This window comes from Eumetopias jubatus, unplaced genomic scaffold (assembly GCF_037043125.1).
Source record: "Eumetopias jubatus isolate StellerSeaLion01/CBP00866 unplaced genomic scaffold, mEumJub1_p1.0 scaffold_8, whole genome shotgun sequence".
NCBI classification, from domain to species: domain Eukaryota; kingdom Metazoa; phylum Chordata; class Mammalia; order Carnivora; family Otariidae; genus Eumetopias; species Eumetopias jubatus.
In genome coordinates this window covers 133,251,118-133,304,348 of record NW_028274814.1, presented here as the reverse complement: position 1 = coordinate 133,304,348, position 53,231 = coordinate 133,251,118, and the positions used below count along the sequence as shown (strand labels likewise).

At 55.0% G+C, this 53,231-nt stretch overlaps 1 protein-coding gene across 2 annotated transcripts; it reads right to left on the bottom strand.

Moving 5' to 3' along the window:
• Nucleotides 1-20,443: 20,443 nt before the first annotated feature.
• Nucleotides 20,444-52,748, bottom strand: TAB1 (TGF-beta activated kinase 1 (MAP3K7) binding protein 1). Of its 2 annotated transcripts, none has more exons than XM_028115381.2 (11): nucleotides 52,644-52,748; nucleotides 38,146-38,282; nucleotides 37,625-37,778; nucleotides 31,199-31,285; nucleotides 30,532-30,670; nucleotides 29,473-29,586; nucleotides 28,774-28,885; nucleotides 26,714-26,858; nucleotides 24,914-25,136; nucleotides 23,680-23,842; nucleotides 20,444-22,126 (listed from the first exon to the last, which is right to left on the bottom strand). In XM_028115381.2, the coding sequence occupies exons 1-11, from the start codon at nucleotides 52,674-52,676 to the stop codon at nucleotides 21,919-21,921; spliced, it is 1,515 nt and encodes a 504-aa protein (XP_027971182.1). In that variant the 5' UTR covers nucleotides 52,677-52,748; the 3' UTR covers nucleotides 20,444-21,918. The 2 variants fall into 2 exon arrangements, with proteins under 2 accessions (XP_027971182.1, XP_027971180.1); XM_028115379.2 differs by lacking the exon at nucleotides 52,644-52,748 and adding an exon at nucleotides 40,211-40,367.
• Nucleotides 52,749-53,231: the final 483 nt, after the last annotated feature.

The window sequence follows — 53,231 nt, the reverse complement described above, 5'->3', positions numbered from 1 at the left end:
TCTTCTACTCATCCTTCAAGACCCGACCCAATGTGCCCTCCCCCCAGAGGCCACTGTGACTTCCGGTTCCCAGAGGGCTTGCTCATGCCCCATTGGGAGAGTAACCCCATCAGGGCCTTTGCTGTCCCTGGACTCTGCCTGCAGTGCCCTTTCCAGCCCGTCCGCCCATCTCTAAGTACTCATTCCACCCATCCCAGCGTCCAGGGCAAATCCTATCTCATCCTGTGCCCAAGTGCTTCCAGAAAGGCCCCGCAGGGAGGCCAGGATACCAGGCAGGAAGTGCTCAGGATCCCAGCCTCCCAGCCGGGCCTCTTTAACATAACGATGAGATGGGGTTTGCCCTGACGCCTTTCTCAGTGCTGGGAGACAGAGGGCTCTAAGGCGGGGGTCCCTGATGCCTCCAGGTTTGTCTGGGCCAGGTCCCGCTGCCTGGGTGAGCTTGGACAAGTCTTCTCTCTACAAGCCTCAGTTTCCACATGTGTTAAGTAGAGGGGATGGATTAGACAGGGGGCCAGGAATCTCCTGAAATTCCCTGTCCCATGGCATGTGCGCGCGTGAGCACGTGGGAGTGCACATGCACACGTATAAACATGGGTGTTAGACTGTGTACACTTGGGGGTGATGCACTTGCTTGTGTGAACCCGTGTGTGAGTGTGTTTGTGCGTGCGTGCACATGCATGGTTCTCTGGGAGAGGGTCTCTGCTTGTTATTGGATTCTCAAAGGATTCAGGCCCCGGGGGAAGGATTGCCATGCTCTCCCGCACAATTCCTTGGTGTTCCTCCCTCAGTGGGGACTCCGGTCAGTCCTCCACGGCTCCGCCTCTGTCCTTGCAGTAGCTTCCCTACACCTGTTCCTGCTTCTGCTCCCTTCCCACAGAAGCGAGCGGTCAGTGTGACTCTGGAAGGCACAAGTCAGATCACCTCCCTCCTCCGCTCAAATTGCGCCGTGGCTCCCCACTCAGCCAAAGTGAGGTCAGTTGCTACGGTGGGGGGGGGGCGGTCACAAGTCCCCACCTGGTCTGGGTTGGTGCCTCCCTGGCCCCCTTCCTCCACACTGTCCCCATGCTCATCAACCTGCTATGTGGTGGCTGTTTCCTCTCCATCCAGACCTCTCTTCCCCCCAGGTACCCATGGGGCTCCTCCTTTTTCCAGTCTCAGTGCAAATGCAGGGCCCCCCAGCACCCTTTAGGGTACAGCTCCCCGATCCCTTTGTCTACTCTCCTTTCTCCATAACACTTTTGACCATCTAGCCTACAAGATAACTTCCTATGCTTCTTGTTCTTTCGCTTGTCTCCCCCTGCCCCCACTCCCCAGAACATAAGCCCTGCCAGGACAAGGATCTGTCTGTCCTGCCCCCGCTGCTGTCACCCCAGCACCTGGCACAGCCCAGCACATAGTAGGTGCTCAATAAATACTGTCGCATAAGCTTCAGACCACCGCCTTCCCTGGCCCTCATGCGCAGTGTCTACTGTGGGGGGCAAGGGATGGCGGGAACCCAGAGAGAACAGCACTGGCCTTCCAGGCAGGGGAGACCTTGAGACTGAAACAGTCCTCCTGTTAGGGCTGGGACCGCTGCGTGGTTGCAAATGGATGTGACCCAGGACGCCAATCGCCCTTGGTACCATGAGCTGCACACTTAGCTGGGCCCTGGCAACCACTCCTCGAAACTGGGGAGCCTGCTCTGTCTGCAAGCCCTCCTCCTTCCCCGGGCAGCCCCCACCAGCCCCACGTGCTGCATCCCCATGTGAGTAACAGAGCCCACCCGATGGCTGAGACGCAGAGCCAGGACCTGGACCCCAGAGCCCAGTGCTCTGGCCAGCAGGCGCCAGATTCCTGCTGCGTCTTCTCCCTCACGGCAGCCAACCCCACAGAGAGAGGAAGACGAGCACATGGTGGGGCGGGGTTATAACCACTCACTGATTGGGAGCCTACTGTATGCCTGCCTCTGGGCTCCAGGCTGCAGCGGAGCAGAGAGGAACCAGACTCTCCCCTGCCCCCAGGGGGACCCAGACCACTGGATGAGCCGGAAAGACAGCAGGGAGGCGGCCAACGGTCCAGCTAGGGGGCTGGGAGGGTGGAGGCTGCATCGGCCAGGCCTCAGAGGCTGGGGCAGATTTGGAAACACAGCAAAAGGGAGGAAAAGGGCGTCCAGGCTGAGGATGGTTGGGTAAGGAACTAGTCATAGCCAGAAAGTGGGGGCGCAGGGTGCGTGGAGGGAGTAATTCAGCCTAAGGAACCCCCACAAGCTCCAGAGACACCACAGGTGCTGAGGGAGGACTTGGCAGTGACACCCACTGCAGCCCACGGCCAGCCCAGGAGGGGGGCCTGCAGGAGTGAGGCTCGGGGGCTGGGTCACAACCGGAAGTCACACCAGGGGGAGAAGTGGACACACCCACACCCACAGGCGTGTGCACACACCGACACATGCATGGAGCAGGCCCCCATCTGCTGGCGAGAGCACCTGCTGGGAGACTCCCTCCCCTTGTGTCTCACGCACACGCACCCCGGAGCCTGGTACACACAGACCCACAGACACACTCCCTGTGCACACACACAGAACACGCCTCTGCACCCACAGGCTCTGCTGGGCACTCCCCACAAACTCACAGGAGAACATTCCACAGAGCCACCGCAGGGAGGGCAGGGCAAAGCACGGCCCCCCCAGAACCGCCCTCCTGCCTCCTAGCACCCTGCTTTACACGGCCAGCACCTGCCTCGGCAAAGGGGCCTCGAAACACCATCAACAGAGGTGAGGCACGAGCGGAGCGGTGCTGAGTCCCGGCCTGTCCATCCTCCAGCAGCCTTGGCTTCTGGGGCCCTTCAGCAAGGCTCCATCCTCACCGCTGCTGAGCCAAGTCCTTGCCCGTACTACAGTTCTTGGAGGTGCCTTGGGTCAGCAGTTTCTCTTGTCCTTGTGACAGCCAGGAATCGGAGTAACAGGGTGCTGCTGGGAGTCTTGTTCAGGGTCCAGGCTGTGCGCTGGAGCGGGGCTGATGGGCAGAACTAGAGGAAGAACTAGAGGAAGGGAGAGGTTCACCCCCGAAAGGGAGCTACCGTCAAGGCCTGAGGCTGACGGAACTGTCCTGATGGGGCAGATTGAGCCTCACGCCCGTGACCTAGGTGGGGCCCCAAGGGCATCTCCTGCGGCGCCCGGTGCACTCACACCTGCAGGGGGCCACTCACAGCACCGCAGCAGCCCGGATCCCGGGACAGCTTCGGTGGCTGCGAGAGATCTGGGCGGTGGGCTGGGAACCGGTCAGAACAAGCCAGTTTCTTCATGGGCACCGCGGCCCTGCCGTGGCTCCACCATTCCTCCCCGTTCTTTAGTGACTCCTCCTGGGACGGACATTCCAGACCTTTCCATGCCAGCCGCGCTCCCTTTGGCCCGCTGTCCGCCCCTTGCCGGGGCCTGACTAGCGCACACACACACACACACACACGCACACACACACACGAGGCCTCTTGCGGCCCCCAACGGGCCGTCCTCCAGTTTATGCAACCGGCTTTTGTGGTGGCTTTTGCGGTGGGGCTTCTGGCGCTGTTGCTCGCTGCCTGTGATCTGCTGTGCTCATGGCTCGGAGAGGCTCAGGTGCTCAAAAAATTCTGGTGTAAAGAAAGCTCAGCCATGTTACGGTGTCAGACCATGGATTAGAACACGGATGAAGACGGCAGGGCTTGAGTTCTGCTATCGTTGCTGCTTTGGGCCATTTTCATCTCCCTGTGCCTCAATTTCTCCTTTTGTACCAGGGGAAGAAGTGTGTCTACTGTGTGGGATTTTTGTCAGGAGTAAGTTCAGACATGGTCAGTGCTTGGGACATAGTGGGTGCCATTATTACCACATACCGCTATTACTGGCTCATAGGTGGTCAGTGCTCAGAGTCCCTGTGACTTCCTTCTGGAATCTTCTAGTTGGGAGGGGTCTTTGAAAGCCTTGGAGTTCCAGCCTAGTCCATTGCACCAGGGAGAAAACAGGGACCAGAGAGGGGCTGGGGCCTGCCCAGGGCCAGAAGAGGCTAGCTGCTAGCACAAGACCCCATAACCATGGCCTTCAAACATGGCAGTGCACATGGCCCAAGGCCCTGAGGCCCAGACCACTTGCCTTGGCTGGGCACTGCCACTCTTCAGGATGTTTGACCCCTGCCTCTAGCCGGGACTGGGGCTGCAGAGGTCTGGGCCCCATGATGTGAAGAAGCCCTGCCAGGGCTGGGGCCTGTGCAGAAGAGACACCCTGCTTCTGGTACCTTCTCTGGAGGTCAGAGCACCCACCCTCAGCTTAGGACCAGGATCTTCAATGAGTCCAGACTTTGTAGGGCCTGCTGGCTTTATACCTTCTTGGGGGGATGTTGGTGGCATGGGCAGGCTGTGGAGAGAGCTGGGGTGGGAGTCAGGAGCCAGGGTTCTAGAACAGTCCACACCCCTTGACTCAATGAGTCACTTGTACAATGAGGGGCTTGGCCTTGGGAATTCCTCAAAGTAGATGGGCGCCTCTCCCAGGTCACAAAGCCAATTCTCTGAACTTGTCCCCACAAGGCATACCACTCCTGGCAGGGGAGGAGGTAATTCAGGCCAGGGAAGGGGGATCATCAGATGGGGGATGGTAGAGGGTATGCAACAGGTCAGGAAGGGGCCCAGCTGAGCAGGGAGCCTCCTGGCCAAGGGTCTGACTCTCCTATGGCCTTAAGTCTGCCAGTGCAGACACATGCCCCACACTGGCCCCCTTCATCCTTTCTGCCCCAGGGTGGCGTGTCCTGGCAGAGGGGGGTGGGGAAGGCCGGAGCCCAGGGACAGAGGCCAGGGCTCAGTGTCCATGGGAGGGGATGCGCGGGCCAGACTGTCTTGGTGCCCACCAGGATTCCCAGCACCACTGCCCTGCCGTGCATGCCCCCCAGGAACTGCCAGACCACCTCCAGCCCTGCCAGACACCCACCAGGGCTGCCAGTGCTCCCTGGGGCTTGGAGTTTCCCCGGAGTACAAGAAAGAATCGGGATCCCTTGTGCCTTGCCGGAGGGAAGGTAACAATGGTGCAGCCGCTGGGGAAAACAGTATGGCAGTTCCTCAAAAAATAAGACACGGACTTATCATATGATTCAGCAATTCCACTTCTGGGTACATACACCCCCAAACTGAAAGCAGGGACCTGAACAAATATTGATGCACCCGTGTACATAGCATTTTTATTCACAAGAGCCAAAAGGTGGAAGCAGCGCAAGGGTCCACTGATGGATGAACGGTCTGTGCATACATCGGAATATTATTCAGCCTTCATAAGAAAGGAAATGCTGACGCATACCGCCCTATGGGCGAACCTTGAAAACATTATACAAAGCGAAATGAGCCAGTCACAAAAGGACAAATACTGTATGACTCCACTTACACGAGGTACCTAGAAGAGTCAAGTTCATAGAGACAGGAAGAACGGCGACTGCCTGGGAATGGGGAATTACTTTAAACGGAATAGTTTCAGGGACACTGGGTGGCTCTGTCGGTTGAGTGTCCGACTCTCGATCTGAGCTCAAGTCATGATCTCGGGGTCCTGGGATCGAGTCCCACGTTGGGCTCCGTGCTCAGCAGGGAGTCTGCTTCTCCCTCCCTCTCCTTCTGCCCCTCCCCTCGTGCTCTCTCTTTCTCTCCCTAAAATAAATAAATAAATAAATAAATAAATAAATATATATATATATATTTTTTTTATTTTTTTAAAGATTTTTATTTATTTATTAGAGAGAGAGAAAGAGAGAGGGGAGGGTCAGAGGGAGAAGCAGACTCCCTGCTGAGCAGGGAGCCCGATGTGGGACTCGATCCCGGGACTCCAGGATCATGACCTGAGCCGAAGGCAGTCGCTTAACCAACTGAGCCACCCAGGCGCCCCATAAATAAAATCTTTAAAAAAAAAATTAAGGGTTTAGTTTCAGACGGGGAAGATGGAGAGCTCTGGAGAGGGATGCTGGCAAAGACAGTCCGACAGCGTGAAGGCACAGCGTGCCACAGAACTGCGCAAGGTCGAGTTCGTGTGATGTACATTTTACCATAATGATTAGGAAAAGGAATTAGGAGGTGGGGAGCAGGCACCGGGGGATGGGTAGAGCATGGGCTCTGGAAGGGTGATTAACTCTGTGACCCCAGGCAAGTCCCTTGACCTCTCTGTGCCTTCAACTCCTTCGCTGTCCCAGTGAAAGAGGAGAGGCAGGCGCACCCTGGCCCCAGGTTGTCAGGAGGGCTGTGTGAGCTGCTGGACGGAAAGTGCTTAGAGCACGGCCCGCGCAGAGTGGTCACGCCTGCCTTTCTCTTTCCCCATTTCTCAGATGAGCAAACTGAGGCACAGAGCGGTAAGGAACTTTCCCAAGCTCACACAGCTCATGAGGGGGCAGGGCAAGAACTGAACTCCAGAGCCCGTGCTGGGTGGCCACTGTCCCGTTCCTGAGGACTTTGGAGGGCAGAGGTGTGGGAAGGATTTGCATGGCCTCCTCCCCACCAACCAGTGAACCTTGCTCTCTGGAGCCAACATTTTTTCAGAACCTGTGAGGCCAGGGTAGGGCTGGGGTAGGGTTGCTGGGAAGAAGTTTCTCGGCTTCAGGAAGGCCCAGGGCAGTGCAGGGCAGAGCAGGGCTGGCGGGGGGCAAGGGCCAGGCATTGTTCACTGCCAGCCCAACACTTCAGCAAAGCCCGGGCAGGGCCTGTCGAGAGTTGTCACCAACAAGATGAGCAGGCCCGGCCTCATTCCCCACTGGGGCTCAGCCACCTTACCCTCGGGGGCTGGGGAGCAGGGCAGCTGGGGCCGGGGAGGAAAAGACCCAGAGACCTAAAGAGAGAGAGAGAGGGCTCTGAGGCCTTTGGGCCCCTGGGCCTGGCCAGGGCCAGCCTCGCCTTCTCGTCCCCCTGCATCCAGGCCCTGGAGCTTCCTGGGCCCTCCCTCCTCTGCATCCCCAGGGGTCACCATCAACTCTCCCATGCCTGTCACACAGGAGTCCGACGGCAGGCAGTGGCCCACTCTAAGGGCAGGATCCTTGGGTGGAAGAATGGCTGCCAACAATTCCTCGCATCCCGGCAACTCGGCCACGCAATCCGCCATCTTGCCTCCCTTGGCGTCTGGGTAGTCTGTGTGTGGCATGTGTGTTGACCAACAGGATGACTTGGAAGTGACTGAGAAATTTCAGGACTAGGCCTTAAAAGGCTTTACAGTATCCATTTCCTCCAGCTTTGAAGCCAGAGCCACATAAGGAAAGAGGAGGACCCCACTAGAGAAAGGCCATGTGGAAGAAGCCCTAGAAACCATGAGGAGAGGAGAGAGGCCCTGCCCACCCCTCGCTGCCCAGCCACCCCTGCTGCAGCTCCAGACCCATGAGGGAGGCTGGTTGGGTGCCCCATAGGACAATGCACGCAGTAGAGAAGAGGGGTCCCTGCCCAGCCCTGCCCAAACTGCCGAATCGTGAGCAAATCCATGCTGGTAGTTGCTTTGAGGCACTGTGCTTGGGGGTTGTTTGTTACTCAGCAATAGTTAACTGATACACTTCAAGTCATGAAATCTTGTTTCTGAAATCTTAGGATCATGCAGCATGTCAGACCAGGTTCAAGTCTTGCTTCCACTGGTGGTCTGGGCAAGGAACATCGCCTCTCTGGCACTTGGTTTCCCCCCAAACAGGGATATCTACTTGCACGGAATGGGGAAAGGACGCAGAGGGAATGAGCATGGAGAATGGAACACGGGTTGGCCCAGAGGTGTTGGTCCTTTCTGCTCTGGGACAATCTGATACAGATGAGTCAGTGGTGGCTACCAGCCGAGGCCAAGAGGCTAACTAGAGGGATGGCACAGGGCATCTGCTGCCATACCTCTGCCAGTGCCACCAAACCCCTGCTGCCCACCTGTCCCCAGCTGGGGCCACCCCCTGGGGTCACCTTCGTGGGGCAAGATGTGGGCAGGCTCCGCAAGTCCACAGAACCCAGGGTAGTGGGAGCCTGCCAGCCCAGAGCAGAGTGCTACCCAAACCCCAGCTCCCCGCCTCTCACTGGGCTCTCCCCCTCCTCCCACCAGCCCATTTCTGGCTCTCCTATTGGAGAAACTGCCAGAAAGTGGGGTGTGCCGTCCACCCCCAGGGGACTGTGGGACCAAATTTCTACACAGGAAGGGCTGATGCAGGGTGGGGTGATCTTAAGGAAGGGATGTCTTTTTCTTTTAAGTAAGCTCTACGTACCACGTGGGGCTTGAACTCATGACCCCGAGATCAAGAGTCCCATGTTCTACCGACTGAGCCAGCCAGGCTCCCCAGGAAGGGATGTTTCTTAAACTGCCCTCTGTAGCGAGCAGGTCTACTTGGGGCTGATGGAGACTGGGGGGTTACCAAGACCCCCGAAGACCACCCTGGAGCTGCCACTACTGCTGTCCACAGATGGTCTGTCCCCAGTGGGGGGCCCACATCAACCTGCGTGCCCAGCTTTGCCCTCCCCAAGCCCCTCCCCTCCTTCCTGTTGGCCTGGACACGCGCACTGCTTGCTGTCTCCTGGAAGCCTTGTCCCGGCATGCTGGCCTCACTTTATCTCGTTGGTCATCTCTGCACAGGAAGGAGCCTGGGTGGGTGCCAGGGCTGCCTAAGCAGATTATGTCATTCACCCCAGGGGGGTGGGTGGTTCAAAGCAACTGGGTCCTCGGGCTAGCCCCTAGGGGGTCCCGGGGCCCTGAGCTATCTTCACAACCAGACCCCAAAGAGGAAGCAGAGGCCCAGAGATGGGGAGTGGCCTGCCCACACCACACAGCAGGAAAGAGATGGAGCTGAGCCTAGAATCCTCTTCCAGCTATACCCCCCCCACCCCCGCTGCCCCCAGAGCTGCTTCCTGATCACATTCTCAGCAGCTCACAGGAAATGGCTTCTCTGGAGCTTAAGGGAGGATGTGACATGGCCCCAACCCCACACCCCATTTCCAGGGGCCACTTCTCCTCTGCCACTGAGATTATCACCAACTTAAAAAACACTCATACCCATGGAGGACAGGTTCTCCACCATGATCCGCTCCTCCTACCACCTTGGGAGGGACCATCTCCACTTCATAGGTGTGGAAACTGAGGCACAGAGAGGTTCGGAGGACCCGGAGCTGGCACGTATGGAGCCAGCCCTGATCTTCATATTGCCTGCTTTCTTTCTTCCTTTCTCTCTCTCTTTTTTTTTTTTTGTAAGATTTTATTTATTTATTTGAGAGAGACCACGAGCAGCGGGGAGGGGCAGAGGGAGAGGGAGAAGCGGACTCCCCGCCGAGCAGGGAACCCGACGTGGGACTCCATCCCAGGACCCCGAGATCAGGACCTGAGCCGAAGGCAGATGCTTAACTGACTAAGCCACCCAGGCGCCCCAGATCTCCTGCTTTCCTGCCCCATTCCCTCCAGCACCGAGCTCAGAGCAGGGAGTTTCTGCGAGCCATGAAGCCAGCCTTGTCTGTCTCCTCCACCTCCAGTCCTCCAGGCACTAGGCCCCGGCCCCGGGGGCAGGAGGAGGCACTGAGGGTCACATGGCAGACCCTGAGGCCACAGAGGAACTGTTACCTGGACCCCTGACTCACAGGGAGGTGGGCATGGGCCAGGCCTCCTATCTTTGGGTTTGTAAACACCTGTGAGATTTGGGTTCCCGGCGCTGGAGCCAGGATGACAGTCATTCCTCCCTCCCTGGGCCGCCTCGTTCCAGCTGCCCCAGGGGATTCTGGGCCCTGCTGATGCCTGCAGTGTTCTCTCCCATAACCTTGAGCCCATCCTGCAGGAGGAGACGCTGAGGCTCCGAAGCCACACCGTGTAATGTGACGGCCAAGTGGGGACAGAGACCTGGGCACACGCCCCAGGAACCCCCCTCCAAGCTGCATAACCCTTGCCCTCCCTGAGGCTCCCTTCCCCTGAGGCCACACTGAGCGTGGCTTTCTTCTCACCCGGGCTGGTTGCCGGGTGGGCGAGGTACGAGGCTCATGGCAGGCCCGACCAGGCCCTCCTGAAGTGGGGCAGCCATCCTGGGAGGGGCCTGTGTGGTGGACTTAGCTGAGGGCCCAGAGAAGGTGGCAAAAGGACCCCTCCCCTGATTTCTTATGTTTTCCGCCCGGCACTCATTGCTGCTTTGCTGTCATATGAAATACTTACTATTTCCTTGTTTGCTGTCTATCTCTCCTGCGGCAGGGCCGCAGCTTTGTTCCTCATCTGTGCAGTCCTAATGAGGCACCCTATGCATAGTTACTGAGTGAAAGAGTGGCTGTGGAGTAGGGCAGCGGGAGGCCAGTCCCAGAGGTGATGGAGGCAGGGCCAGGTGGGGCGGGGCTGGAAGAAGACGAATTCTGTCCAGGTGTCGGGGAGGAGGGAGCTGGGGGCCAACTCCCCGGTGTGTTGTTTGATGGGGAAGGCGGCCCCCTTGGCCCACCACCCCTGACAGCTGGGCTCAGGCTGGGTCCCAGGTGTGACATCGCCGCTGGGCAGGGCTGGGGCCATGTCTCATCCCCTCAGTATCCTCTGGGGCCAGGGCTGGTGCTTAGCCCTGAGATATGCCTGCCCCGCCCCATCTTCCACTCCTCAAACTCCACTCCCCCTTCCTCCTCCCCCTGGACGACTTCCTCTATTCTCCTGCTTTCCGCAACCTCCTGCCCATGAATTTCTCCTTCCTCTTGTGTGCTTGTGTGCACTCACTCGCTCACTCAGGAAACAGTTCTGAGACTGGCCCGGGTGATGGCCCCATGGGGATGCAAAGATGTCCTCAAGAGACACAAACCTAGAAGCCAAGTCACAGCATTACTCAAAACCAGGCAATGCGTGAACGCTCTTTTAAAGAAAGTATTTCTCATGGATCCTGGGGTTGTCGTCAATCACTCTTATTATAGTATTTCTTAGTTATGCATAGACACAGAGCCAGGTGTAAGGCTCTCACGCTCATTTTGGCCTCCAACATGAAAACCAAAGGAAAGTTATAGAACCGAATATAAAGAAGAGTAGCAGAAGCAATACAAATTCAAACTGACAACAGGAAAGGACCCTGCTGGCTTTGAGCACAGATGGGGCTAGTTCTCAAGGGGGGGTGGTCCTCACCCCTCCCCGAGACTCCTCTGGTCACGTCCCTGGCCCCCACCCTGCAGGGCCCCAGCTGTGTCAGCGCCTGCGCAGTCCCCTCAACGGCGCACCGCCCCCCCCCCCCCCCCCCCCCCCGCGACTACAGTCTCAACCACCCTGGTCAACAGAAACCCAAACACATTGGGCGGGTGGCGGGATGTATTTGTTTTAATTATGGTAGAATATACACAAGATAAAATTTACCATTTTAACCATTTCTACGGGTACAGTTCAGTGGCATCAAGTACATGACATCGTTGTGCGACCAGCTCCGCCACCCATCTCCAAAACTTGTCCATCTCAGTCACTCCCCATGCCCCTCCCCCAGCTCCAGGCGACCACTATTCTATTTCCTGTTTCTGTGAACTTGACTCCTCCAGGTTCTGCATATGAGGGAACCATACAGTATTTGTCCTTTTGCAACGGGCTTATTTCGTTTACTCTAATACCCTCAAAGTTCGCATGTTGTAGCAATGTCAGAGTTTCCTGCCTTTTATTTTACTTTTTTTAACTAAACTCTACTCCTAATGTGGGGCTCAAATCCACGACTTCAAGATCAAGAGTCGCATGCTCCACCCATGAGCCAGCCCGGTGCCCCTGGATTTCCTTCCTTTTTAAGGCTGAATAACATCCTATTGTATGTGTACACCACATTTTGCTTTTCCATTCATTCATTCCTCCATGGGCATCAGTGAGCGGTTGCTTCCATCTTTTCGCTATTGTGAATAATGCTGCTGTGAACATCACTGTATGAATATCTCTTCTGCTCTTACTTCTTTTGGGTGTATATGCAGATATGCAATTGCTGAATCACACTGTAATTGTGTGTTTGATTTAGGACTTATTTTTATTTTTTTTAAAGATTTTATTTATTTATTTGAGAGAGAGAGAGAATGAGAGATAGAAAGCACGAGAGGGAAGAGGGTCAGAGGGAGAAGCAGACTCCCCGCTGAGCAGGGAGCCCGATGTGGGACTCGATCCCGGGACTCCAGGATCATGACCTGAGCCGAAGGCAGTCGCTTCACCAACTGAGCCACCCAGGCGCCCTGATTTAGGACTTATTTCTAATGTGATTGTTCAGATGACCCTAAATAGGATCATAGCCAATTTATTTTTAATTCATAGATTCAACACCCACAAAATTTTATTTCATTTTTTAAAGATTTTATTTATTTATTTGACAGAGAGAGAAAGAGAACACAAGCAGGGAGAGCAGCAGAAAGAGAGGGAGAAGCAGGCTGCCCACTGAGCAGGGAGCCCGATGAGTGTCTCCATCCCAGGACCCTGGGATCATGATCTGAGCCGAAGGCAGATGCTTAACTGACTGAGCCACCCAGGCGCCCCGACACCCACAAAATTTTAAAAGCTCATACGCTGCAGCTTCTGTCCTGAGACTCCAGTGTGAGACACCCCAGAGCTGCCCCATCCAGTGGGGTGAGCACGAGCCACGAGCCCCAGGACGGGGTTGGCTGCGTTCCGATGTCCCACACGGGGGAAATACACCCGTATTTCAAAGACTTAATTTGAAGGAGAGATCTTGTTAGTAGTATCTATGTTGATTACAGTTGAAATGATAATGTTTTGGCTATACCGGGTTCATGAAACAATAGCATTAAAATTAGTTTCACTTGTTCCTTTTTCCTTTTTAAAATGTGACTGCTGGAGAATCTAACTTGGCATTTCTGGCTCGCACTGTCTTTGTGTTGGATCCTTAACCTAGCAGGTTATTAATCCAGGTGCTTTCCAAGCCTAGAGGAGCCGCCTAGAGCTTGGAAGATGTGGCTTTGTCTTATTTATTTTTAATTGAGGTGAAGTTCACATAATATACAATTAACCATTTCCAAGTGTACAGTTCCAAGGGGCACTGAGTGCCTTCACAGTGCTGTGCACCCACCACCTCCGTCTAGATTCCGAGCCTCTCATCGCCCCAGAAACACGCGCCCATTTAGTAATCACTTGTCATTGCCCCCTCCCCTGCCCCTGGCAACCACGGATCTGCTTCCTGTCTCTATGGATTTGCCTATTCCAGACATTTCATTTAAAAGAAATAATATAATATGGGACCTTGGACGTCTGCCTTCTCTCACTGAGCACAATGTCCTCAAGGCTCATCCCTGTTGCGGCAGGTGTCAGAGCCTCATTTGTTTTATGGTCGAAGACTACCCCGTCATGTGGGTACCCCGCCACTTGCCGACCCCACGGACGGACAGTTGGGTCGTCTCCGCCTTGGCGACCTGCGTGACGCCGCCGCCAACATTTGAGGATACATTCTGTGTGGTTGTATGTTTTCATTTCCTGGGACTGGAACTGCTGAGTCACATGGTAATGGCTGGTTCTTTTCGTCATTTTAACATTCGCCTTACTCATGTCTCAGAGTTCTGGACACACATTGTTACAGAGTCACCTGGGTCCTCAGGGTGCATTACGATATGCACCCGAGCGCCACTGAAGGGAGCTCGGGGTAGGGGGGGACTTGTTGGGGACCCCCCCATGTCAGTATTTTCTTTTAAAGATTTTATTCATTTATTTGAGGGGGCGGGGGTGGGGAGGAGCAGAGGGAGAGGGGCAAGCAGACTCCATGCTGAGTGCAGAGCCCCACGCGGGGCTCGATCCCACGACCCTGAGATCATGACCCCAGCTGAAATCAAGAGTCAGAGGCTCAACCAACTGAGCCACCAGGGCACCCCAGCATGTTAGTATTTTTAAGACTTTATTCTTGGGAGGACCTGACTCTCTGGGGAGGACCTTCAGTGTTCTGCCTGGGGGGTAAAGGCCTGGCTGCCGCTGGGAGCAGGGCAGGGGACAGGCGACAGGGGACAGGGTCCCCAGCACGCAGAAGGCCCTGGCACTTGGCTCCCTGTTTTCAGAATGATGCCCCATCCCCAGGCCAGGCACAGCTGGTTCACCATCAGCAGACATAACTCCAGCTTTCTGCTGGCGTTGGGGTGGGTGACCACCTAGCCGTCGCCTTCTGGAAGGGGACTGGGGAGTCTGACTGCTCCTTATTTTGCCCCCACCCAGTATCCCCACCTGGGGCTGCCAGCTGGGGCTGAGCCCTTGCTGGCTGTGTGGGGTTCCTCACGCTGGGGCTGCGCCACCCCCCCCGCCCCAGCTGGCTTGGGACGCGGCTCCTCTGAGCCCCTAACTCAGCCCCCGCTACACTCACTTCACTCCCCAGCTTCAGGGCTGCACGGGTAAGGTCTCTGTCCAGCCTGCCCCACCCTTGTGTCTACACCTTAGCACAAAAGGAAAGGGACACCCTCTCTGTAGTCTTCCCGGGCTTTGGGGAGGGGGGAGATTTGGCGAGGGTGTTCAATCTGCCATCCTTAGCCAAGCCGTCGGGCCGAGACTAGCCTGGCCATCCCAAGAAGCCCGTGTCCTTTAGAAAGATTCCAGCCCCCACTTTGGAGAAGCTTCCTGGAAGCCAGCTCCAGGGTCCCCCCTCAGCCCGGGTCTCAGGACTCACTCTGGCCGCAGCTCAAGGCTGGCTGGTCGTGCCCAGAGACTATGAGCCGCTCCAGGGCAGGAGTGTCAGGTGCGTCACTTCTGGTCACCCTCTTTCTCTCCCCCTCCCCGCCCCCGCCACAGCCCCCCAGCAGGGCGCACGCGGCCGCTGCCCAGCCCACCTCGCGGCTGGAGAAGAAAGGGAAGGACACACGGGGGGGGGGGGGGGGGGGAGGAGATAGAGACCGGGGCGAGGCGGGGAGATGAGGAGCAGGGAGTGTGAGGGGACATCCTCCGCTTTGGTCCCCATGTCTCCTTTCCCTGCTCTTGGGCCCTTCTCTGATCCTCGTGCTGGGTCTCTGCCCCCAGAGGTGCTCAGAAGCTCCGCAAGCCTGGGACTGGGACTCAGTCGCAGGCCACCCCCCTGAGGGCAACGTGGCTGAGCCCTGCTGGCCCCACATGGCTCTGTACTGATTTCATTTCACGGCAGACAGAGCCTCAGGCCCACCATCCTCTTAGGGGCCCACGGAAATTGTTTACTTTCTTTCCAATCAGAAGAGAAAAATTAACTTTGGGTTCAAAGAAAATGTTTTACTATATAATAATTAATCCATGTATCTTGATACCACTGCAGTTATAAAGTACAATGTCTCATACTTTTTGGGAGAAGAGAGCCACTGAAGTCACAATGTGTCTTTGCCCCAGCCCAGGGTCACCCACCTGCTTGAGCTCCTGGCCACTCCGAGCGGGGTCCTGCTCCTTCCCTCAGGACAGCTGGGTCCAGCTCCCTCCGGTGTCACAAACAGCCCTACGCAGATTGCTGGGACCCCGAGACCAGTGTCCATGGGTCCGTACCTCAGGCCCCGGTTCCCCGCGGCCCCTGGGCAGAGATGTGGGGGAGAGGGTGAGCAGGGGAAGGCATGCCTGGAGAGGGAGCTGATCCTAGTCAGGTCCCGAAGAATGAATAGTTCTCACGCTGGGGAACCAGCCTCCTGGGCAGCAGGGGAAGCATCGGCAACGAGGTGCATCAAGGGGTCTGGCCCATTCACAGGAGGGTGGGGAAAGCTGATCTGGCTCTAGGACGGTGCAGGTTTGGGGGCTGGGGTCCTTTGGGGGTTGGGGCCCCACCGCTTCTTCCTGGTGCCTGAAATGCCTGTCATCTTCATACTCCTCCCTCAAAGTCATAGAAGCTTCTGGTGTGCGCATCACTTCCCAGGTCCTGCTGGGGCTCAGCCCGAGGGGTCCGTCTTCTCTGAAGGGACTGGAAACCCACCTCTGCCATCTCCATGGCCTGACTCCCCTCCCGGGCCCCTCCCACCTGCCCTGTCAGCCCAGCCTGACGCTGCCCACTAAAGTGCACTGTCTCCCCTCGGGCCTCTGGAGAAAGGACGGCCTGAACCCCATGGGCCCTCCAGCCCCCCTCCCTGCCACCCACGGGCCCTCCACCCAAGCCCAGCATGATCTCAGAGCTCAGAGGGCCCTTGGCATGAGAGCTTCCCTCCTACACGGGGGGTGGGGGGCGGTGCATCAGGATGTTCCATCAGGTTAAACTGGCATGGAGACATCCCCGTCGAAGCCCGGGAAGGGCCTTTGAAAATCATGAGGAAGCATCGTGGTGCCAACAGAAAAGTCCTGGGTTCAGATCCCCGCTCCTGTGTAATCTTGGGCAGCTTGCTTGTCCCGAGTCCGGATTTCCTTCTCTCTCGGGTGGGGCCTCTGGGATCTGCTCCTTGCTGAGCCCTTAACTGTGACAGGAGATACTGCGTGTCAGGCATATGCCTGGCACGTAGTGAGAACTCATTCAACGGTAGTTGTCATGGTTTCGTTTTTACAAAAAGCTGAGCTGTATTTGGAGAAGGGACTGGGATCAGAGAGTTTCTGGTCCTCGTCCAAGGTCCCCCAGAGGCACACAGAGGCGGGATTTCCAGAGGCCCCAAATCATGAAAGGCCACATGGAGGAGGCAGGATGGCAGAAGGTGGCCAGCCCAGCCTCCCCGGTCAAGAACCTCCAGCCTTGTCAGATCCCAAACTCACTGCCCCCCCCCCAGGAGGTTCTGATTTGCGAGGGGCCAAGGAATCTGTCCTTGTAATCAGCACTGGTCTTCGTGGCCCCATGGCCCTGATGCACAGCCGGGCTGGGGCCTGCGGCTCAGTCTTCCCCCAGCCCCCTGGGGACCAGGCGGGCGTAGCCTCTCCTCACACACCCGTGCTGATGGGAAGCTCCTCACCTCCCACAGGCAGCCAGCAAGACGACATCCACCTCGGACGCCGTTGCAGAGTTCTTTCTGAGCTTGAGCAGACATCTGTCTCCCCAGATCTCTGCCCAGACTTCCTAACCCGTCTGTATTTTATCTCCACATCTGTACAGGGGTGGCTAATGATGGGACCCAGAAGACCCTCAGACACAAATCCTGCCTGGTGGCTCTGGGTGTGGAGGGCAGCCCACAAGGGCCACCCTGGGGAATGAAGGCCTCGCAAGTCCCCACCTGACCCTCAGCAATGGGCGAGTCTTCAGAGGGCCACCTGAGCCCCTCAGCCTGGCCGCCGCTGGGTTCCCCGGGGTGTGTCGAGCTCTACAGATCCGCTCAGCTGACGTGGTGCACTTCTTAAAGTGACTTGTTAATAAGTCATTTTAAATGCTATTTCTGAAAAAAAAAAAAGTTGCTTTTGTACTAAAGAAAACCATTTGATATTATGAATTTGACTGCAGAATTCACCTCGATATTCAACATAAATGGCGACATCTAATTTCTTAGAAACCCCCAAACTCTGGGGGTGCCAGGGTAGGAGTAGTTTTCTATTTTTTTTTTAAAGATTTTATTTATTTATTTGAGAGAGAGAATGAGAGACAGAGAGAGCATGAGAGGGGGGAGGGTCAGAGGGAGAAGCAGACTCCCCGCTGAGCAGGGAGCCCGATGTGGGACTCGATCCCGGGACTCGAGGATCATGACCTGAGCCGAAGGCAGTCGCTTAACCAACTGAGCCACCCAGGCGCCCAGGAGTAGTTTTCTGTAAGGTAATGGTATTTCCCGCAGAAAAGTTCCAGCTCTTCTCTAGGCAATTCATCTATCGGTCCAAGTTCCTCTGACACCTCTTAGATGCTTCCTAGACTAGCCCCCAGCTACTGAGATGCCTGGAGGATAGTCTAGGTGGAGGGGGCTCAGGGGAGGTCTCAGGGCTGGGGGAGAGGAAGGAGCGAGCTCACGAGTGACCAACACAGCAGGTGCTGGGAGCAGGAGGCTGGAGCTATGGAAGGTTCTTGAGCTCAGCCCTGTCTGGACCACAGGATGGCTTTGCTGAGGTAACAAGCATGGGAGCTTGATCATGGAAGGTGTGGAGACAGTCTGGGGCTCTGGCCTTGAGGGAGTGGCCTGTCCCTGTCCCTGCCCTAGCCCACCACGTGACCTGAGAGAACGAAGGCAAGAAGGTGCTGGACCAAACAACTGATCCGCACAGCCTGGGGTCCTCTGACCTCTCTGGGGGTCTCGAATGCAGGAATGGAGTCTGTGAACTGGTGTCCATATTCCTCAAAGCCAGCTGCCAGACACTGTGTCTGTCCTGGGGGAGGCTGCCCAGGCTCGTGGAAATGTCAAGTGCCCGTCTTTGCTCGGGGCTGACATCAGCTCTGCGTGGGAACAAAGCGCATGCTCATGCCGAGCCTGTCTGGATTGGCAGTGATCTGCGTCCTTGTTTGGTTTCAAAATAGGGGGCCCAGAAGGAAAAATCATGAAAGATGCCCTTGTTGGAAGAAACGTCGAGGAGCCCAGCGGATCGCCTCCCTCTGGGCTTTGGCTGAGACGAGGCAAGAAGCACACACGCACTCCCCAGTGTCTGGGTTCCTAGGGGAAGCTGCCAGTACACCTGCTCCATGGGAGGCCCCGGCGGGGGGGGGGGGACCTTCATTATACAGGTCTTTAGAGTCTGTGGGAGGCATGGGGGGGAGAGGGGAGGAAATCTTGTCCATTTCCCATCTGTAGGGTGACTCAGGCCTGTCGGGCAATCTTATCAACAAGTTGGTTGTTTCCTCATTTTAGAGATGAAGAAACAGAGGCTCAGCATGGTCAAGTGACTTGTCCAAGGTCACACAGCTCATCACTTTTGTTTAACATGTATGTGGGGGCTACTATGTGGCTGGCACTGACCTTGCAGCTGGGACCGGATGGAGTAAGGAAAACAAAGTCCCCCCCCCTCACAGAGGGGTCATCTTAGTGGGTGAGAGAGACAACACAGATAAACAAGCAAGAAATGTCAGGCAGTTTCTGTGAAGCAGATTCCACAGGGAGATGGGGCGGGATGTGGCTGGGGTGGGACCAGGGCAGGCCTCCGTCAGGATGTAGCATTTGTGCGGAGGCCTGAACGACAGGAAGGAGGCAGCCGTGTAAAGAGCCCGATCAGGTGCCTTTCCCTAGAACGTTCCAGTGGCCTGAGTGGCCCCTGACAGGTCTCACTGCCGGTGCTCAGCTGCAGGGTCAGTTTGTGAGAATGAGAGGGCCAAAAGAAGGCCGGACACACAAGAGAACAAATCCTTGTGAAGATGGCCCAAGAGCGTCCACGGGGCTCCTGGCGCTGCCGGATGTCCCTGCTGCCTGCCCCGCCGCCTGGGGCCCCGGGGTAACAGCAGCTCACGAAGGCCTGCCTCATCCGGTCTGACCCAGGCCAGGTTGTCGATCAAGGCAGTGACTGAATCCCATCCTGTGAGGGGACCGGATGTCTTCGAGGGACAAGTGGACACAGGCAGCACGTGATGGGCGGGCTTCTCTGGTTCTATCTGATCCAGCCCCAGGAAAATTGAATGCTCTCCCCGTGAGGCGGTGGGGGGCGGCTCGGCCCAGCGTGCGCATCGGCAGTCGGCCCGCCTCATACGTAAGGGCGGGCTTGTGGTTTTGCAGCCACGCGTGGCTGCCCTGTTCTCTTCTTGGCCTGACTCTTGCCATTTCTGAGATCCTAAGACAGACTCCTCAACTAGCCCTCTCTGCCTCACAGCTTAATCGACCAAAGGGAACCAGGAAGCTAAACCGGTGCCCCTCTCGGCACCAGGAGGCCGGCCCAAGTGGAGCTGCGTGACAGCGAGGACGGGGCACAGGGAGCACAAAGCCAGCTGGGCAGGGCCCTGCCCCCCATGCCTGGGGCAAAGCAGGTGCTAGGGGAGGCCCATGGGCTAGGGGTTGGACGGGGCCATTTGTGACAGGGAGCATGCCCACTCGTCTGCGCCTCAGTCACTCACCTGAGAGACGGTGCACCCACCGCCTCCCTCTCAGGGTGCTGGGCGGACACCAAGACTCCAGGTCTCGGGCCAGCAGTGCTCCCAAGGGCCTCCCGAGGGACAGCTGAGGAGGGCTCCACCGTTCTCAAGGTGGAGCCCTGTGCCTCGAGCCCCTTCCCAGCAGAGGGGCAGGGGCATCTGGGAGCCTCAGATGCCACCACCCAAACACTGAGCTTTGCTTTGGCTCCTAAGCAGACGCCCTTGTTAGTTCTGTAAAGCACGAAGAGGCTCGTATTTGTGGACTAGTATTTATAGAAAGTCCTCCACCCAAACAAAACCGAAATAAAGCAAAGGAACTGCCTGAATGCCGACTATCTGGTGACGGGGGAGGGCGCCCTCCTGGCGACCCGGAGCTGTCGGCCACAGCACGGCTCACACACCGAGAACCGGGCGCCCTGTCAGGAAAGGCGAGAGCTGCCCACGGCCCCGCCGCTGCTCACAGGGCCTGGAGGACTTGGTCTGCGGCAGAACGGTCCCCTCCCCGGATGCGCGGGGACCGGGAGGAGGGGGGGTGCCGGACACCCAGCGCTGTCCCGCCGGGCTGTGAGGCCGGCCGTGCACGTCCCATGAGAAGGCTGGTGCCGCCGGCTGCGGAGCGAGACCGGAGGAGGCGTCCAGCCCCCCAGGCCGCTGCGACGTACACGAGACCCGAGTAACAGCACTCTTAACACCCGATGTGTAAGACCACCTATTACTCTTTCTTTATTGCGGTAAAAAAGTGGTTCTATTTCCAGAGACCAAACAGCATCACAGAGACATTCTCGGCAGAGGATTCTCTTTGTCCGCAAGCCCTCGCGACGGACTTTAAATCTGCTCCCCTGCGGAACGGAGCCGGCCTCGTGGTGCGGGGCGGGAGACGCGGCCCTGCACCGCACAGCGGCCGGGGCCTCGGAGCTGGCCTCCGACTGTCCAGAGTCCGGGCGCCCCGGAGGCCGCACGTGGCAGCCAGTCCCTGGGGTGTCGCGGGGCAGGAGCCTGGGAGCTGGGGAGCTGGGGAGGGATCCAGGGCGGCCTCCTGACTTCTGCTGCACCACTGACGGTGGGAGCCGGCACGTGTGAGTCCCCTGGGCCTGCCTGGTCCTGGGCCCGCAGTCTCTGCCCTCCAAAGGCGGAGAAGGCGTGCTCTCGGGGCCTGGGCTGGCCCGGTCCCGTCCCCAGGCGTAAGAGTGGGGCGTGTCTCTGAAGCCCCCAGTCACCCAGGGCACCTGGTATCCAAGAACCTCCTTCCCACTGTTCTTTCAAATGCGCCCCCCGCCCCCGGCCTGACTCTTGACCCGTTTTCTCCTTAAAGCCGGGCAGACTCATCGTCAGTGGTAAAGACGACTAATTGTAGTGGCTCCCCAACCTGTGGCGGTGAAGGGAAAACAACGCAGCACCGGCTCCCCCCGATCCGGGGCCTCCCCGCTCCTGGAGGAGCCTGACAAGAGCGGCCACGTCCTCACCTCTCCTGCACCCCCATGTCTGGGGGGGGGGCCCAACCACACCCAGCCTACCCCCTCCAGTGGGCTCCAGGACCAGTGCTCCCCTTGGACCCGTCCCCTCTCGGTCCTTTTCACTTGACCTGCCCCTGTGTAGTCACCCAGGCTCCCCACGCTTCCCTTGGCCTTCCTGAACACTGACTACTGGCAACAACTTGGGAAGGCCCAGGGATGGGCGCAGGCTTCGAAGGTGCAGGTGCCACACGGGGCTCCACTCTGGAGGCTGAGGAAGGAAGGGGGGAACCCCCAGCCAGGGCTGCAGGGGCAGAGAAAGCGGCGGCTGCCGGACCCATGGCATGCTGGGCCGCAGAACATCTCGCGCTCTGCCGCACACGGCAGCCCCCACCCCCACCCCCCGGCCAGCGCGGCTTCCACCCTGAGCTGTCTGTCCGAGAAACAGCAACGGTCCTGGCTGAGTCTGCCTGAGGGAGGGGCCTCCAGCCCCCCACTGCCGGTGGCGAGGCCAGGGCCGGTGTGCAGGGCTGCTCTCCAGGAGAACGTTCTCTGCAGCACCGAGGACGGCGGGGTGCGAGTGTGGTGCAGGCTGAGGACCGGGCGCTCCCTGGGCCCGCACGGCAAAGGCAGACCACAGGAAAAGGCCCATCCGGCCCCAGAGCTCTGGGCCCCCTTGTCCCCAGGCCTGGTCCTGCTCGGGCCACATCCCCCAGCCGGGGCTATGGTGCCGTCATCACGCTCTGCTCGCCATGGTCCACGCTCCAGAGGCGGTAAAACTCAGCAAAGTCCACGTAAGGCTCCACGCGGCCGCCCTCGCCAGGCGGGAGGGAGTGCACGGGCCGGGAGCGGAAGAGGCCTCCGTCCGAGCTGGAACTGCTGCTGTGTGTGTGCGTGGTGGTGGACTGCAGCGTCAGGGTCGGGCTCTGGCTGTGGGGACCGCAGGGGACAGGCAGTCAGGAACAGAGAGGCCCCTCAGGCCACGAGAGCCAGCCCGGTCAGATGTTCTTAAGGGCTGATGAAAACTCAAAACGTATTTTCCAAGCTCTAGCTCTACATGGCTCCTTAAGTTAATTAGAATTTAATAGAACGGATCACTCGGTTCAAGGGCTTGATCACCACACATCCGAGTGGCTACAGTATCGGACACAGAACATCTATCTCCCCTCAGAACAGTGCTGAGCTAGAGGTGATCCACTCCAGCCCCTCCAAATCCCACTGACCACAGGCAGACAAGGGCTCTTCTCCCCAAAAACTGGCTGGGTGGGACAGGCCCCCTGTTGTCAGAGCTCCCTGGGCACCCGGCTCTGTCACAAAGCACCTCACAGCCGGGCATTACCTGCGAGCCTGCCGTCCCACACACTCCTAGCACTGCCCAGAACCTAGCCCTGGCCCACCCACAGTGGGGCCCACCTAACACCCAGACGCAGGCTGAAGGGAAGGGGCCATTTAGGGTCCCCAGGAGCAGAGGTACGGCAGGATGGCTGGTTCTCCTGCCTGGCCTGGGACCCGTGCTGTCCCGCTCTGCCTCTGTGGACACTGCTGGTGGTTTCCTCCGGGCAGCCCTGCAGTTGGGATGCCCACCACTCGGCTGCCTGGCAGGCCCCTCTGGCCCCCAGCAGCAGCAGCTCTGGTGGCAGTGGGGGCAGGGAGCCGGAAGGCCCCCTGGGAGGCCGAGGCCAACAGCACCACTCCCTCCTGGGCGGCCCTTCCAATTGGCCACATCCTCTGAGTGGGCTGGGTGTGGCATCCCTATTATTCTGCGCAGGGCTGGAATGTGGAAACCAGATCCCGGTCCCCTGGGGTGGTGGGGTTGGGGGGGGGTGGACATTCCACAGAAGGGAAGCGGCTGGAGGGACACAGACCTGTGAGGCAGGTCTGCAGCGAGGGGGGCCAGACGGCTCACCCCTAGACTCTGGGCCTCCTACTGCCTCTGCCCCTCCGCCCCCGCCCCCCCGCCTTAAACTAGACGACTCACTTTAAAGCTAAAATGGGACGCTTTAGTCAGAGCACCGGCTGTGACCAGCCAGCAAAGGCCAAACAATGTCCCCCAAGCATGGATGCCACCGGGGAGGCTCCGAGATGGAGAGAAGATGGAAGAAGAGAAAAGAACAGGGGAACCTTCCCATTAAAGGGGCCCGCGGGAAAGCACAAACAGCAGGCTGTCCGCATGAGCGGCCTGCCTCCTCCCGGCCCGCCTCGCCCACTCGGCCCCCGCACCTCCACTCCTCCCAGGTCTGGGTTCAGTGAGCTGCTGGAACCTGCAGGGCTGCCTCCTCCTGCCTCCGGGTCTGGGGAGGACCCCCAGGGATGGAGCTGGAGGATGTGAGAGGCACAGGACCCCAGCGCACCTCACCCAACATCACTCGACCCCAGGACTTGGCCCCGTGGCCACTTATGTCCAGGTACTGAGGGCTGTCCCAGGAGGCAGGCTGTCCCAGGAGGCAGGCCTGCGGGAGGCTGGGGGCGGGGTGAGGGCTTACTTGGTGAGGGTGGGGGTGGCTTCGTCCAGGGTGGACGCGCTGTGGGCCCCATTGAGCAGCTGGCCCTGGGAGGGCATGACGAGGGACAGGGTCACGCTGGTCTTGCTGGTGCTCTGGGCACTGGAGTACGGCACGGAGACGGGGTACACACGTCCTCCTGCAGCTTGGGGAGGAAGAGAGCAGAGGGCCGCAGGGAGTGGCTGAGGGGAGATCCCTGGGGTGCTGGGAACAGGGCTGCTGTGGGGCCTGCTGGGGGCAGTGTCTGAGGGGCCGAGTAGGTGGGCAGCGGCCAGGCCTGGCTCCCGACACCGCCCCTTGGGACAGTGAAGGGATGTCTTGTCTCAGGGCAGACTCTTCCAGACAGCAGCGGGGGGGGGGGGTTTCATCTCAGCAACAAAGCACCAGTGGTACTTAAAGCAGGAAGAGCGCATGCGCTGAGCTGCCTCGAGGAAAGGGTTACTGCCAGGCTTCCCATGGTGCTCTCAGCCGAGGGGTAAGCTGAGGTTGGCCCAGCAAAAATCTGGTTGCAAAAACAAGTTAGAGAAAATCGGGTGACCCCGGTGTCTGTGGGGAAACAAATCCACTGCTCGCACGCTAAGCCCTGCTTGTCTGAAAAAAGAAAAGGAAACACAGCCCCTAGGAATTGATGGTCTTGACACTGAGCAGCCCTGGGAGAGAAAGAGAAAAGGACCAGCACCTCTCTTCCTGAGCAACCTGATCACAGAATTACAAAGGCAGAAAATAAGGCGTCTCAGCCTCACCCCCGACAAGGCCCAGGGACAGAGCCAGGCTTCGGGGGACCCTCTGTCCACATGTCTAACCTCGCCTCCCTCTCTTCCTTCCAGAGCCTCAGCTCCTCAGTAAAAGGGGGTGCCACCTGAGCCTCGGGTTTTCAGGAGGCCTGAGGGAACTCCGTGGACCCGGTAGACACCCAAGCAGTGGCAGCTACCATCCCTATTATGTGGCTTTGTGGCTTGGCAAAGCGCTTGTTCACGCACTCAGGCCTTTCGGAGGTCTGCCAGGCAGGTGCTAGGATCCTCATTTCACAGGCAAAAGGGAAAAAAAAAAAACAACAACAAACTCAGATCAGAAAGCTTAAAAGTCTGAGAGACCAGATTAGAATGGTTCCAAGCCAGGCCTCTGGCTCCACGTCCACTCCAGGCAGCAAGGCCCACCCCAACCCCGGGCCTGGCCGGCCTCCTCAGGTAGGTCCCCGTCTACGCTGCACACATACCTGGGGCCGGGGACGGTGTGGGCTGGCTCATCTCGCCCAGCGGGTAGCCAAAGTTCCTCACCAGCAGGGTCATGTCCTCATGCCTCGGGCAGAACTTGGCACGCTCGCCGCCGCTGGCAAATGTGTCCCCATGGATGCGCTTCACCCGGTCCACCACGGCCTGGGCCACGGCATCCAGGGAAGTCTGCTTGGCGAACTCTGTGTCGATCATGGCGGCGATCTCCTGGGGGGAAGGGGGAGCTGGTGAGGAACAGGGAGGGGGCGCCCAGGACTGCAGCCCACGACTTCAGAGCTGAATCCGGATGCTTAGGGGGCATCAGCCAAGCAGGTGGAGGAAGTCTTCACCAGCCAAGCCTGTAATCCGAGCCTTTCAAGGTATTCAGGATAATTCTTCTGGAACTTTCTCATTAGAAAAGGTGTGACCTTGTGATCTCTCCAATTGTTGGCTTCCACACCAATAAAATGGGGGATAATATCCGCCTCGCTGGGTTATTAGGAGGATTAAATTGCACAGTGGATGGGAGGGCACTCTGGAGACCACGAAAAAGCCTGGTACGAATTGCTGTTATTATTAGGTTTACTTTCCTGGAACAAACTTACTGTAGGCTACATTACACCATTTTTGTTAGAAATAGGGAATACAGAATGAAGACGGGGCTCAGAGAAGTCCACTATCCAGTTTATTCTAGAACCCAGCAAAAGCCACTGGGTAATTCTTTGGCGAAGACCAAAAACAAGGAAAAGAGGGAAAAAAAAAAATCACACTGACAATAAGTTCACAAACACAAACACAAACTCCTCCACATGATGGCTAGCCTGAATCTCTTGGAGGTAGGAGAGCTGGGGCAGGTCACAGATGACCCAAGCCCCATCTGGGTCCATCACTGACCAGCCATCACCTCAGAACCTCAGGCAAGCCCCTGAACTCCATGAGCCCCAAGTTCCCTAACTCGACGTGGGCAGTGAGCCCCTGCCTCCTGGGTTACACGGCTACTGGCAGGAACGGTAAGGAACGGTAAGACAAAATGGATGAAAAACCTTGAACATGGGTTATCAGGAGACAGGCACATGAGACATTTTCCTCCTGATTTTTACTTAAAAAGAGGACAAAGCAGAAAAGGTTACTTTCCCACAGGAAGCACAAACGGAAGGAGACCCCACAACCTGAATTCACTATCCAAGGTCAGGAAAGGGCAGCTTCCCTTCAAAATCATCCTTGAGGTGACTGTCTCGAAGCCACAGCGTCAGGGACAATTGTCTGGCACGTGTGCTCTCAGCACAGGAAAAATAAGCGGGTCCCACTGGCAGGGGACCTAAGCTTATCACACCTCGATCTCACCACAGCCCCCAAAAGGCAGATGTTATCACCCCCTGTGTCAGGGAGGAAGAGCAAGCTGTGAGCGAGTGCAGCTCAGAGGCGAAGGGAAGGGAGAGGAGGGGAGGGGAGGCGGAGGGAGGCCGAGGCTCAGGCCATACCCTCTGGGCCCTCCTCCTTGGACCCGGGCCCTTCTCAGACACACTCCAGAGCAATGTGCCCCTGGAAATTCACTTCCAGGGGCCCTGGGGACAGACCCTGCTTCAAGCCCAGAACAAGCACAGCTTTTGGGTGGGATGGGTGTTCTCAGAGCGCTGGACATTTTCTTCCCCCAGCTTTGAACGCACAGAAGCTGTCTGGTGAGGGCATTTGAGAACCGGAGCTCTGGGTCCCTCCGTGGAGCGAGCAGGAGGGCTGCCTGGGTCCCCAGGGGAGCACACCATTCTGCGGGCTGGCTGGCGGCGCCCTGCCCGGGCCGGGCTCACCTGGTTGGCCTGCCCGGGCCCATGGGCAGCCTCCAGAGCCTTGTAGAGCCCCTCCGACATCAGCACCAGGAAGCCAGTCACCCCATCCAGGGGCTGCGCACCATGGATTTCGGGCTCCGCGATAATCGGCTTGGACTTGGCGGCACTGTGGGAAGAGAGTGTGGGGAGAGCTGTGCTTGGAAGGGCCCCAGGGGACATTTCTTCTGCTGAAGGCAAGAATCCACCCAGGATGTAAAGTAAAATGCACATGTTAACAAGAGGAAAAGAAACAGAGGAAAGAGAAAACCAGAAAAACAGACCTATCTTCTGAGGGTGGCTCCTGACGTAAAGCTCTGAGGGCCCGGAGGGCCAGTGTGGCCGCTGGGGTCAGGACGGTGAGGGTCGTCGGGTGCCTGATCCTGGCCCCGGGCCCCATCCCCTGTCCACAGCGCCCAGGCGGTGGCAGGAGGGACAGCACGAGGGTGGGGATCACTTTTAGAAGCCCACTTCTCCCGGGCTCCTCCAGAACGAGTATCCACGCATACCCCACGTCCACTCCCCAGGTGCACGGGGACCCTTCACTGAAGCACTGGCAGAGCCAGAACGTCACAGAGCTCCAACACGTGCGCACGCAGAGCCAAGTCTAAGACGTTCCTGGCAAGAGCACTTGGAAGAGCAGAGTCTGGAAATATCCTGGGTGCCCATGAGTAGGGGCCGGCGAGCGCCGCTGCAGGCCCGCTCCGGGCCCCTGGGAGCCGTTTCAGAGAGCGCCGCCAGCCTACCCTGCGCTGCGCAGGGGGGAGGACAGCATCCATCGGGAATCGAGGGGGGTGCAGGGCGCTGGAAAGGGTAGGCCAGCCCCTGTGGGCGTTTTGGGAAGGGGGCTACCCCCCCCACAAACACACCCCCACACACATGTGCACAGGAGCTCCGGGGCAGGATGCGGGAGAGACCAGCAGCTTCTGGAGAACGAGTCCAGGCTCGGGGTGGGAAGAAAACTTACTTTTCACTGTGTATCCCTGGCGCTATCTGAATTGTTTTGAACCACATATGTACTTTCCAATTAAGCAAACAGAACCCCACAACTTAGAGACAAAAGTTTCCAAACTCAACTGCCTAAATCTTGTGAGAGTAAGGAATTGTAATCATGCTTTCTAGGCCATGAGGAGTCTGGCTCCGATGCTGGGGACTTTGGTATGATCCCTCAGAGCTCTCTCTGGTTGTGACGGCAAATGCTGTAATGGGCAACACACACCTCCCGGGCCCCCCCAACACCTCATACACCCAAACCACACCCCCACATACATACCACAAGCCCCCCACACCCCACACACACCCCACATATATACCACGCCCTTCCACACACCACAGATATACACACACCACACCCCCCCACATGTCTATTTCCCAATCAATATTAAGGACGTTGCTCTGGATTCAGGACGCCTGGGTTCAAGTCCTGCCTCAGCCCCTGCTAGCCCTGTGACCGGGCAGGCTCCCTGATGTCCCTACAGCTGTTTCCTCAGATGAACACACCTTTGGGGCAACAACAGTACCTACCTCACAGGGCCTGAGTGAGGACTGAGTAAGACTGTGTGTAAAGCGCTGGGCACAGGCTTGGCACAATAACGGCCCACAATCATCACTGCTGCCCATTTGCTGCTGTGAGCCCTGGGTGGCACCCGGAAGGGAACTGTCCTCGGAGGGCCGTGTCCGCTTCGTCTCGCACCTCTGCCCCAGGCCCAGCCCCAGGCAGCACTGACCAGCAGGCCTGTGGGCCGTCCCTACCTGCACCTGGTGGCTCGTGCCAACGCTGGTCACTCCTATCAGGCCCTGCGGCACTGGCTACTGCCCTTGGCTTTGACTCAGTTCCCCAACCTGACCCCTTGCCAGCCCAGCTCTCCGGAACCCCCACTCCCGGCCTGTTGGGTCTAGGGCCACACACCAACCTCTCCGGAAGGAAGAAAAGTCTTGGGCTCTCAACTACCTCAGCTGCATCTTTGTGTCCCTAGAGCCTAAAATCTGCTTCTGCCCAGACCCTCTGGCCTTACAAACAGGGGACAGCTAGGCCGGCTGCCTACCTGAGTAGGTCGATGTCAGTGTAGCCGTATTTGACCTTGTAATCCCCGATGCGTCTGGTGCTCTCCTGCCCACAGATGATCCCCACTTGCTTGATCTTTCCTGCATCTAAACCTGCCAGAGGGAGAACAGGACAATCCCAGATCCTGTTCATCATGAAGAACGAAAAGAACGGCATACAGACATAGCCCCCAAAACAAGGCAAAGAGGACCCCCTGAACGGAAAATGAAGTCACATCAGGGCACCCTAGGGAGCAGCTCACACGAAGAGCCCCAGTGCCCTCAGTGCCCAGCCCCACCAGAACGCCCCCTCCCGCAGAGGCCCTGGGCAGGGAGGGAGCGGCTATGCTGTGGTGGCTGCAACCTTGGGACTTCTCTGGCCTCTTAGTCTCTAGCAATCATAGTACCTACTGCATGCTCAGTACTCCTAGAAGCACTTTCCACATAAGGGCTCTTAACCCTCACGATGCCCTGCGGCAGGTGTTACTACGATCCTCTTTACACAGATGGGGAAACTGAGGCACAAAAAACTTCCAAAATTCTGAACATCACCAGCTAGTAAGGGGCAGAGCTGGGATCCAACCCCAGGCAGGCTGGTCCCAAGCCCAAGGTCAGCGCCTGAGCACTTCACTCCTCTCCCTACACAGCCCCCAGAAGAGGACAGAGGGTGAGCCATGGGGGCCGGCCCCACGCTGACGCACCCAGCTGAGAGAGGCGGAAGAGCTCGTCCTCATTCTCTGTGGTGTGGTCCACGTTCAGCTGGGTCACCTGCAGCCCGTCCACCGTGGATTTGCATAGAAGGGCACGATTTGTACCTGCAGGAGAATTTGAGAAGCTGAGCCAAGTCTGCATAAGGGGAGGATACGGGGAGGAACAGACATGTTGAGCGGAGGGGGGGGGGGGCAGGCATCTCACACAGGGAGATCCTTGGAACGAGCAAAGCAAATAGGCTGAGACCACTGGGGTGAGTCACCAGTCAGGGCATGCTGCTGATATTAAGGAATCAGGTTAAACTTTCCCAGTGTCATCCTAGGATAATTATGATTTTACTAGGAGACCTTCTCTCTAGAGAGACGTACTGAACTATTTACAAAGAGATAACATGGCACGATGTCTGGGGTTCATGGGGACAAAGGGGTGGAGAGGAAATGAGACTGGTCTCGCGGGGGTGACTGCTGGGGCTGGGGGATGGGCACACACGGGTGTTCACTCCCTGCTTTTCACCCTATCTTTTCACATTTTTGAGTTCTGTCCACAATGAAATCTTAAGGAAAAGGGGGATATTATCAGTGGGGTCTCTACACTGCTCCTATAGTAATCTGCACCCTGTGGGTAGGACCTTCTTGGGTTCCCAGATGGCCTCTTCTTTGCCCACAAATCCAAATATCCTTATGGCCCCTCACCCAGCCCATCTCGCCACCCTTCCTGGGATGCCGAGTGGGTCTTCCACAGCCAGGCGACCTCTTCCAGAAGAGGAAGCCACTGAGGTGACCCAGAGAGGGGACACAACTCGCGCACGGCCAGTTGGGGGCAGAGTGGGGACGAAAGCCGGGAGGCCCGCCTCCTAGCCGGTACCGCTAACTCCCCGCACTGGGACTGGGGCATTCCTGTGCAGAAATAGGGAAACGGACCCCGTGGCCCCAGGAGACACGGGCTGGAGGGCTTACGTGTCTGGGAAGCAGACTGTCCAAAGAACACACAGACCTTGAGGCTGATCTCTTGCCCAGCACTCCCCGCCCTGGGACACGTAGGTGGCTCACCGACATTGGCGACGTAGAGCTTGTTGTTGAGCAGGACCGCCACGACGGCCATGGCTCCTCCCGAAATCTCCCTCTCCAGTGCCTTGAGTCTTTCGAGGATCTTCTGATACTGAGGAGGCAGCTGGTGCTGAGGGACACCCTACAGGCCAGCATCAGGGGGTCAGAGCAGGCTGGGTCCTCGGAGACCATCTCACCAGCTGTCCCTCCCTTAAAAGGCAAGGATCCGAGGGCCTGGCCAGGATGAAGCCGCGCTGCAGCTCAAGGGCAGGCTTCTCGCAGGAAGGCCAGACACGACCTTACTCGTCCTGTCAGTTCTGGAAGTGCCGGTGGCTGATGTGGGTTGGGGGGGGTGATGAGGGCTTATGGACAGGTTCAGGTCGAGGAATGAGCTGGAAGGGCCTTTTCTCACATCCTTCACTGCCCACCCCTATGCCGAACCCAAGTGAAGCTGCCCACAATGGGCCAGGGAGGCCCCTCGGTGGGGGGGGGGGGGGTGCCTCTGCAAACGCACTGTTGCCCAGTCCCTCAGTCAGGAACTTCCCCCTAATTCCTGCCGCTCTGGCCCAGTCATGTCAATGGCTGGGGAGTGACATGGCAGGTAAGTCCCTGCTCCTCGCAAAGCTGGGCCTTGGGGTGCTTCCCTGGGGTAACAGGCTGGGGAGATCACCTCTGGCAGCTGGGACTGGAGGCTCGCCTTCTCAGCCAACGCGTCATCAATGGACTCCAGGAAGCTCCTTTCTACCACATCGAAGGCCTGGAGGCAAAGAGACAGGGAGGGGGGTCAGGGAAAAGGCCAGTTCAAAATACCATTGTCACCAGATACTGAAATGCCTATTAATAGTGACAAATTCTGGGGGCGCCTGGGTGGCTCAGGTGGTTGAGCAACTGCCTTAGGCTCAGGTCATGAGTCCAGGTCCCAGGATGGAGCCCCGCGTCTCCCTGCTCGGCGGGGAGCCTGCTTCTCTCTCTGCCCCTCCCTCCTACTCTGCTCTCTCTTGCTATCTCTCTCTCTAATAAATAAATAAAATCTTAAAAAAAAGTGACAAATTCTGTACGAACTGCAGGCCATCACGTGATAGGGGCTTCACAGGTAGTACTGCAAGGCCTGTGGTTCCCACAGAGCCGTGTTGGACAGAGACGTCAGCCCCATGGGGCTGGAGCCTTCTAGGTAGCACTGCAGAGACCAGAGAGGCAGGAGCCCGCAGAGGTTCCGAGCAAGACTTGGAATCAGGCCACCCGGGGTGAATCCCAGCTCTGCCACTTGTCCGCCGGGCAGTCTCCATCTCATCCACGAAGGAGACAAGTGCTGCTCTGGGGGGGGGGGGGGGGGGCACTGAGATAATCCACCCTGCGCACCCAGCACCTGGCTCAGCCGGAGCCAAGGGCAGTGACACCTCGTATCATCACTACATCCTGCCAGTCAACTGCCCGTCAGCCGGTCACACTGCTGCCTTTCAGGGGGTAGGGGGATGGGGGAACCAGCCGAGAATCACTGGCGCGGGGCCCTGAAGCCATGGAGGCCCTCTGGCCCAGGTGCTGAGGCTGGAAAATGGCCGGGAACACTGTTTTCGAGGAACAGGAATCCATCCTTCTCACTGAAAACTAAGTGCCTCCGGACGTGCTTCCAAAAAGAGATGCCAGGAGGAAAACCTCCAGAACATCAGCAAGCAGAAAGCAGAATTGGCCAGTGAGTCCCAGCAAACCCAAAGTGAGGAGGCAAGGCCCAGGGCTGCCTGCAGCCCCAAGAAGCTGAGCACCTAAGCCTCAGCTGGAGGAAAGGGATCATCCTAAATTACCGTTCCTCAGCCCTCTCCCACCACACCCCTTTGTCCAAGGTACATCCCTGATGCCCCTCTCCCCAGGAGGATCCCTCCAGAGCCCACCCTGCCACTCATGGGGAAGGACTGCAGCTGGCTGCCTGGTCCCGGACTCTGGGGGTGTAGGGAGCCCGTGTGATGGGAACAACTTTTGAGAAAAACAACTTTGCCTTTGAGCAGCTGCCTACATGTCTGACAGTGTGACAACCCTGCTCCTAACCAGAGTCTGGACTCTTAGATAAGGGCCTGAGCTCAGGAGTCCCACCCAAAATTCCTGCTTCGCAGTTCCTGGAGCACCTTTTAAAATAACCACGTAGAGTTAAGGCTATGAGAGTAGTGACCTCCACCCCAACCACTCGTTAGTAACAGGTGCTGGCTCCCGACCCGGGATGGAGGACTGTCCACCCACCCACCCCCGCTCAGTGGCGCCCTCTTGCTTCTGGGATCTGTAAGTAATAATAAACCTGTGGCACGTGAGATTGCACCTTGGGTCAGAACAGTCCTGTGGGTCTCCCGTCCCCAGAGGGGTGCCTGGAGGCTGAGGGAGCTACCTGCCAACCTCATGACATCATCTTAATTCAATATACCTGCTCTGGCTTCGCAGCACAACTGGTGACAAGGATGGGATTGGGGGTGGGGGCAGTCTGTCCTACATGATGCCTGGGAGCTGTGAATGGCTTGCTAACTTCCTCCCCCAGACTGATCCGGTTCTCTGGGAAGGAACCACTGCTTGCTGGCCGGCCGTCTGTGGTGTTGCCTGGCACCAAGCAGGGTGCTGCCACAAATGCCCACCTGAAATTGTTCGTGCTGTAAAAGGTCAGGCTCCCCTGCAGAGACCTGCCAGCAGGCCCCAATCTGAGGTGGATGTGTTTCCCATTCGTCTCTAAATGAGACCCCACTGGGTGGCTGGTCTGGAGGTGACTGGTTATAATCACAGGTCAAAGTCGAGCCCCAGTGAGCTAACTAGGACAGTAGGGTTCTGCCTCTTTCCCAGCAGGGGCACAGGCTATACGGCCCCTGGGAGCCAAGGAGAGTTCCCCCAGATTAGTGCCAGAAAAGGGAGGCTGGCTGCTGGGGCCGCTGTGCTGGTGGTCGGGGCTGGCTGTTGAGCTTGGGCAGCCGGCCCTAACCGGTGGCACAGGCAACTCCACCAGGGGCATCACGGCACCCCGGGTCAGCGCCTTCTCTGTTGCTGTGTTCCCTGCTGTCACAAATCATCCCCCAACCCCAGGGGATACTGGGAGTCCCACCCCTGGTGTGCTACAGCAGAACGAACCCTCCCTAAAAGCAGGGCCCCTGAGCACACGGCTACCAGCTCCTCCCCAGTCCCCAGAGGCTGCAAAACTGCTAGGCTCTTGGAAAGCTCTGCTGAAACGGCCCGGGCCTTCCTGAGTGCCGTGGAGTGACAGGCCTCACCGAGCGCCGTGGTGTAACAGGCCCAACTGTTGCTGCTAAGTTCTCGGGGCTGGGGGGCCTTCCCAGACACGCTGGTGAGCGCTGCACCGGTAGAGCCGCTTCCCCGGACATATACCGGGCCACCCCAGAGCCAGAGGCGGCGGCACGAGTCAGGAAGGAGACAGCCTCCTAGGTGTTGAAGGAGACAACACCCAGGTGTTCCCGGCTACCTTCCATCGCACCAGCATGTCCAATGATGACCAGCGTGATCCGGAAATGGAGACCAGTAACTGTACCAGGTTGGCAATACAAGGTTTTCTAGAAACATTTGTTCAAAGTGGGGAGAAGGGTGCTGACTGACTCTTACGGGACTCTGAACTGGCTCCGAGCTGTTCTTTGCAGCGGCTGAGATGGGTCAGTTTGGCTAGCCTGGCCAACAACTCTAAAATTCATAATTCGTTAAAAAAACAAAACACCCAAGGTACTGAGGACCCATTTTATTAGAGACACCCTAGAGGACCCCCGGACTTGGCACCACAGGGCCTCCAAATGTGTCAAGCCACAAAGGCAGGAGACAGACAAAATCAAAAAAGGTAGCAGGCTCTGAGGAAGAGATCCCCGAAGCCTCAGGAGCCCTCCGAGATAAGGAAGAAGACACTCCGCCTCTCCTGACTCAGATTTAAGCCCAAATCTTGTTTGCCCCTACAGCCAGGAACCCAATGGAGGGGCCCGAGGAGATACGGAGGCTGCAACCCTCCTGAGATGCAGGGTGGCCTGCAACCCTCCTGAGATGACCCATAGGCCTCTCTGGGTAGCTCCGGAGATCAGGGACCCTTCATGACTTGCTCTCAAGACGGCCAGGACACAAGTTAGAGGTCTTTGCTCAGGTGCTGTGTATGCTGTCACCTGCTGGCATGCCCGAGCCCCTACAGCAGGATCTGGATCCCAGGCCCTGACCTCTGAGAGGGGCAGCTGCCCACGCCCCTGCCCCAGGGACCCAGCCGTCCCCTGGGGCCTGTCCCTCCTCCAGGAGACAACCATCCGTATGCTTCTCTAATTACCCACTGGGACACATAAAGACATAAAGACATTTTACTGCTCTTGTGGACACTTCCTGGGAACCCTTCCCCACATCAGTGAGGGGCACCCTTTAAGTGACAAGGCGTAACAGGCAGGATATAGAAGGCGTTCAACCTCCATGGGATGGGATCCACCTGCAACACAGAGGTTGGGCTATTGCCCCACATAAAATTCAAGGGCCTTATTTCGTCCTGTAAAGGCAGGGAAATTCCACTTGAGCTAAACACCAATTGTGAACTATTCAGTCTCCCACCACACTAAGACAAGCCCGCCACGCCTTGCGTCTCCTCACACTTTGGAGGCAACACACACCACACTCTCCTCCTTTCTTTATCCAGGCACCAGCAAAGCAAGGAGAAGCTCCACAGCGAGTTCGAGCTTGAAAGCCCGCTGGCTCGGGGAACCTGGGTGGCTCAGTCAGTTAAGCGTCTGCCTTTGGCTCAGGTCATGATCCCGGGGTCCTGGGACCGAGCCCCACGTCAGGCTCCCTGCTCAGTGGGAGGCTGCTTCTCCCTCTCCCTCTGCCGCTCCCCCTGTGCTCACTCGCTCTCTCGGTCAAATAAAGAAATAAAATCTGAAGAAAAAAAAAGAAAGCCCAATGGCTCAAAGGTCAACTCATCAAGCCCGCTCCCTTGTTCCCTCGGCTCCTTCTTCCAGGTGGCCTAGGCGTCCTGGGGACGACAGACTAACCACGGCCCCTCCCGGCTGCCTGTGGGCTTCCAGCCCAGACGGCTGCATGCCCTCAGAACCTCGGATTCTGGCTCCTTCATGGGCTTTGTTAGCAACCGAGGCCCTCGCGGACTAGGGCTGCCCTACTCACCTTCCTCACGATATCATAGATCAGGGACGGCTCCCGGCAGTGGCTCGACACCACTACAAATGCCAATTCGCCACAGCAGAAAGGGTCCCTTTGGGAACGGGCTAAATTCAGCAGGGCAGGTCTTACCCAGCTGCAGGAGGATGCGGCTTCCGCGCTCCTCAGCCCCCTGCCCACGGACCTTGGGGAAGCGGTGACGGAGCCACCACTGCCTGAGGCCCCGGCAAGCTGGGACGGCGAAGGGGGTCCGTGCGCCTCGTGGATGGCAGCGCCCCCACTGACTGTGGCAAGGCGGGGTCAGCTTGGCCTCCTCAGGACAAATGGCTGCACCGTGCACAGCTGCCCACGACATGCCTCTTGTCCATATTTTTACCGACTCCCACAGGCAGCTGCTCACAGGCTGGCGGTTTGGTCAGGCCAACGGCAGTGGGGTGACTTTCACATGCAAGGCTGACCCATCTGGGCTGCTCCAGTTTGGAGGGCACCAGGGTGATGAAGGTCACCCACACTAGAGCATATGCAAACACTAGCACACCAGAGGCTGTCTCTAACCTCCGGATGGATTTTCTTTGCCTGAATCCCAGTCACCACCCATTTGGGGCTCTCAAGCACAACCCTCCACTCCGAGGACAACTCCACCAGCTCTCCAACCCTCCACTCCACTGTTCCATACTCCTTCTTCCCTGGCCTAAGGGTCCTCTCTGGTCCCCATCCCTTCCGGTCTTGGGGGAGCTGTGACCACAAGGGCCTGAGCTCCAGCAGGGGCACTGTGCCCCCACAGCGCTTCCAAAAAGCACTGTTTTGAATTGCAAATTGTGCTACCAAACCAAAGGCCGGAAACTGCCATTCTTTGGGCCTGTGAGGGGACAAACCTCTTAGCTGCTGGCCAGTTGAATTCACTGGGCCACTTCCTCCATCGGTGGGCACGACCCGCTGCACTGTTACAAGTGTGGTACTGTACTGGCTTATGGCTGGCTACACCCACCTGGAACACCTCTGTGGGGCAGCAGTCTTTCTAAGTGCAACCTACCCCCAGCAAGGCCTCCTGACACCATGACTCAGATCCTCAGATCCAGGATCTCATGTTACTGTCCATATAACATAGCACTGGGCTCTCCAACAGGGCCTCCGTGGAACTTTCATCTCGAACACAGGCCTCTGGCATTGCTGAATGCCACAATGGGCTTTTAAAATCTTTGCTCCTTAGGACGCCTAGCTGGCTTAGTCAGAAGAGCATGTGACTCTTGATCATGGGGTTGTAAGTTTGAGCCTCATGCCCCACATTGGGTGTAGAGATTACTTAAAAAAAAATAAAATCGGGGCGCCTGGGTGGCTCAGTTGTTGGGTGTCTGCCTTCAGCTCGGGTCATGGTCCCAGGGTCCTGGAATCGAGCCCCGCATTGGGCTCCCTGCTTCTCCCTCTCCCACTCCCCTTGCTTGTGTTCCCTCTCTTGCTGTCTCTCTCTGTCAAATAAATAAATAAAATCTTTAAAAAAAAATAAAATAAAATCTTTTGGGGTGCCTGGGTGGCTCAATCAGTTAAGTATCTGCCTTTGGCTCAGGTCATGATCTCAGGGTCCTGGGATCGAGTCCCGCACTGGACTCTCCGCTCAGCAGGGAGTCTGTTTCACCCTCTCCCTCTGTGCTCTCTCTCTCAAATAAATAAGTAAAATGTTTAAAAATAAATAAAATAAAATCTTTAAATAAATAAAATAAAATAAAAATAAGATCCTTGCTCCTTAAGTTACACGGCAGTAAACAGCTCCTAAACTTCCTCACTGCCCGGGGCCCTTACCACTTTAAATTCTAGGCCCCACGGCCATTACGCTCCTCACACCCTGCCACCGGGAAAGGCTCCCAGAGCGGGTTCCTCTGCAGGAGAAGGAGCCGGCAGCCCCTTCAGACCAAGCCTGGCTAACCCAGCACTTTGCAGTTGCCGGGCTGAGCTCCCGGGGGACCCGGTCAGCCAGCCCGAGCAACGCTACCTGCAGCAGCACGCGCCGCACGTCCGCCTCGGTGTGCTCGGCGCTGAGCTGGCCCAGCAGGAGCTCAGCAGACAGCCGCTGGGCCACGAAGCTGGTCACTCGGTTGCCATCATAGCCGTTGAAGACCCCGTACAGGAAGCAGTTGTTCTCACTCCTGCCAGAGAGAGGGGGAGCAGCTTGAGACTGGGGGCTTACAGAAGAGTGACACCAGTTCCCAAGCGGAGGGGAAGAGGGCCAGGATTGGGGGAGGCCAAAGACACAGCAGCGGTGGCTTCAGCTGCCCACCTGAGTCTCCCCACATTGACCTTCCTTCCCCGCGGGCATGGCCTTCTGGGACACTTCCCGCCCCCACGGTAGCAGGCCCTGGGTGGGTGTGAGGTCCAGCTGTGCAAGGGACAGCAGCAGGTGCCACCTCCCACATCTCAGTGGCGAGCCCCACTTGAGAGAGGTGCAAAACTGTGGCTTTTTCTTGCCCACAGACCTGCTTCCGATGCCCAGGGGGACACTGCCGGCACACTCACCTGAACTTGAGCCAGCTGTCCTCCGGTGGGTGGCTTTCAGTGCCCTTGCCATCAGCAGAGTAGCTGCGGTTGGAGGCCGAACCAACGCCAGAGAGGTGGCAGAGCGGCAGGTCATCTGTCCAGCTTGGTTGCTGTTCCTGAGAAGGACACGAGGAGACCGAGAAGTGTCACCTTCTCCCCGAGGACAGAGCCCTCACCTTTTTCCCCAACAAAAACTAGTAGCCCCAGAGCCCTGTGGACAAGGTTCCACTTCCTCCTGGAAAACAATGCTTGTACGAACAAACACCTACAGAAGGGCCTGCATGTTTTTATGGGTAGTCCACAATGTCTTTCTCCAGGAAACCTAGAAAAGCCTAGAGCTCCCAAATTCAAGGCCCAGCAGTGGTTGCCAAGCATGAGCTGGGTTACAAAACATGAGTGAGACACACAGGTGCAGCAAACTCTTGGTAGAAAGCTCTTTGGTAGCTCCCCACCTCTCCCTGCTGCGGCTCTGACGCCAGTCCCTCGGGCACTGGTTATAACTGGAGGTCTCCAGGCCCAGCCCCCAGAGTGGCCGATCCTGGTGGGGCCCAGGATACCAGCAACAGCAGATCCTCCAGGTGACTGATTGAGGCGGCCCGGATGGCACTGGAGAAACGGTCTTTGCGAGCAAGCCTCAGTCATGCTTCATGCCACTGGGGCCTCTGCCCCTGCTCCCTGCTCTGCTCCGGTGACCTCTTCCATCTGCTCCGTGCCACATCCTTCTCCACAAGTACAAGGCCCCCAGAACCCCACTCTTTTCCCTCTGCATGAACAGACTCCTTATCCTTGTCTAGCAATTCTCCATGCCTTCGGGACTCTGGCTCAGCAGTCACCGCCTCCAGGAAGTCTTCCTTCAGGAAGACCACCCCACCCCCAGCCAGGGCTTGACTGATAGCCCTCCCATGCACTCCTACGACACCTGGGTCCCTCACTCTGGCCTGCCTGTGTCTGACTGCCCTTCTACCCCATGGATCCCAAACCAGACTGCTCAGTATCATCACCATGGAGCTTAGAACCTTACACACACACGCAGGTGCACACACACCTGTGCCCAGGCCTGGCCCAAACACAGATTCTGAACTGCCTAAATCTTCCCGCAGTTCATTCTGAGCATCTGCATTTTTTAAGCCTCAGAAAACAACTCTGACACAGGGCCCTGGTGCAATCCACTGCTTCTCACTGAGAGCCTCCCCAGAGCCATCCCTACCCGAGCTTCAGCCCAGTTCACAGGGGGCATTCCCAGGACCACCGGGCTGAACTGCAGGAAACCGAAACAACTGGGAGAATAAAAAGTCAACTGCAAGGAGGACAAAGTTTGCATCGGACGCTGTACTGAAATTATTAAACAGGCATGGCTACTGTGTGCGACTGCTCGCAAGGTAGCAGTCCGAGCCTTCAAAGAAGGCCGTGAAAACCACTTCGATGGGCTTTTGCAATCAGGTATGTAAAAGGCCTGTGGTTAGCTTGTGACTCTTGTGTCACCCCTTTGTAGCCACACCCTCCCCTAGCCCTGTGCTAGGCCACTACGTTGTCTTTTCAGTAATATCTTTGGTGAGGGGCGCCTGGGTGGCTCAATTCTTAACGTCTGCCTTCGGCTCAGGTCATGATCCCAGGGTCCTGGGATCGAGCCCCGCATCGGGCTCCCTGCTCGGCGGGAGCCCTGCTTCTCCCTCTCCCACTCCTCCTGCTTGTGTTCCCTCTCTCGTTGTCTCTGTCAAATAAATAAACAACATCTTAAAAAAAAATCTTCAGTGAAATTAAGCAGTACATGACTTTTTTTTTTTGTGATAAAACGCATTTAGCAAAATTCACCATCTTAACCGTTTTTAAGGGTATAGTTCGGGGTACTAAATATTCAGTATTGTGCAGCCAGCCCCGCCACCCATCCCCACGGCTCTTTCCATCTTGTAAAACTGAAACTCTGTCCCCATCGAACACTAACTCCCCCTCCCCAGCACCGGCACCCACCACTCCGCTCCAGGTCTCGAAGGGCATAACCTTTTGAGACGGGCTCCTCTCCCTCAGCACCATGCCTCAGAGATACCTGCCATAAGTTGCTGTGGCAGCAGGTTTGTCCCTTCATCACAGAGTTTTCCATCAGATGGATGCAGAAGCCCATCCGCTCATCCACTCAAGGGCATCTGGGCTGTTTCCAGTTTGAGGCAATTATGGAGGGCCGGTATGAACAGTCATGGGCAGGTTTTTGTGTGAACATGACCTTTCACATCCCTAGAGGAGGGATGAGATGGCTGTCTAATTTTGTAAGAAATTGCCAACTGTTTCCCAAAGTGGTGTACCATTTGCGCTCCCGCCAACAAATGCACAAGGAGAGTTCCAGGGGCTCCGCATCCTCACCACTATAGCGTCTCCTTTGTTAAATGGAGACATTCTAGGAAGTGGGTAGTGCTAGCTCATCAGGGCTTTGATCTGCGTTTCCCTGGTGGCTAATAATGGTGTTAAGCATCTTTTCATGTGCTTCTTTGAAATCGCCACAGCTTTGGTGAAGTGTCTGTTTTAAGTCTTATGCCCATTTTTTTTTCTTATGTCCATTTTTTAAGTGGGTTGTTTTTTCACCTGCCGAGTTCTGAGAACTCTTTTATGTTTTTTGGATAAAGTCCTTTGTTGGACATGTGATTTGCAAATCTTTTTTCCCAGTCTGTAGCTTGTTCCTTTCTTTCTTTTTTTTTTTGCAAGATTTATTTACTCTGTGAGAGAGAGAGAGAACGAGCAGGGGAGGGGCAGAGGGAGAGAATCTTTCAAGCAGACTCCCCACTGAGTGGGGAGCCCGACTCAGGGCTCTATCCCACAACCCATGAGATCATGACCTGAGCTGAAACCAAGAGGCAGAGCTTAACCAACTGAGCCACCCAGGTGCCCCTGTAGTTTGTTATTTTATTTGCTTATTGGTATCTTTTGCAGGCCAAGAGTTTTTAGTTTTGATGAAATCCATTTTATCAGCTTTTTCTCTCACGGCGCATGCTTTCGTGTTCTAACTATCTGCCTGGCCCCAGCCACAGAGACCTAAGTTTTTCTTCTGATAGTTTCACATTTAGACCGGTGATCCATTTGGGGTTAATCTCTGTATTAGACAGGAAGTTTAGGTCTAAGGTTTTTTTTTTTTGTTTCACATATGGATATCCAATTGTTCCAACACCATTTGTTGAAAAGACTGCCCTTTCTCCATTAAGTTATCTCTGCACCTCTTTCAAAAAAATTAACTGGCCATCCTTGTGTGGGTCTCTGTCCTCCACTCTGTTCCATGGATCCATGTGTCCATCCCTCCACCAATTCCATGCTCTTGATTACCACAGCTTTATAAATCTATACCTAAAATCTCCATTATCAAACCTACATTTTATTTATAATCTATATTATACAATTGGGTAGTGGCTTGCTTCTAACTTCATTCTTCTTCAAAATTATTTCAGTCATCCTAGTTCCTTTGCTTTCTCTATAAATTTTAAAATTAGCTTGTCTGTATCTACAAGAAAATCTTGCTGGGATTTTGACTGGAACTGTTTACAGATCAATTTGAGATCTGACATCTTCACTGTGCTGAATCTTGCAATTCATCAACATGGTGTGTCTTTAATCTTACTTTTTTTTTTTTTAAAGATTTTATTTATTTATTTGACAGAGAGAGACAGCGAGAGAGGGAACACAAGCAGGGGGAGTGGGAGAGGGAGAAGCAGGCTTCCCGCGGAGCAGGGAGCCCGATGCGGGGCTCAATCCCAGGACCCTGAGATCATGACCTGAGCCGAAGGCAGGTGCTTAACGACTGAGCCACCCAGGTGCCCCTAATCTTACTTACTTCTTTATAAGACTTATTCACAAGATGTCACCACAAGTTCTGAAAAACCACTAATGCCTATTAGTAGCCTTAGAAAACAGAAAATGTGAACGAAACCTAGCCGTGGAAAAGAAACAGCAACAAGAGCTGAAATTCTGCTCAGCTTCTGAGGACACCAGGTATGTAGGGCATGTGTTCCCTCTCTCGCTGTGTCTGTCAAATAAATAAATAGAATCTTAAAAAAAAAGATTTTATTTATTTATTTGAGAGAGAGAGCAAGCGAGAGCGAGAGAGAGCACACATGAGCAGTAGGCAGAGGGAGAGGGAGACAGGCTTCCCGCTAAGCAAGGAGCCCAACGTAGGGTTGGATACCTGGGATCATGACCTGAGCTGAAGGCAGACGCTCAATGGACTGAGCCACCCAGGCGCCCCTCTAGCTGGAATCCTGACCTGTCTCATTTGAAAGCAATATAAATGTCTCTCTTAATATAAATGCGAACTACCTTAATTAAGTCTTTGGAATTCACATATGACATTATGCAATTAGAGTACATTCAATGAATACAAACACGTATTCAATAAACGTTTACTGGGCATTTATAAAAGGCTGGCATTATTCTAGGTGCTGGAGCCACAGTGCAGAAAACGACTGAGGGTCCTTGTTTGAAGCCTCCTTTCTAGTCAAAGAGAAACTTCAAACATGTAATACTATAAATAAAGCTATTTGAGACAGGGATATGTGCCATATAATATATATAGTTATAGGGTAAGGGGACCGAGAGTGATGGTGAGGGCTCTTTTAGATGAAATGGTCAAAAGAGGCAACCTCTGAGCCAGACCCAAATGATTATGGAGCAGTGACCATTTCAGAAAAGTGGGAAAGGAGCCTTCTAGGCAGAGGAAACAGCATGTGCAAAGACCCTGAGGTGGAAAAATAAGTGTGTGAGGTTTAAGGAGGTCCAAGAAGGCCAGCGTGGCCTCTGTAGTGACCAGAGGGGAACGTGGCTTGCTACAGTGTTCATACATGTGCGCCTGGGTGGGAACAGGGTAAGGCCTTCCATGCCATTGAAAAGAGTTCATTGCCAAGGAATTAATTATTTTTCAATGAACTGCTTTGTGCCAATTATCCCTTAGGTCTTAGATCTGACTAATATACCACCATTGTCAGAGACCTTACAAAGGCAACCTAGCAAATAAGTTTCCAAAAGAAGTTCTTTTTTTTTTTTTTGAGTAAATATATATCATCTTTTTTTTTTAATTTTATTTATTTGTTCATGAGAGACAGAGAGAGAGAGAGGCAGAGGGAGAAGCAGGCTCCCCAAGGGGCAGGGAGCCCGATGCGGGACTCGATCCCAGGACCCCGGGATCATGACCCGAGCTGAAGGCAGACGCTGAAGTTCTTTTTTTTTTAGGGTGTGTCTCTTGCCTCCAATTCAAGTGAGATTAAGCATGACATTAAGCACAAAAGCATCTCCCTAGTCAGGTGTGTCCCATGTCTTCCTCCTGAAAAGATGGGTCAAGAGACCAATATTCAGTACCCCAAAGCATCACAGCTGTTTTAAAGCACGGCAGAAGGGGCACCTGGATGGCCCAGTCGGTTAAGCAGTTAAGGGTCCTGGAATCGAGCCCTGCATCAGGCTCCCTGCTCAGTGGAGAGCCTGTTTCTCCCTCTCCCTCTACTGCTCCCCCTGCTTGTGTGCTCTCTCTCTGTCAAATAAATAAATAAATCTTTTAAAATAAAGCACAGCAAAAGATGTTTATACTTTCTAAAGTATAGAAAGTGATTAACTTAATCACTGTCTGTGATTAAAGATGAGATTAAGATGGATTGAACTTGTCCTCGAATAGAAGATGAACCATACAAATGTGTCATCCAGGATGCAAAACCTGTCACTGGTGCTGCGACCATGGTGCTTCCTCTGCCATTCCCTACCTCCCACAAGGGACAGGGACAGGCTTCCGAGGACTCAAATCTTTCCAACAAATTCATACTTTCCAGCAAAAAATAAATGTTACCCAAGCAACTTATGGGCCCACTTGACATTGAGATAGGCTACAAAAAACACTAAGGAAAGAGTCTTTTACAAGGAAGGAAGGAAACAAACTGGAACAAATGACCGAGGAACTGGCCACGTCCGTGTTTCAGGGCACAGGGACAACTCATCTGAAAGCATTTCCCGGTGGGCGCCCATGACATTGCTACCAGGAATGGGCTGATGCTGCCTGGACCGCTGCAGCCACACTCAGCTCGTGTGGGAATGGCAAGCCCTCCCAAATCCGAAAAATTGTATGACAGTGGTCAATCTACTTACAATCATCTTGTTCTTCCATATTTATGACTAGTGCCTGGCCACCTCTACAATGTTAAGTGCTCTTTTTGAAATCTGATTTTCATAATGTTGAGCTAGCAATATTTTGGAAATATGGTTGACTCTTGAACAATGCTGAGGTTGGGGCACCAACCTCCTGCACAGTCTAAAGTCCACATGCAACTTCTGACTCCCCAAAAACTTAACTATATTGACATAGGCTACTAGTGACTGGAAGCCTTACCAATAACATAAACAATTGACATGTTTTGTATGTCATATGTATTATATAACGAATTCTTACAGTAAAGTTAGCTAGAAAAAAGAAAATATTAAGAAAATCATAAGGAGGGTGCCTGGGTGGCTCGGTTGGTTGGGCAGCTGCCTTCGGCTCAGGTCATGATCCTGAAGTCCCGGGATCTAGTCCCGCATCGGGCTCCCTGCTGGGCGGGGAGTCTGCTTCTCCCTCTGGCCCTCCCCCCTCTCATGTACTCTCTCTATCTCATTCTCTCTCTCAAATAAATAAATAAAATATTAACAAAAAAAAAAAGAAAATCATAAGGAATGGGGCCCCTGGGTGGCGCAGTCGGTTAAGCATCTGACTCTTGGTTTCGGCTCAGATCATGATCTCAGGGTCCTGGGATCAAGCCCTGTGTTGGGCTCCACGCTCAGTGTGGAGTCTGCTTAAAATTCTCTTTCTGGGGCGCCTGGGTGGCTCAGTCATTAAGCGTCTGCCTTCAGCTCAGGTCATGATCCCGGGGTCCTGGGATCGAGCCCCGCATCGGGCTCCCCGCTCAGCAGGAAGCCTGCTTCTCCCTCTCCCACTCCCCCTGCTTGTGTTCCCTCTCTCACTGTGTCTCTCTGTCAAATAAATAAATAAAATCTTTAAAAAAAAAAAATTCTCTTTCTGCTCTCCCTCTGCTCCTCCCTCCATACACCTGCTCACGTGCTCACTCCCTCTCTCTTGAATAAATAAATATATATTTTTTTAAAGATTTTATTTATTTATTTGAGAGAGAGAATAAGAGAGAGAGAAAGAGAGAGCATGAGAGGGGGGAGGGTCAGAGGGAGAAGCAGACTCCCTGCTGAGCAGGGAGTCAGATGTGGGACTCGATCCCGGGACTCCAGGATCATGACCTGAGCCGAAGGCAGTCGCTTAACCAACTGAGCCACCCAGGCGCCCTTGAATAAATAAATCTTAAAAAAAAGAGAAAATTATGAAGAACATACAAAATACAGTACTGTATTCATAGAAAAAAATCTGCATATAAGTAAATCTGCACAGTTCAAACCCATGTTGTTCAAGGGTCAACTGTATATTATTTGATTAGCAATTGGTTTTCAGATCAATGGGTATGGACTCCAGTGCTGTTTAAGGACAGTCTTTGTCCACTGCCAATAATAACATTCAAGAAAACAGTAGTCAATGGATAGTTAACATGCCATTATATATATATGTCTACTTCCGTCGGCACTAATGCCAGCATCTTCGTGGGGAAACACCAGAGGCATTCTCATTAAGATCAGAAACACAGCAAGGATGCCCACCTTCTCCATTACTGAACACTGAACCAGAGATGTCAACCCACACAATTAGATAAGAGAAAAGAAGCTGAGCTTAAGAATTGGAGAAGTACAATTATCTCTATTTGCAGTTGATAGGATGGTAAACCTAAAGAATTAATGTTAAAATTAACTCAAATAAAAGAAATCAGTAGGGTGGTAGGATAGAAAAATCAAGACACAAAAACCAAGAGTCTTTATACACTTAAAGATCGGCATCTAGCCTCCACGTGAAAATCCCCACTTGCTGTCAACTAAAATCACAAAGTCTTTTTCCTCTGAGGTTCTCTCCAGTCAGTCTCCCCCAACCACACTCCCACAGAGGATGTTTTTAAACCTAAATTTACATTAGCTGGATTATATCTTAATGCTTTCATCTCAGCCTTCCAGCCTGTTGACATAATTTTGAATCTTACCCTTTGAAGATTAACAATCTCACTCAGCTGTCTATCTTGTACAGATAAGGCCTTCTATACAGTGTTCCAAACGGTTTCTAAAAAACTGTGACCAGAACAAAAAAGCGTGGGAAGCTAACCTACTTCTGGCAGGAGGAGTCCACACCAACTCAGGAGGGAAGTAACACCTCTACCAAAGGTTTGCTCTACTTGAAAGGCCAAATGTATTTTGGGGACCTCAAATAAAGAGGCTACTGACCCCACAGGTACAATCACAGAAACAGGCACACACTTTAAAACATATCAACTATTTGAATACATTAAGCTTGCTGAGCAAAGTCCTACTTATTTCATACTGACACTCTTTAAACTTAAAGTTCCTAGCCAATTGGACTTGACTTGCTCTTAAAGGAGAAATAAGAAAAAATTACCCAAAATCATATTAAAAAAAGTATCCATGGTGAGACAAGGCCTCCCTCCCCTTTTCTTGTCTTTCCGAGTCCTGTCCACCTCCAAAGGCCCTGCTCAGATCCAACCAGCGCCAGAGGCCCATGTTTCCCAAACCTCAACCAGCCGTTCACTATCTTCAAGGAATTACCCACTTCGTATTTTTTCTTTATACTGCCACATATTCTTTTACTCAAATGACTTCATTTTGAATGTAAACATTTTCAGTATTATAAGTACAAAACCAGTATCACTTGCTGTATCTTGAAGATAATAAAAAATGAAAACAAGATTATTAAATTCTAGCTGAACCTACTGCCTGCATTAGACTCTGAGCCAGAGCCCTGTTCTCGCTGTTTAAAAAAAAAAAAAAAAGGCGGGGTTAGGACACCTGGCTGGCTCAGTCGGTGGAACATGTGACTCTTGATCTCAGGGCTGTGAGTTCAAGCTCCATACTGGGGGTAGAGATCACTTAAAAAATAAAATCTTAAAAACAAAAACAGGGAGGAGACTAGCAAGAATCAAGAAAGGTGTTAAGGACATACTAGGACCAAACCAAGTCTTTCTCTCTTGATCTCATCAGAGTTTGAAAGAGAGCTGAAAAGCAAATAACCTGTGTGATATATAACAATGAGTTTTATGCCAGCACACACCAAACCCTCTCACTGTACGTGTCCCACACTCTGGGAAAATAACCACCCAAGGCTGCAGGGCCCCTTCCCTGAGAAATCCATCCTAGTGGTTCATGAGGCAACCTGGTCATTAACCATTTGGTGTTTTGGCAACTTTCATGCTATAGTTTGGTATTGGTTTCTTGGTTTTTGTTTTATTTAAGCAATCTCTACACCCAACATGGGGCTTAAACTCACGACCCTGAGATGAAGAGTCACAAGCTCTTCTGACTGAGCCAGCCAGGGGTCCCTGTTTTGTTGTTGTTGTTTTATAGCCTAGTACTGTTAATTAGCTACTTATTTTGCTGATTCCAAGACGTGTATTCTCAATCTTTTAATATCTGAAGTTGATGCGTTACACGTTAATCAGCAAAGCGTTTTCTTTCTTAGTAGTATATAAAATAATGATGGGTCCTTATAATTAATGGTGTCTTGGATCCAAAGATATATGGACAATTTCTCATATAGTTATGAGTGCTCCTTCAGTGGGAGGCCCTGCCTAGAATGCAGTCCCCACAGCACCTCAGACGTTCAATGACAAGTGGCCAGAGAATTCCAGGAGGTTCTGCCCAGGCGGGAGTGGGACAGTCCTCGGTCTTCCCTGACGTCAGCAATGGCCCCGAAATCACACTGACGCTGCTGTGGCCGGGTGAGCAGCCATCCTGCTGCCGCAGCTCTCTCCCCTCCATTGGGGATTAGCCACACCAACCCTCCCCCGCTGATTCCACCCCACTGCCAAGTCTCTTGCTTCCTTCCTCCACATTTCTGGAACAATTTTCAGAAAGGTCATGTATTTCCTATTCACACAAACCACCCCCTTCCTCACCCCTGCACGCACTGATGCATACTTCCTCCCACACCCACAAATGCCAGGCCTGCCAGCAGGAGCGGCGATGGGTGCCTCAGCACCCGCACCCGGAGCCGAGATGGGGGTGCCTTGCGCTCACATAGCCTCATCACAGAGCTGCATAAATACACTCCACAGTGAGCCTGCACCTCGTTCTCTGGTGGGTTCCAAGTTATTTCTCAGAAATTGAACACAAAATACAGTAAGAAAGAAGGCTGTTTCAAAATGCCGAATTTTGGGGCACCTGGGTGGCCGAGTCGGTTGAGCGTCTGCCTTCTTCGGCTCGGGTCATAACCCCAGGGCCCTGGGATTGAGCCCCGCGTGGGGCTCCCTGCTCCACGGGAAGCTTTCTTCTCCCTCTCCATCTGCCTCTCTCCCCTGCTCCGCTCTCTCTCTCACTCACTCCTTGAAATAAATAAAATCTTAAAAAAAAAAAAAGCCTAATTTTGACTTGTGTGAAGGAGCTCCCAAAATTCATATTTTGATGTGAAAAGTATTGATAGTGATCCAATTGCAACCTAAGTGAAGGGTGTTACAACCTCTGTATGCACATACCCTTAAGCAACCTCATTCACATATGTGACCGTGTCACAGAGTAACAGTCTATAACAGTCCCCGCAGAGATTCATCTCAAACTCCTGGGCAGCAAAAGTGGACAAAGCATGGTTCCAAGTTCAGGCCACAGCTTGAATATCAAATTATAGTATGAAAAGGCTGAGTGTTTTTGTGGTGAAAGCACCCGAATTCCTTGGAGGGAAAAAGGAAGCTCAGAATGAGAGAATAATGCCCCCAGGAAGATGGCTCGGGGGGGGGGGGGGGGGGGCAGCTGTTCTTTCTCTCCGAAAAGCTTAAAATACCCAATGCCTCCTGCCATCTCTGTCTTTCTGAATGACCCCCTTTTCCTTCCCCACTCCTCCGGGACCAGCTCAACTCCTGGCCCCCACCTCTCCCAGCAGGGTTTTCATCAAAGGCTCTCTATGTTTTCATCACAAATATAGTCCTAATACATTCTTAAAGGGGCTACTAATAATTGTGGAGCACTTACTGTGGCTGGAGCAGCTGGGCCACATTCTGAAGGCGGATGAGATGGCTGTAGGTGATGGCCTCATGGATGTTTTTATTTTAATGGGGGCATTTATTACATATATTAGAAAAAATATAGAGCCAGCACCTGTGATCTTGTAGATGTAGTTGCTCAAGGTTTCTGAGTTAAAAAAATTAATTTCAAGTTGATTTTCTTTTTATAATTAAGTACAGAATAGCACAGGCAACACCAAACACTTGATTCTCTCAGCCCCAAATGTGCTCCTCTTCCAGAGATCCTAATCTCAGTAAAGGGCACTGCTGTTGTTCCAACTGAAAACCTTGCAATCCTTCTTGACTCTTCTTCCTCAGTCATGCACCCCACATCTGATCCACCAGCAAATCCTATCAGCTCTTCCTCCAAAATACAGCCCTTCCTAAAAACCACTGAGTTTCACAGCACACTTAGAATAGAATCCAAAGTCCACACCAGGGTCCACAAAGGTCCCTTGGACCTTGGCCACCCCCACTCCCCCCAAGGCACTCTACTCCAGCCATGCTGGCCTCCTTGGTGCTCCCCAAACACAAAAGCCTTTGCATCCCTATTCCCTCAAGCAGAATACTCCCTCCCAAATCCCCTCCTTCATCCCATCAAATGTGGAGAGGCCGTCCCCTACCACTCTAAAACGGCCCCTCCACCATTCTATGAATCCAGACTATTCTTCCTCACAGCACCAACTGATGCTACAGATATTATATTGCTTACAATCTGTATTTACTCATTGTGACTGTCTCCCTTATTAGAACAGAGGCTTCATGAGGAAAGTGTCCCCTGTACCTACACAGTATTGGCCACATGGCAAGTGCTCAGTGACACGTGAATGCTCTGAACTGAAGGTGGAACTTCATGGCCGGACTGGGACCATGCTGGGCTCAGGACAGTAATGTGTTAGTTCATTTAATCCTAACAGCACTCCTGGGATTCCTTTCTTTTGGGAACCAAGGTTCAGGGACGTTAGTTAAGTGACTTGCCCAAGTCCACATGGGACTTGTACTTTTTGTTAGGCTGCGAAGGGCCCAAGTTCCCTTGAACACATCAAGCTACCTTTAAAAGCTCTTCTTTTCTTCAAAAGACCTTTTAAGGTACCATGCTGGCTAGGGACCAAAGGTGAAACTCCCCAGTGCTCTGCCATCTGGCCCCAGCACACCCTCCCAGCACCACGTTGTCAGCAAATCCCCGGCCCTTCTGCAAGCCTCCACTGTCCCAGTCAAATGAGGCCACCCACAGCCGCTCAACACTGACGACAGAGTGCCTTACACACTGTTAGCGGTCAATGGCTCCTTCCCCCATGCTGCAAACGCAGTGAGGGTGCGCACCCATCCTCTTTATCTTTGTATCCCCAGGCCCCGCAACCGCAGACCAGGGACCCTCATGGCCATCTGCTCAATGCTGCTACTTGAGCTGCTCTTACCAGACTCAGGACAGTGGAGAGCAGGTCAGTGAGCCACACACGCTGCCTGGACACTCAGACACCCTGTGGGCAGAGACGTCTGGTCATCCTTAGGGTGGGAGGGGCCTTGCGTGGACTTCACTGCCATCCCCTTGCCTTTCGTCACGATGCTATGCGCTTAAAGCTAATCGTCCTGTCTTGAAAGGATTCCACTTCCACCCAGGAACACATTCTGGAGCTAGCAAAGCTTCTGCTTAACCCGAGTCCCCTGGGCTCCATCACATCCAGAAGAGACGGACGCTGGAAGCCACTCCCCTCAGCAAGCCGAGTCGGCGGCCCACAGCAGTCACCACTTCCAGCATTCACTACAGTCCAGACTGTTATTTCTGGAATTTTTACAACTGGTAAATTTATACAGGGGCCCTGCCCTTTGGAAGCTTACAAAGCAAAGGGCCGGCCCTACCTATCTTGATGACAAGGCTGACCCGCAGAGCACTAGTAAAATAAAAGGGCAGCCAGAGGTGTGGAGTTGGGGGCGCCTGAGTGGCTCAGTTGGTTAAGCGACTGCCTTCGGCTCAGGTCATGATCCTGGAGTCCCGGGATCGAGTCCCGCGTGGGGCTCCCTGCTCAGCGGGGAGTCTGCTTCTTCCACTGACCCTCTCCCCTCTCATGCTATCTCATTCTCTCTCTCAAATAAATAAATAAAATCTTTAAAAACAAACAAACAAAAAAACAAAGGTGTGGAGGGGAAGAGAGCAATCCCCACTGGGGAAACCTGGGAATTGCTATGGTGGAAGAGCAATTTCAAAAGAAAGTCTACACAAAGCTTGTCATTAGTATACAGCACTGACAGTCATCCCTGCCTCCAATTCTGATGCTTTAAGGCCCTCGAGAACAGGAGGGCCAGTGTCTGCTGTATCTTTAAGGCCAAGGCCAAGCCCTGGACATGTCTACAAATGCTTTTTTACAAATATTTGAGTGCCTGGCCCCTCGTGGTGGTAAGTGCCGGTGATACTGTTCATTGTAGATCACAAGCACAGGAGGCAGACAAGTGCACAGGCAAGCACAACAGACTGCCCCACCTGGGGAGGACCCAGAGGCCCCACACCCTACACTGGCCGGTCAGAACAGGTTCATGGCGTCAAGAGGGGTGTGCATCCATGTGCACGTGTGTCAGGAGGATGCAGGGGCTGTAAGACACCAGCGACAAGCCCATGAGGGTCCAGACGAGGGGGTAAGAGTGAGTCTCAGGACAATCCTCCTACTGCCTGCTCTCACCTTAGAGTCAAGGAAACTGAGGCACAGTGCGTTAGAGCCAGGACCAGAACCCGGGCTGCCCCTCCGGTCACATCTTCCGTAGTGCCAAGAGGTTAACAAGGTTTCTGGGATCAGACTGCCTGGTTTTAATCCTGACTCTGCCACTTACTAGCTCTGTGGCCTTGGGCAAATGACCACCCCTCTGTGCCTCAGTTTCTCACCCGTCCAACAGGAATAATTGTAGAACCTACCTCCCGGGGCTGTTATATAAATTAAGCTTACAAGGTAAAGCCATTAGCAGAAAACCCGGGAGATGATAAGCGATACACAAGCGGCTGCCGCGGCTATCACTGTTATTATCCCACGGCCGCTCGCTGCCCGCGGTGGCCTCACCACCCCGGCGATCTCCGCCGCAGCGCGCCACGTTCCCTTCCGGCTCCAAGCCGCTCCCCACTCTCGACGCGCCCTTGACGCTCGGGGTCGCTGGACCACGAATCCCAGCCCCCGACGACCGGGCGGCAGCGCGCACGCGCGGACCTCGCGCGGTCGCACGCGCCCCCGGCCTCGGGAGTGAGGGGGGCCGGCCCGGGAGAGGGGAGGGCGGCGGCCACACCTCGCCAGGGAGAAGGAGGCGGCCCAACGGCGGAGAGGGAGCCGCGCCTGCACCCGACAGGCCCCCCTTGGGCTCCCAACCCCCAGCCCGGAGAGCGGGTCGGTTCCTCACACTCTGCAGCAGGCTCCTCCTCTGCGCCGCCATCTTGGAGGGACCCCCCGCGGCTGCGCCCGCCTCCCAGCAGAGCAGGCGAGAAGGGCGGCTAGAGCGGTCTGAAGCCGGCCGGGAAGTTCAGGCGCCAGGGAGCGCGCGCACAGCGCCACCCCATGGCCAAAGTGGGATGGGGCCGTAGAGGAGTGTTGGCGCAGGCGCTGTCTTCCGCTGTTTTCTCTTTTGGGAGGAAAAGGGAGGGCTTACCTAAATGATGGCCTCTCGCCCATTTTATTTGCGCGTTTTCTCCGGGATGCTTTTCAGGTGGGGCTCCTAAGACACCGGATTTGCGTTCTTTATGGACGCTTTGGGCGTGGGGTCCGGTGAATTATTCATTCACTCGATAAATATTCATCGGGTGGCCATGCCTGGCCCTATGGGGTGAAGCAGCAAGCAAGACACCCTCAGAAAGCTAATGTTTTAATTGGGGAGGACATCATTTACATACATAAGTCATTTCGAGATGGGCTAAATGCTAGGAAGAGAAGTTTATGGATGTGGCATGGGAGTGGAGGGCGGGCCAGGCCTAGGGGACAGCTAGTGCTCAGG

Bases quoted from the DNA above. Each gene is read 5' to 3' on its own strand.
- TAB1 (XM_028115379.2), bottom strand. From the start codon at position 40,285: ATGGGCTTCTGCATCCATCTGATGGAAAACTCTGTGATGAAGGGACAA. The intron at 38,283-40,210 runs GTATCTCTGAGG...TGTCCTTCTCAG, and splicing joins GCCACAGCAACTTATGGCAG to GAACAGCAACCAAGCTGGAC. The intron at 31,286-37,624 runs GTAGCGTTGCTC...CTTTGCCTCCAG, and splicing joins TGCGGCGCGTGCTGCTGCAG to GCCTTCGATGTGGTAGAAAG.